This window comes from Aricia agestis, chromosome Z, assembly GCF_905147365.1.
Source record: "Aricia agestis chromosome Z, ilAriAges1.1, whole genome shotgun sequence".
Taxonomy (NCBI): domain Eukaryota; kingdom Metazoa; phylum Arthropoda; class Insecta; order Lepidoptera; family Lycaenidae; genus Aricia; species Aricia agestis.
Window position 1 is genome coordinate 35,181,701 of NC_056428.1, and position 72,089 is coordinate 35,253,789.

General features: G+C 36.1%; 1 protein-coding gene across 3 annotated transcripts; it reads right to left on the minus strand.

Annotated features, from left to right (window-relative positions):
- Positions 1–6,214: 6,214 nt before the first annotated feature.
- LOC121738547 (sterol regulatory element-binding protein cleavage-activating protein) lies at positions 6,215–42,344 on the minus strand. Of its 3 annotated transcripts, none has more exons than XM_042130688.1 (23): positions 42,310–42,344; positions 41,946–42,190; positions 41,723–41,841; positions 40,462–40,569; positions 40,223–40,331; positions 34,395–34,581; positions 30,074–30,219; positions 26,587–27,759; positions 24,440–24,648; positions 23,607–23,763; positions 21,864–21,957; positions 18,625–18,785; positions 16,613–16,695; positions 16,360–16,400; positions 16,018–16,151; positions 15,419–15,740; positions 14,169–14,352; positions 11,595–11,705; positions 10,852–10,961; positions 9,684–9,831; positions 8,643–8,788; positions 8,186–8,306; positions 6,215–7,531 (listed from the first exon to the last, which is right to left on the minus strand). In XM_042130688.1, the coding sequence occupies exons 2-23, from the start codon at positions 42,062–42,064 to the stop codon at positions 7,401–7,403; spliced, it is 4,113 nt and encodes a 1,370-aa protein (XP_041986622.1). In that variant the 5' UTR covers positions 42,065–42,190; positions 42,310–42,344; the 3' UTR covers positions 6,215–7,400. The 3 variants fall into 3 exon arrangements, with proteins under 3 accessions (XP_041986622.1, XP_041986623.1, XP_041986621.1); XM_042130689.1 differs by having other exon boundaries at positions 41,946–42,152; positions 42,279–42,325; XM_042130687.1 differs by having other exon boundaries at positions 41,946–42,328.
- Between the last annotated feature and the right edge of the window lie 29,745 nt (positions 42,345–72,089).

Below are 72,089 nucleotides of genomic sequence, written 5' to 3' on the forward strand. Positions count from 1 at the left end.
GAACAGAGAATATAACCTGTGGTGAATTTAGATTGAGGCCATTTTAGCAACAACAAGAAAAAAATATAGTTACTATTATAAATCATATACTTATACAGAAATAAACATATCGTAAAAACAAAGAATACCTATCCTATTATTATATTATAAAAAGGTGCTTGTGAAATATATTGGTTGAAAGAAGTAGTAGACAAATATCACGAAAATTCAATACAAGTATTGTGGAGGGGTCTTCTATTTTGTATAACAGCATAATATCAAGAATATTTTTTATTCTGAATCTTATCGCTTTGATAGGATACTAACTATAATTTAATAATAATTTCATAATATAATGCTATAACTTTATCAGACTATCTGTTGGATGAATAAATATGGGAATTTTTCATTTCTTTAAGCTTTCAATCACAATATGTTTTCGATAAGTGTATAATATATACAATGTGTCCTGACACCGGTGTCGAGCCTATAAGGTTATGATGTAGGGCATATTTTATCGACAAATTGGCTATCTTTTTTTTCTGTAACTTTTGAAAAAAAAATCTTTAGCCCTCATAGTAATCTGACCAATACTTCATAAGAAAATCGTTATAACTTCTAAACTATCTGACTTAGAACATATAAGTAAAGGAAAACCTCCTCTATCTTTAAAAAAAAAATAACCAGTTTAATGAGCTAGATTTTTCACACAAAGCCATTCATTAAAAATACACTATTTTTTCGTTCAAATTTGGTTTTTCTGTATTTAATTCCACGAAATGATCATGGGCAAAAATGTATGGGCTCTCTCTGGTATAGGGCTCAACAAAAATTGATAAAAATATTTTTAGGAAGGTATATCCATGTACATTAATGACCAATAGGAGGCTTATCAAAATTCGTTGTGCTTTTTGAGTAAAGCTACGTTAAAAGTGACATCAGCGCTTGTATACATTTCATGCGACAATATCACGTTATACATATTATAACATGGTCATTTTTAGGGTTCCGTAGTCAACAAGGAACCCTTATACGAAACTATAAGTCTGTCTGTCCGTATGTCTGTCCGCGGTTTTGCTCAGAGACTATAGGACCTACAAAGATGTAATTCGGCATGAATGAATTAATAATGCCGACAAAATGTTATATAAAACCTTAAAAATCATCCCCGCTTGATGTGTAGGGGATGTCCCTAGTCCCTACACATCAAGCGGGGTGTGTGTAGGGACTAGGATGGGATGACTCGCGTACGAAGGGTTCCGTACCGGCGCGGAGCAAAAATTGGTCAAAAATTGTGTTTTTTGTATAGGAGCCCCCATTAATTTTTTATTTTATCCGAATATTATTATTAATTATTAAAGTACACATATATTTCAGGCCTTTGTGAAAATTTCAAGTTTGCCTACCTGTTGCCATTATTGATATCGAGCAAAAAAGGCCAAAAAAAAATCACGTTTGTTGTATAGGGGCTCCCGTAAAATATTAATATTGTTTTATTTTTAGTATTTGTTGTTATAGCGGCAACAGAAATACACAATCTGTGAAAATTTCAGATGTCTAGCTATAGCTATAGCTACAGACAGACAGACGGACAGACAACGAAGTCTTAGTAATAGGGTCCCGTTTTTACTCTTTGGGTACGGAACCCTAAAAACTACGTCTACGACTGTACATTATTTCGAAATGTACAAAATATGTTAGGGGCTGGGCGCCATATAACATTTTTTACATAGGTACTCACTAAATCTAATGGTGTATAATTTATCTATGTTGAGACTATATCCTAAGATCCGACCGTAAAATTCTGCATGAATCGTTTTTTTCGTTCAAATATATTTTAAAATAATCTTAAGAACGTATAGAATGAATTAATGTTGGGTTGCCTTGTAAAAAGTAGCCGCAAGTACCTATAATTGAGCAAAATGAAAGCCCGTAATACAAACTTGCGTGCATCAATAGAAAAGTAAGAGAATTAAGAAGGAATGACATTGAGGAATGACAGGACAATACATATAAAAATAAAAACGCCTGTTAAATAAAAATAGCAATCTTGCGAGTTCTCGACGTCCTCAAATAATGCCAGGCATAATAAGTGTAGGCCTGAACATTTGTCATATACAAAAGTGATGGCAACCCCAGTTTGCGGCTATCGTGCAACTGGCAACCTTGGTATTCATGTACAAAATGCATAAAACTTTAATTTGGTATCAAAATTATTAAAAAAAATCGATGCTTCAATTTTGATGAAGAACTATGTCTGTTTATGGGCTGGCGACGCTAGGTTGCGGCCGACTTAGAGCTGGCAACCATTTATACCTTATTTTCTCACGTCATTTTCTTTCAAATGATGTAAAATTTACTGAAAAAATATACATGCAAATTATGCATTTATCTCATGAACATTCAACATAATTAGAGGTACTTGCGGCTACTTTTGACAAGGCAACCCAACATTAATTCATTCTATACGTTCTAAAGATTATTTTAAAATATATTTGATCGAAAAAAACGATTCCTGCAGGATTTTGCGCTCGGATCCAATACTACTATATAATACCAAAATATATATATCCTTTATAACATATTACCTGTGTAAGCGTAGTCCACAACTTTAGCTATCAAATGAGTCCTTTTTTATTTTCATATAATATTTATTTACATAAGAAATAGATATTGGTCAGATTAGTGTGAAAGCCTGAGAAAAACTAAAATGGCTGCCATTTTACAACCGCGAGAGAAAGATAACATTTGAGAGCCAATTTGTCGATAAAATATGCTATAGGTACATCATGAGTCATGACACTAAAGGATCGGACACTTGTGTCGGGACACATTGTATATCCAAGAACATTCGTTCTTGAAAATCTTTACAAAATCACAATATATACCCAATTATCCTTGTAGATATTACCATACAGTTTATATACATAATATTATTATGATTGCATTAAAAATATTTTATTAAATCATGGTTTTTAGAACTCTTCAGTTATTCTGTCGCTTTTAGAGAATCTTATTCTCTCAACTTAGACGGAAATAATAATTTATTTCATTAATAATATTAATTATGTTTTTAATATAGCTATAATTTGGTATCAAAATTTTTTAAAAGTTTTAATTTTTCTTTTACTTTATATACTAGACAAATAAAGATAATATTAGAGGAAGATCTATCTACTTTTAAAGGTAATATAATATAGAATAATTTAAATATGATCATTGATCGTGCAAAAAAAAAGAAAACTAATCGAGTGTCAGGGCTCTTATACACGTCTTTCACCCAGAAAAAAAAGTATTACTACATGATAATTTAAAAATTGATGGATCAGTAACTAAAACGTTTGGAACAACCCACACACTTAACTATTTACACTAGTCGCATAAGACCGTAGCATAGTCTATTCACGTAAGAAGACAATGAATTATACATGAGGACGTCTAATTTTACCTATAACGAAACTCTCTATATGAACCTCAAAGTGATTGTGAGTTGTGACACATTTTCTTCTAGACGTAAATAGATTATGATTTTCTCATTCAAACGGATATGTATTCAAAAGTTGACGCGGCTACATATAAGTACTATATCTAGGTTATATATAACAGAAATCTGAAATAGAATAATCACAACTAGGACACTACACTCTAGAGTAGGAAAAAACTATAAATAGACTAGAAGATGTTTGCAGTTGTTCAATGATTGAAGCTTAATCCGACATAAATAAATACATCGATTGAAAACGTATGGAAGGTAGAGGCAAGTAACCATCTCTTAGGGCGCGATCAGACGTGCGCGTGTTCCACTATAGCGTATGGGAAAATACGAGCAGAGCCCGCGTGTTTTCCCATACGCTATGGTAGGGATTGCCAATCTTTTTCATCATTGCGCGTGCGGCGCACTTACAAGTCAATATTTCGTCACGGCGCCCTTCTCTACCTAGCGATTCAAAAATATACATAAATAAACACCTTTTATCATTATAGTTAGGTTAAGCAAGTAAATAATAATAAACAAATGTTTAATCATTTGCCTACTTTGTATAATTCATAATATTATAATTTTATTTTATATTTGTGGATAAAAATGCAGGTTCGACTCACGGCGGCGCGGCACCCCTCTTGCCTTTCCACGGCGCACCAGGGCGCCGCGGCGCACAGTTTGGGAACCCCTGCGCTATAGTACAGCCCGCGCACGTCTGATCGCGCTCTTAGACTTCAGTCTCGAAATCAGTGGGCAGCGGGGCGAAAGCGGCGGCGGCGCGGGAGCGGCGCGTTCCAATGATAGATTAGGTACATTTATATGGTACTGGCCGCGAAAAAAGCGGCGCGGCGTACTAGATGACTTCCCGCGCCGCAGCCACCGCTTCCGCCGTAGCCACCGCGGCGCGCCCCTCGAGACTGAAGCCTTAGGGCGAGACCATACAAAGCGATACCACAGTGCAACTTATCGACATTTCAAAGTTGCTACGGTGGGCGCCATCCCTTATTTGATATTGTAGCGGTCACTCCTTATCCTAGAGATGGCGTTACATTTACTTCTTTACTTCGAGCTTCGTAGACAAAATCATAATCGCGTAAACAACCGAAATTCTCACAAAACATACTGGGATATTGACTTTGGCTTGCACAAAATATAAAACAATTCTATATTTACACATGTATATAGTATAATTAGCCTTCAAACTATCAGAAATGAATATACACATGTATGTATATCCGGTGTAACAGAACAAAGTGATAATAATTTGTAGTGTGTACGAGTCCCATGTAAAGAGTTCACTGTGTAAGTAGAAGCGCAGCGCTGAACTTTTTTACTAACTAGCAAACTTTTTTACATTTTTGTATGGGCGAATATATTATTATGACGTCTGGGCGTCTACATTCGCCCATGAAATCACAAATAAATGCTCAGTGGCGGATTTACCAATAGGCTAAGTAGGCTGGAGCCTAGGGCGGCAGATTTAGAGGAGCGGCAAATTTAGCTCCATTTTTTATCTTACAGAAATAAAAATTCCCACCAAAACATTTCTTGTAAAATATTGCCGAGACGACCACATAAGGTTTACGGTTTACTCTGTGAAAAAGATATGAGATCTCATGTAGAGCCAAGTTTCTGAATCTACACGGCCTAACTCTACTGACCCTAACTTAAACAAACTCTACATACCAGTAAATATGTATGGCATCGCCGTTTCGCTACTGCACGGGGTGAAACCTTGTGTGGTCGTCTCAGTAAAAAATTTCAAAAAATGTTTTTGGTGAAATATGATTGTGAATTAAACTAACGTATTGAATTTCAAAGGTCAGTTATAGGGACGGCAAAATATTGAATAGCCTACAGGCGGCAAATTTGTAAATTCGCCACTGTAAATGCTCTTTTGGCGATGCTACTTTCACAATAAGTATATGAGTGACTCATACCCTACATTATTATCACTTACTTTTGTCACACACCGTATAAGCAATTTTTACTATAGACTCTACTTTCCTATGGTAGGGAATGGTTCGTAAGTCGATGCTTAGCAATTAGTATCAAAAAGAAGTTTTGTTTTATTTTTTAAAGTAGAATCTATATTAAATTTTATTTGGTTTCGTGGCTATATTTATTACTGAAAGTTTGGACACTGTTAAAATATTCTGCAACAATCAATATTTTTCTTTATTAATTAACCTTAGTGGCAATAAACATTTTCATATTAATTCTAAATTATATTATAATTTTTTTTATAAAATAAACGTTAATTTTATTTAATTTCAATTTATAGGTTTATTCCTCAGTTTAGTAGTTAATAATTGTCATCATTGCTTAGTTTAAATTAAAAATTACACAGTACATTTACTAGCACTTACACAGAGATACCACACAGAAAATTATGTTTAAGTCAGTTTAAATTGACTTTGTTAAATAATGGTTAAACTTTTTAAACCCTTTTTTAATTACCCATCAATCCCCAAGCGGCAGCCGGCTGCCGAATAACAATTGAAAATCTATTCTGTCTGCGATACCAACGATGGAGGTGTTAAAGGCATAAGCCGTTTGCTAAGCAACATGTCAGATAAAGATAGCAACATGAGTTATCATAAATTTTAGTTATTATATTAAGGGCCTGTTTCACCACTTGTTGGTAAGGCTATCCACCAATTAACTTGACAGATCAAGTATGGAGAATCTGTCAAAAAAGTTATGAATAGCCTATTAGGCACTTTATCAGAAAGTGGTGAAACAGGCCTTAATTCTTTAAAACACTACTTTTCATTAAGATGATAAAAAAGTTGTGTTAATGATAAAAATAATGTCAATCAAAACTGCTTGTGATTATACTGTACTCATGGTCCTTTATAGAACATTAATTTAATGCTTGCCATTCAAGCCCACACTAGAATTTTAATTATAATTTTGTTTAAGAAGCAGTGCACACCTAAGATATTAAATTAATAATAATAACATAAATAATGTATACTAAACATAATGTTTATTTGTGATGATCTAGAAATACGTTGAGATTGTGAAGCTTCAGAGTCATAGTAAATGACACTATGGTCCAAACCATGAGACGAATCACAAAAAATACAAATAACATTTAACATGAAGTTTTTAATTCGCCTCGCAGTTTGGACTAAATTATAATGAACTTACGTCAACTAGATGTTATAAAGCTAATATAAGATTGAAAGCTCAACCAATCACAGCCTTAGAACCTAACTCCTGGCTCGCCGGCCATCTAATCAGTCAATCTTTATACACATACGTAGCAACAAACACAATATTACGTAGACCAAATAAAAAGGCAGAGACAGATTTTTGACAAAAAAAGAAGGGAGGCAAGTTTTTTCAGCTTCGCACAACACACATATATTATTAAACACACACAAGCAAACCTCGCTTTACAGATTACGTGTGTGCGTATTCTGATCCATCGGCCTGAGTTTGCTCACAAAACTTTATCTTCACCTTTTTATTTCATCTGAGATATGACAATTAAAAAAATATTCTTACCATTAAGATTATACAAAACATTCACAGCTACAGCTTATAATAATTTTCCAGTAAACTTACTTTGATAAATGATAAACGACTTATCAATAAATTACTATTTTAAACTAATTCGCCAACATGTATGAGCATGCTATATGTACAGTATGACATAAGTACTAAATTACATTTTAATATAAATAAGACACTGAAGTAGTCTACCGTTGTAAACCTAAAATAGTCTTTGCATTTTAAAATATCACAGTAAAGATCTGTAGGACATCTTCATACAAACGCGCCGCCAGTTTGAATGTGTGTGTGTACGTCAGACGCCTACACGCACCCAGGTACACACACATAGGAACCGATCGCGGCGCATTTTATGAAGATTTTCAACAATTCTATGCTGTGTTAATACCTAGGTTATCTATCATTGGTTAAGGTATTGCTAATCATTTTTCATTTCTAGTTTCGAGACAAGGGGGAACCGTACGATCCTGAGTTGGTTAGCGTAATCACAGACTATCGCGTCTTTCAACGGCAATATTTGTCTCACAAATATGCACCCATCGCTTTGGCCTGCAAATAAAAAACATAATTAGTATTTAAAGCCAGTTGTTTGAAAAAAAGTTAATTACAAAATTAATTAAATAATCATCGTCGACGCTAGCAAAAAATTGACAAGCCAAAATCGTAAAAAAAAAACTGTAAATAAAAACTGTAGAAAGTACAACTTGAACTTATGTAACAATAAAACTTCACAGATGAGACATACCTAAATGTGACACACTTTGTGAACGTTTTATGTCCGATCTGCATAATATTATTCTGTATAATACGTACAGTGTACACTGTGCCTAGACTGAGTACTAAGGGCTTTATTGTAGGTATGTACTATAGCGGTTGGAGAGCGAAAGCAAAAACTCGGGAGAACTTTCGCTGACAAGACATCTTGAAATTTGTCGAAAAAAAATTATAATCACGCTTTGAATATGACGTTTCTATTTTCGAATACAATCATTTCGAATACATCAATGTCGCGCGATCTTACCCTTTTGTCGACCGACATCAATCTCGCTAAAGAAGACCGAGATCTCGCAATAACGAAATTGCATTCTCAATTTGTAAAGTCAGTTAAAAAAAGACAAAATAATGTTGATCGAGGCCGCGCATAGAAAATGTTTCAGAAAGGGCCTGTTGGGCCTCGTTAAGGCTATATAATAATATACTGACCGAAGAGCACCCGTCTGATGACGTCACCGCTGCTCAGGTCGTACGCGGTGAGGCCGCTGCGGTCACCCATCACGAGCATCGTGTGCGTCAACGGCAGCATGCGGCTCATGTAGCTCAGACCCTGGATGGGATGGGACACGTCATTTATTATTATTTAGCCCCCGTACATTGAAATACAATGGTATAGTACGATAACTCTCATACATTGACAGCTTTAATTACATTAGCAATTAAAACATAATAACAAACATTTTTGGCCAATTGGATGTCTTGATTGTAGGCATGATGTTAAACCGGTGATACTTGGATGAAGTTGTAAAACCGTCTGTAAAATATTTACTATACGAGATAGCGGCATTCGTTCTGATTTTGTCGATCAAGGAACCTGGTAGGACTGTATCTTACTATGAAATATTTTTTTCATTTTAATTTACAGATATACACTTATTATACTGACAATGTGTATGCTATTGAGCATGTGTCCCTGGAACCTGTCCCATATGCACAGCCGCTCGTCAGCACCGGCCGACACGACGTATGACGCGGTGTATGTCAGTGACGTCACCGTGCCGTCGTGCGCCTGCATGCTGTATAGACACGCCCCTGTAATAATGTAATATTGTCATAATAAACGTATATACCATATTATAACATTAGCGTACTATGCCGCTAGCCAATAAAAACTCGTATATTCATACTAGTTAGTATAATGGACCGTTTTGATAGCTTTGCACGCAGATCAACAACTAATTTTTTTTAAAGGAAACAAAAACAGCTGCTTTCGAGATCTGTCCGTATAAATGTATACATTGGAACGCGCCATCTAAACCGCTGCTTTCGAGATCTGTCCATATAAATGTATACATTGGAACGCGCCATCGCCGCTCCCGCCCCGCTACACGCTGATTTCAACACTGAAGCCTAAATAACTTTCATTTCTATTGCTTTTCTAGCAATTGTTTTCATTTTAAACCCTGGAGAATTGAATAAACCATAACCGTGTTGAATAAACCATAACAATTTTTAACGTGTGAGAGCCATGCTTCGGTACGAATGGGCCGGCTCGACCGGATATTACCACGTTCTCACAGAAAACCGGCGTGAAACAGCGCTTGCGCTGTGTTTCGCCGAGTGAGTGAGTTTACCGGAGGCCCAATCCCCTAACCCCTACCCTATTCCTTTCCCTACCCTCCCCTATTACCCTATTCCCTCTTAAAAGGCCGGCAACGCACTTGCAGCTCTTTTGATGCTGCGAGTGTCCATAGGCGACGGAAGTTGCTTTCCATCAGGCGACCCGTTTGCTCGTTTACCCCTTATTTCATTAAAAAAAAAACCTAACAATAAACCATGGGTGGTATAACTTGCAAGTCATATTTTTCTAGAAAAATAATTAAAATTAGTTAAATATTATATTATGTTTGTGACCTTAATTATAAGACTTCATTTAAATATGGCCTGGGCCTCAACTTGGTGATCCTTATTCAATTCTCAACAATACCTGTATGTAAGTCCCAAACGCACAACAGTCCGTCCTGCGAACCACTGCCCGCTATAGTGGGCGTGGCGTGGTCTATGAAACAGCTGGTGATTGGCCCGCAGTGACCGTGCAGTGTGAATAGGGGCGTCAGCTCCGAACTTGAGAACACCTGAAACGAACGTACTCTTTAAAAGTAGTAACGACAGACTTATACACGATATGTTATGCAGGTAATAAAGAAAATTTGAAGACTTTAGACCGGCTGTTACCAAACTTTTTTGGTGGCGGAACCCTTTTTAGAAGTGACATTTTTGAGAGACCCCAAAAATAATAATGTCTTCAAATAAACTGTCTCCATGCTGGCATCTGAAGATATTTCTAAAAACAATTTATGGCCTTCTCTCCTCTTCGAGAATGGCTGCTTTAGACCAAATATAATGTAGTGGAAAAGTTCCTAAATGTGAATTTTGGACTTAATAACAAAATAGAAATGGCATGGCAACAGTTTATTTGACAATTAGATTGAAGGCACGCGATGTTCAATATTAACCCTAGACGGTCTTTAATATAGCGCAATAAGCAATTGCTCGTCTACGGGCCCGCTTAAACATAGCCCTGCGAGATAACTTAGATTTGGCGTCAAATTTTATCAGTCAGACATACAGACGGCAGAACACACACACACTTCGCTATATATCTATATATTATACGCAAGCGAAAAACTTTGTATCCCTTTTGACAAAAAATGCGGAAAGTAGTAAAGTAGGTGAATGAAATTTTGCACAGTTATAGTTTATATGGTGAAGGAGTGCATCGTGCTAATATTATTTTGAAATTATGCTTTTATCATACATTTTTTAACAAATAAAACATTACACACACTACAATACGCACACTCAAGATGATGACAGATTTTTGAGTGACAACCCTATGCATATGAATTATACTCTTTTATATTTTATGGTTGAAGTCTATTGACAACCAGTTGACAAATTGGAAATGGATTATAGTTTTTTTTTATTGAATCTTAGATACTATTAGACAATGCTTACACGGCCATGAGCTGATCTCAGCAGCTGAGTCCCAGAGACGAGAGTTGAAAAAATTATGATAAAGTAAATATTTTTCCTGATGTCGTTGAAAGAATTTCGACCACTGGGCGATCTCTAGTAAATATAAACAAACTTACTTTTAGTATGTGATCCTGTCCACCTGTGAGTATTCTTCCTCCTTCTGAATGTAGTTCTGTGATGGGCTGCTGATGCGGCCGGCAATACGCGATACGTATACACACTACCTCTACGAAAGAAAAGTAAATTGAGGTGTAAACTTCTAAGGGCGCTTTCAGACTGCGCATTTTCTGTGCGGTTGTTGCGCGGGCGGATTCAAATCGCATGTTTTCTCAAACGATACAGCAGAAAGCGCATACATCTGAACACGCCGTAAAGGTGCTATAGGAATTTTATTGATTAAGTAATTAGGGTTTTGTGGCGCTATGTAGCTGAAGGGTCTGTCGTGTCAATTGTCGTGTCAAACAGCTATCATACATGTCACGAAGTAGCTTCCGCCTTCCACATGGCACGATATAGCTGTCATATTCCCCGCATCCCATATGCCTGATACCGGATACGACATTTGACATCAATGACCTTACCGTCCCTCTGGTGGTAAACATGCTATATCGAAAACCCCAAAGACCTATGTCGACCATATAACGATATTGAGGTATAAGTTTACGCGCCACACGCTTCCATATGTTGTAATGTTTAAATTCTACTGGTATGGACAGACCAAAAAAAATTTAACCAGCATTAAAAACATTTAAACATATTCTCTTTCCTTAATTCTACTACTGTTGCTAGAACAATTTTACAGTTCTACAGTCATCAAAACACTAAAATAAACATCATAATATAAAAAAATCTATAATACCTTCACTGTCGCCACTTTCGGTGTCGTAAGAGAACCTCATACGAGTGCGCGACACGTCGTCGTCCAGATATCCGCTGTGCGACAGATCCGCCGAGCCCGTTCTCTTGTGTGCTACAACATTATACAAAATCGTATCACACACACCTGCCGAACGTACGGCGCCGAAAGTTCCGCCGACGGAAGGTAACTGAATGCGGCGTAATTTACGCTGATATGTCGTACATAACTTGAAATATACATTGCGAGCGTATTGAGCCGAACGTTCAGCGCCGAACGTTCTGCAGATGTGTCGCGACACTTATATATTACTAGATAACGCCCACATCACTGTCGCGCCGAAACTCGTTTATTGCAACCGGGAACCATACATTTTTTCGGGATAAAAAGTATCCTATGTCCTTTCCCGGGACTTAAAGTATCCCCATACCAAATTAAATAAAATTGGTTCAGCGGTTTGGGCGTGAAGAGGTAAAAGACAGATAGACACACTTTCGCTTTTATAATATTAGTATAGTATGGAAGTATGGATTTCATTATTACAGTCTCAAACAACATAAATATTATAATATGTGCAGACAAGTTGATTCCTATGCAAATCAGGGATCTAAGTAGTTTGGTTGCGTTACGTCAAACCCAGCTGACAGATCACAATTAACATTGAATTGACATATTCGACCAAATAACGTTGGTCTGTCAATTGCATAGGAATCAACTTCCTCGATGGTACCTAGTACACATAATATGATGTCTTTTTAATATTATAAACTTAAAAATACCCTAGAAGATCTCTTATATTTTAAGGTTACTTGTCTTAAAATATAAATAGTATGCTCGCCCGTAAATCGCCTACTATGGAAATGACATGAACTTACTCTATACCCAAGCAGCAAATGGACGTGCTATAATGGTCGAGAGCACGTTCTTGTTTTCGCTTTAAGTTCTATAAAAGTTCTTAAAACAGTCGAGTAAAAGTGCTGTAAACGTTTACTCGACGCGAAAAAGGCGCAAATTATTCAGACTAAAGTCCTATTAAAGTGGAATAAGCGCTGAGTAAGCAACAAAAAGATGCTGTAAGATTTGAGTAAAAGTGGTAGAAAACACTAAAAGAGTTTTAAGAGTAACCAAAATGCGTATATAGGATATTTAGTTCAATAAACGCAATTGATTTGCTATTATACAGATAAAGTGTGCTATAATAGCAGACGAATTGCTTTTATTCTCCTTTTTAGTTCTATAACAGCGAATAGAATGCTTTTACTCGACAAATTAGTGCTGTAAAGAGTGCGAGCTTGTATGCTACATAAATTTAATGTAAAAAAATTATAGTTATTAAACTACATCTCAATCCTTATTTATATTATCAAGTTTTTGAGAAATCAATATGTGATTATTTTTACTGTTCGTGTAGCTACTCCAAAACATCATGCGCAACAAGCTTTATTGATAAACCCAAAGGCATTTTTACATAAACATTCATGCGCTGCCTATTTTCTTAAATTTGAAGACTAATTAATATAATTAAATTTACTTAAAATATATTTTTTTACTGCCATTGTCCACATTGATAATCTAGTTGCAGTTACAGCTAACTTATTCCATTAAAAGTCGAGTAAGAGTGCTGGTCACCACATTTATAGCACAAGGTGTCGCCATGATAACAGGATTTAGGGTTCGCTTCGTAAATATCGTATAACAGCTCTTAATTACACTACAGCTCCTATACGAACGTTTTTAATTCTACTATAAGAGTTAGTCTGTAAGCGTGCAGTAACAGCAGCAATGTTGCCATAAGCAATTCGATTGCGTTTATAGAGCTTTTATAGAAACATAAAAGATAGCTGAGTAACGGCTGTATAAAAGCACCCAATTCAGCGAATCATCTATTCTACAGCTATTATACGACTGTTAGAGATCAAACGATCGAATAATGAGTATTTTAGCCATATTAATTCAGCATCTGCTAAAAGGTGGAGTAAAAGGGCTAAAACATAGTGCTGTAAACGTTTATTCGACGTCCTTAAAGCACAAATTAGCAAATATTGCCAAATAGTCGAGATAACCGCTATTATACGATAAATAGGTGTTTTATGAACGGTTACCCGGCTCTTATACGATTAAAGGCTGAGTAAAAAAATCCTTATTCGACTGTTTTGCTGCTTGGGTAGTCTCTGTGTCGATTATATACCCCCTTACAAATAAACGCTGTATAAGCTTTGAATAGTTATACAGTGTTTTGTCTTCTTCAATCCAATTAAAAATGTCACTTGGGTGACAGGAACTAAACACTGTATAACTATTCAAAGCTTATACAACGTTTATTAGTAAGGGGGCTAGTGTTTAAGGGATGACGTACCATTGAATTATGTCAAGATTAATGTAAGTCGTCATCTGTCGGCTGGGTTTGACAAAACGCGACCAAAATAAATAAGTCTGCCATCTGCCTATGAATCAACTTCTTTGACTATACTAAGATCTTATTAAGTTTTTACCGGACTAAGAACGAGTTGAAACAGCATATTACGGAATCACTGTTGTAGACGTTTCACATTATAATAACGTATACAGTACACTCACTGCGTCGGTGCGCCGTGCTGAAGTTCCAGTCGACGTGCGCGCCGCTCTGCGTATACACGTCGAGCCGCAACAGGGTCACGTGCCCGGCGAGCGAGGCGGCGCACACGCGCCGCGCGCCTGCCAGCGCCTTCACGTGCGATACGCCCACTCCGTCCACGCGCGTCGCCGGGAACCACCATACGCACTAAAGCGAAAAATAATATCAATTAAGTGCTACCTCACCGCGAGCATTCGCTTGTAATGTAACGTTACAGAGCTGGGTAGGGTAAAGACGGGACCCTGTTACTAAGACTTCGAAGTCTGTCTGTCTGTCTCCGGGCTGTATCTCAAGAACAGCTACAGCTAGATTTCTCAAATGTTCACAGCTTGTGTATTTCTGTTGCCGTTATAACAACAAATACTAAAAGCAAAATAAAATTAATGTTAAAGGGGGATCCAAACGAGCAAGACGATTTTTGTACGGAACCCGTCGTGCGCAATTCCAACTCGTACTTGGCCGATTTTCATATCTTTAATCCTATTAAGGAAGCGACTAACCCAAAATTATCGATTTTATAATTCTTTTCTATACTTGAAAATAAGCCCCGAAATGTTTCATTTTCTAAAACTAGATACTTACTACATTATATTTCCAAACACACACAAGCACAAACACGATATTCAATTAAAAGTTTCTCGATAGAAAAAAATCACAAAGTTGCATCTAATTTTCGCGATTTTTTCATATTATATTGTCATAACTGTGTATTACACGAAGTTCATATTTTAACACATTGTATAAAATTCTATCATTGAGGATATGATCTAGCAGAGTTTTAAAATCTTGTATATTTATCGAGTTATTAAGAAAAAACTAACTCGGCGATCATTCCGCGTCGTCCTTTTTCACCTGGCATATGATAGACGGGCGTGAGTATGAAGAGAGAAGGACGATGATTAATTTTTTGGGTTAGTCGCCCTTTTAATCGCCATGTTAACCACTCATGCAGGGACATCCATCCGTTTTTTTAAATATTCTTCAAGATCTGATAGTCATTCATTCATCTACCTGCTCCGGGGCAGTCTAAATGTCGAAAACGATGTACCTTTTGTGGAGTCTGTGCAGTTGCGACCTTTCATGATAATAAGGCAGTAAGTGGCTTCTTTGCCCGTATTTGAAATAGGTACACAGTTACTTCAGTAAAAGGAACAAAGATAAAGTTCGCAAAAACATACACGTTACTTTAATATACATAATATAATAAACTTACTAATAACTTCCCCGTGCTAGCCTCCCAGAATTCCAAGCGACCGTCGGCACAGCCCAATATGATTAGATCATTACAAAAGTCCATACACCAAATAGGCGATTCTTGTATGGCTCTAGACCGCCAATCTAACATGTCACTATTGACATCACTTTTCGTTCTGTCGACTGGTTTTTCACGTCTATTTCGTAGTCCATTACCCGTATGTGCTCTGGTTCTCATCGGTACAATTTCATCAAAATCTAGGCCGTTACAGTTTGTATCTTTGTGTTTGTCTATATCTCGTGTGTCGTATTTGCTGTTTCGGTCTGAACAATAAAGTTCTCTGAAAAAAATGTTTGGACAATTGCTATTTGTAAGTTCTATATGATATAGAAAAGTATTCTAAATAAAATAATAGTGTGTTTGTCTTGTAGTCTGTCTCTCATATCTTCAGTATTAAACTGCTGTGAATTTAAACTTTACGAGTCCTAGAATAGGTCATATTATAACAGGTTCTATGGTCTATGCTGAAAATGTAATGGTTCTCGCGGAATATAACGAATTTCATTAACATCTAGTACGCACATTTTACAATTTAATAGCGAAATATAAAAACATACCTGTAAACCTTAGCGAAATCATATTTCGTGCTTTCCAACTGTGTTAAATAGTTGATATCCCGATGATTATTGTTGTTACGAAACTGTATATTTTTCAGGTGACTGCTTAGGCCCTTTCTTAAACGCGGCATTTCCTTAAACAAAAAAATTAAGATCACATATTGAATAGGGTATTATTTTTTTTTGTGTTGTCGGCAGCTGTGCGTACTGAACAGTTGCCGACAACACAATCCTTTAAGAAGGATTTCCATATGCCAATTGTCAAGTTAAGAATTAGAAATTGGTATGTTATAGAAAGCCATCATTGAATAGAGAGAATCCACCATAATGTGAAAAACCTACCTGTTGCGTTGGATCAGGTGCTACATCTGATGAGTTTAAAACTGAAAACAAAAGATTTTATAATTTAAGAAGTTGTGTTTATGTTTCTAAATAATACTGAGAAATAACTAACAGAAAAGTTTTATTTTGTGAAAAGGCATACATTATTTTTGTGACTCTCATTAACCTAGCTATTTGACCGAGCTTTGCTCGGTATTCGATAAAACACGGCTCGTTTAAAGATATAATACTTATTATATTTAAAATTTCTTACTTTGGACTGGCTTGATTTTTTCTTCATATGCGTCGATTTTCTGAATATGCGGTTCTAAAAGCTGATGTTGTAGCTTGAAGTATCTATTTAACAAAAAATAAAACAATTAAATAAATAAACCTGAATATAACGACACCATAATAGAATGGCCGAGTCCCCATCATATTATGTGATATGTCATATGACGCGGCGCCGACACCGTGCAACGACACGGCGCTGTCACCGTGCAACGACACGACGCCGTCACCGTGCAACGACACGACGCCGCCACCATTCCACGGCATGGCGCCGCGACTGTGCGTCGCCCCGTTCCCTATTCCTTCAATATTTTGCTGTTGATGCGCTCGAACGTGCTTGTTTGGATATGGACCGCGAAAGAGTTATTCATTTGTTGTTCCTGTGACGGAGAATGAAAAAGAAAGAGAAACAGAGGACATTTTGGGTACTTAAGTAAATTCTTCTTCGTATTTTTTATCAGCCAATCACATTCGATCTTGCTTACTTTAAGGTTATCAAGATTAAGATTTATATGCCTCATTTAAAGGAAAAGGAACGCATTTTTTTGTTTTGGAAGATATAGGGTGCGCGTTGCATCGTGTCGTGTCACGGCGGCGCCGTCGTGTCGTTACACGGAGAAGGCGCCGCACCTTGTTTGATGGGGACGCGGCCTATGTTTTTTTTAATTTATAAAATAGGGGGGCAAACGAGCAAACGGGTCACCTGATGGAAAGCAACAACCGTCGCCCATGGGCGTCAGCAACATCAGAAGAGCTCCAGGAGCGTTGCCGGCCTTATTTATGTATTATGTACTATCAGAGAAGTTGATTCCTATGCAGATCTACCTACGGACCTACGTAGTTTGGTCGCGTCACGACAAACCCAGCCGACAGATCACAATTATAATTTGTGCGTTCTAAGATGATATGGGTGACAGTTTTCATGTTCCTTGCTTTTTTTACAAGAAAACAAAAAAAACAAAATGTAATAAATTATATTCCATCTACAAAAATGAATGTTTCCTATAATTATTGTAAATGAATAAAAATGAAAAGATGCTAAATGCTAACTTATTAATAAAAAATATAAATATTAACTGTGAAATAGGAGTATAAAATTATTGTTATGAAAACATTTGAAAAATGTCATATGCATGAAACGGAACTTATGACAATAGAGATTGACTCTGTTGAATCGAAATCAAATCGATAAAAAAGGGCGGCCATCTTAAATCGCCGGCACCACTGAAATGTCAGTACGAAATCGATAAATTATCGATTGCAATTCCTTTACGAAGTGATTCGATATTTTTAAACTATCGATTAATTTTTGTTAGGTAACTTCCCTACTATTGTCAATTATAATGTGTCACGCATATCATTATAAAACGCACAAACTATAACATTGAAATTACATGATCCTACCAAATGACGTTGGTCTGTCAACTGCCTAGGAATCAATTTCCTCGAGGGTATAAAAATCTTTTGGCGAAAATCTGCTCTAATGCCGCCATCTTGCAAAGTGTCAATTCCTATTCAGTTATTTCACATACTTAGTACATTTCTTCAGTCAATTACATCCTAGTATAATTATTTTATTGTGGTCAAAAACTGAACACCCACTTCCCAAACTTCAGTAAATATCCAAGTATCATTTTGCATATGGCCGAAAACCAACCAACGCTGGTGTCATTTACGCTGCTCCACACTCCCCACCCTGTCTATGTCATTCAAGTGGCAAAAAAATTACACTTTATTTAGGGTTCATCTTATCAGTAAGTGGTGAAACAGTCTCTTAAGCCTGTTTCACCACATTCTGATAAGTGCCGGATAGGCTATCCACATTTTATCTGACAAATGGAGTATGGTGTATCTGTCAGATAAGTTGTGGATAGCCTATCCGGATCAGTAAGTGATGAAACACCCCCCCCTTAACTTGTCACTTTACAGCAACATGACAATACAATCTAGATTCAAACTAAGCCCCGACTAGTTTTATCTACGCTCTGTACTCACCCCTGTCTATCAATATTGGTGATCATCTCCCCGTTGAGGGATTCCCAGACTTTGACGTTGCCCTGGAGGCAGGAGCTGACGACCCTCTCGCCGTCAGTCACCAGACACTCAACCTCCTGGTTGTGGCCAGCCACAACTATGGGCACCGCTTCCATTACTAGCTGTGAATTAAAAAAAAGCTGTTGATTTTATGTGTAGTCAGATATATTAGCCAGATGATAAAGTAGATAAGTTACAATATTTGTTCATATTAAGGTAAAAGCACTAATGGCAGACGCTTTAGGGAAACATAAAACATTTGAATGTTGTTGGCGACACGACAAACTCAGCGGGGCCGTGGTCGCCAGGTGGTAGAGCAGTGGACTGTATCTTGTGGGTGAAGGATGCCGGATGGAAGATTCCTGGAGAAGGAGGTGCAGGTGGAGGAGACGAGAAGGAAACACAGGAGGAAACTTGGTACTGCTTGGAGCGGAGTGTTGGTGGAGCAGGGCTTTCGCATGCATCTGCTTGGCTTGTCGGATGTGAATGTGTATGCACCGAGAAAGTGCGTGTTTATATAGGAAATTTGTACCGTTAGAGCCCGTGGGGGTCTGTCGGTTGTTGTCGAACGAATGCAGTCCGTTTATTGAGATATAAAATTTTACACATAATATGACATCAAATGGGATTCTTATAAGCTAATACAATGGTAAACAAACATTCTTATAAGATAAATTAACAATAAAATGTGTAAATAAAACTTTGTAAAAAAGAGACAGCAATACAATTGTATGAGACGTACTACAACTACGTAAGAAAGAGACAGCAATAACAATTGTATGAAACACACTACGTTTCTGTGCGAAAGGGACAGCAATATTATAAAAATGAGACACAAGATAATACATTTTCCAATAGGAATTACTAATATGAAATCTTAAATCTAAGTGTAAATAAAAGACGGAAATAAAACTAAGCCATTATTTACAAATGTTATAAAATATATATTTATGAAAATAAAGTATTAATAACTTCTTCCATGTCTTCAGTAACTCTTACAAAATAAAACTATTATAATTATTTTCCGACAAATCAATAAAAAAATATACTATGGGTCTTTTTGTAAACTTAGTCATAACAACTAATAGATGACATCACAGAAAACGAACATCACTAATAGTAGACACTAATATGAACTAATAGTTGACATACAACATTACATTACATTTAACATTTTTTCTATTATTAGGTCTTTATTTGCCGTTTTTCAAAAGATTTCATTTACTTCATAGTAACTACATGCATCAGAAATATTATCCACGTTGTCTCCAGATTCTATCCATTCTTCTCCCGTATTGGAAGTATCTTTCCTCTTATTTTTAGTTTTCATAAAATTTATTTATTCATACAGTCTTTAGTTTCCGTGCTTCTCTTGCCTCTTCTTTTTTCTTCGTTCTTTTCTCTGCTCTCTTTTTTTCTTTTTACTGCTAAAAACTAAAGTAATAGATTACTTGATCAGTACAAGGTTTAATATTAGAAATCATGTCCATTTTTAGGTACAGTAGTTCTATATTGTTAGTTTGTTAATAGATTTATATTTTCAGACAATAGTGATGATATTTGCAGTAGAATAAACTGCAAAATAACTTTAGTGTGTATTGCAAAACTAAAAGATGAGTTCCATGTCATCTATTAGGTTTTTTACATTTTCAAGAACTAATAGTAGACACCCCTTATATTGTTAGGGAAAATGGATAAAAAATCATAAATATACATTAATTGGTGCATACAACATGACCATTAATCCAATGAAATCAATAGTAATTACAAAAAATCAAATAAATGTATTCAAAACTTACGTGCAAAATTGCGCCTTCCTAAACCTATTTGCTAAGAAATTGCCGAGCGCGTGTTGACGTGCTCACATTATTTACGAAAACTGATCCCATTTTAAAATTTTGTTTCCGAAGGCGTCCCAAATATATTTTTTACATCAACAGATAGCTTGAGAAGCTTATAAAATTTATAGTGTTGAGAAAAAAATTGAATAATTCTTATTTTTATGGTATTTTTGTCGTAAGTGTTATCTATTAGTTCCGACTTCCGAGTCTACCATTAGTGCTTTTACCTTATAAGGGAAAAAATAAGTAATTGTCCGTATGTAATGAAACGTTAGTTATTGGATTCTTCCACTGACGTCTACAATTATTATCTAGACACGCGGTAGAGTGTCAAGCCAAGTTCAAGTAAAACAGAACTGGCGAGCAGCACCGTCAACCGTGTGTAATTACAGTTTTTAAATGTGACCAACCAGTCATATTTAAAAAGTGTAATCAATCACCGGCGTGAATCCGAGTTAAAAGCTGTGTTAAAACTTAAAATATGCCTTTTCTATGATAAATAAAAGGAACGAGAGACTTAGGTCCAATTTCACCAACGTCTGTTAGTTTTAATGGCTTGTTAAAATGTCATGTCTTCTTTTTCATTAGTATGAAAAACTAAAGAAATAACGTGATACTAATTCGAGCATTAACTTTAACAGACGTTGGTGAAATTTGCCCTTAACATAATATCTAACACAGGATTAAGTTTAACCCAGGCGCAAGTAGGTTAAAATTAGAACATACCTTGTAAATTCAGTATCAATCGAGTAATTTTAGGAATTATATTAAACGGCGTTACGCTGTGACGAAAATTTTGGATGTGCTATCCTTCATTGTCTACTTTTAATAATAATAACAAGAAGCAAATGTTATTAAAGGTTAAGAGGATACACCAGGGGCGAGAGAAATTGAAAATAGGTATTTGAAAATGTATTGCTGTCTCACCAATCTCAAGTCTCCCACCGCAGAGCGCGATAGAGACAACACGACAAAAGTTCTAATAAAAGAACAGAAAATCTTCGATTCGTTGTCCGCTGATTCCTTCTCCAAAACTTAACCGATTTAAGTACTTTTTTCATTAAAAATTAAAGAAAGGCTTGAGCTGTGTTCCTATGTTTTACTTTTTTTGTATATTTTAGCCAGTTTTGTTTTCTAGTTGTTTGAACACAGAGGAAAATATTGCCATTTTTTTGGGTTTTTGGACGTTCTTATCTTTTTTAATAATAAAATTATGAAAAAAAAGAAAACATAGGGACATGCTAATAGTGGCCATAGATATTCAGGGAAAAAATCATAACTCTACCGGCATTATCCAGGGAGGAAACAGGGGACAGCGTTTGTATGGAAAAACGGCGGTGTGGAATCCTCTTAAAATACCTGAACAGCAGGCTGCTTAGCAATTATTTTTCTATACTCCTCATCCTCATTCCAAGACGCGCGCCATTCTGCGTAGTGCCGAGAACAAATACACCTGTAAAAAGTCCCACGTCATATTTCCTCTCAGTTTCTTAAGACTTGGTTAAAAATATTGGTCTAAAATATTTTATAGTCTTTTTGCGTTACTGCAAATAGATGCAAACTGTATTACAAGTTAAAATTGATCAATATGAATATTATACTCGTAGCTTAAGTATATCGGTCAATATTGATATCTTCAGTGTTACCCCATCAAAATTTGATGTGGGCAAGACATGATTCGCGTGGCCCCCTGATTGACGACGCAAGAGGACGGATTTTGTTAAGAGAAATATTTTTTACGCTCAAATTTTTATTTATAAAAAATATGAGTAAGTATCAAATAATATTAATTTTAATTTTTATATTATACTAGCTGTCGCCCGCGACTTCGTCCGCGTTAGCGTAGTAGATCACATTCCAAGTACTTATTATTTATTGTACAAAAATATTCAATGTACAGAATTGACTTTCCTACGACCTCATTATATATACCTAGATGTTCCGCGCGGCTTCGCTTGCGTAATTTAGGGATTTCACGCAACCGTACATTTTGCAGCAGAAAATAGCCTATGTCCCTTCACGTGGGCTATTCTTCATGTTTGCCAAATAACATAAAATTTTCTCCTGTAGTTTATAAGATAATAAGCAATTCCATATAATTTCCCCCGTTTTTTTTTTTCTTCACATTTTCATCTATTTCTTCGCTCTTATTAGTCTTAGCGTGATAAAATATAGCCTATAGCCTTCCTCGATAAATGGGCTATCCAACAGTAAAATAATTTTTCAAATCGGACCAGTAGTTCCTGAGATTAGCGCGTTCAAACAAACAAACAAACAAACTCTTCCCAATTATAATATTAGTATAGATTATTTTAAAGTATGTTACATATTAAGGTTTTGTTTTGTTTTATGAAAGAAGAAAAATATTTTGTTACTTATAGAATTTTTAATAAGTTTGTTTATTATTAACTTAATATTAAGTGTTATTTTGTTCAATATGATATTATATAATATATCATAAAATATGTGTTACAAATATCGCCAACAAACTGATATGAAATCCAAGAGGCACGAGGCCCCTAGGCTCTAGGCCCGCGATGCCGTGGGCGGTCGCCACGTCGCCAACGCCTTACGCCGCGCCGCCTCTGGGCATTTTCACCGCTAATATGAATATGATAATATAGCTAGTCCACTCGGGTTAGGAAGTGATCCATCAATCGGTACGGACCAATTCTATTCCAATTTCCAATAACATTATCGTTATTACTTTTAACGTCACTTCGATCTGTACTACCTTTATTTGATTCTACTATTTTATGGAACATTACTCACAAAATGAGGAACCAACTAGTCAACTACATTGACCTTTAACTTTGCATTTTCATAGAAAACGGACTATATCGAAAATGGAACGAAGCTGCATTTTTGAGCATTAAAGGGCTCTCACACATAACTGCGGATTCGCATCGCAATATCATTTTTATTATGAGTTTTGTCGCAGATATTTGCGATGCGATGCGAATTCTAGTTTTGTGTGATTTCGTGACGTCATTTCATACAACAAGTCCTGGGATGCGGCGTATCCGGCGCGTACAGTGCGGACAAATGTGCGATCACCTTTAGATACCCGGATACTGATTGTATTTTAGCTGTCTATATTACCTGTATAGCACCACCATCATATACGCGATGACAGCTACACTGATGGAACATAGTATAGCGAGCAGTAATATTTCCATCGGCGTCGTAGGGTATATCGGCAGCTCTGTCCCCTTCCCCCATTGATACGGCTGAGTTTTACCATCGCTGTATTCGAAATCTGAAAACAGAGGTTATTATTAGTATCTATTCAGTATCACTCATAGTTTTTAAGTACTAGATTTGTTAGACATTTCAATTTACGCTATAAAGAATATGATAGGGTCAAAGGATCTGCCAGAGGTATCCATTTATCAAGGTGACATAAGTACTACTTCAAAAGACTGTGTCATAGATCATATTATGTCCCTTCCTGGGACTCAAATTATCTTCATACCAACTATCAGCAAAATCGGTTCATCAGTTTGGGCGTGAAGAATTAAAAGACAGACAGACACACTTTCGTATCCATACTATAATAATATAATTGGGAAGAGTTTGTTTGTTTGTTTGAACGCGCTAATCTCAGGAACTACTGGTCCGATTTGAATAATTCTTTCAGTGTTAGCCTATTTATCGAGAAAGGCTATAGGCTATATTGTATCGCGCTAAGACTAATAGGAGCGAAGAAATAGAGGAAAGTATGGAAAAAACGGGGAAAATTTTTTGAAAGGGCATATTTGAACGTACTGGAGCAATTTTTATGTTATTTGGCACACATGAAGAATAGACCACGTGAAAGGACATAGGTTTCTTTTTTTGCGGAAAAATGTACGGTTTCCGTGACATTCCTTAATTACGCAGGCGAAGCCGCGCGGAGCATCTAGTATTTTATATTAGTATGCATATTATCTTACCTGGCAATATATCAATAGGGTCCAAGGCCGCGGCTAAGGCCTGCCAGCGCAGCGGGGGCGGATCCCTCTCATCCAGATGCCGCACTCCGGCAGCCAGCTCCGGGCTGACACGGTGGCTGAGGAGCACCGGAGGCAACACGACCACGTATCTACCAGCTAGCGATTCGTTGTACTGCGATAGTATCGTCGACCAATGGTATGGGGTTAGCCTAAAAAAAATAGGGTCTAAAATCTAGAACGCATTTGCATCTAGACTCTAGATGAAGCCCGCAAATGCGTTGCGCCAAAATTCGGTGATCACGCGGAAACCGTACATTTATCCGGGACAAAAAGTATCCTATATCCTTTCCTGAAACTCAAAGAATTCTTATATACGAAATTTCAGCAAAATCGGTTCGGCTGTTTGGGCGTGAGGAGGTAACAGACAGACACACTTTCCTATTTATAATATTAGTATGGATTCATAGATGTTGCCTGCATCTTTAAATAAGTAGTAAATACGGGAGGTAATTGATATTCCAAACTCCAGAGTTTCATCTGTACTTAATCAATAATCATACCCATAACATAATTTTATAAGTTTTTGGGTAAAAAGAGTAACATTCAAAATCAATTTCTCTTCACAGAGTTACAATGGATTCAGACCTATTTCTGAAACTAAATGCAGGGACATCTTTACTTGCCCCATTGTCACCGAATGCTCTATTCCTAAACCTATAACCAATTTTTACGGTGGATTTATTATTATAAAGAAAACCAATAGAGCACCTATAATAATATAATTATAATATACCCTATATAAAATACTAAACATATAGCATATTTTGTTTCCATTACGAATCCCACTGAATTATAACAAACCCATTACGTGATGGTCAATAATACCATCGTAAATATCAAACTTGATTATATTTTCAATATCAAACATTATAATTTCTTACGCGTGGATTAATGTTTAATTGTTTGTTTTTGTACCGATGTAGGTTAGATGCATTATTTAAAGGAACAATGAAGAATGAATTATTATATTACAAAACTAGCGACAGGCCCCGGCTTCGCACGGGTATAAAAATAAAAAGCATATGTCACTCATTAAAAATATTAAAATTGATTCAGTAGTTTTGATTTATATTCATTACTACCCGTGGCCCGCATTGGCCGGTACCGCCGCAAAAGCTACATTCCGCATTTTTTAAATCTATTTAAATATCTTCGAAAAATATTCATTTAAATCATATTATGATGTAAAGGGCCATATGTATTTGAAGTATTTAATTAAATAAGGATTAATGCTGAATTGGACAAAATCGCTTCGAAAATGGCTGGATGGCTACATCGTTTGTAGTAAAAATAAATGACAAAAAATTTTGTTATGGGATATATACCATCGCGAAGTTTTCTGTAGACCTTTTCATTGTGTACAATACTTAGTACTTACATTATTTTGAAAAATCTCGTAGGGTTCAGCATGCGTTTGCAATGTAAGTGGAAACAATTTAATTATTTACGACATCACATTAGAAACCTCAAAAATAGCAGTATTTCTCCACTATTTAATGAATGTTATTATACTTATAAACCTTCCTTTTCAATCACTCTATCTATTAAAGAAAACACATCAAAATCCGTTGCGTCCGTTTTAAATATTAAAGGGAACAAAGGGACATAGGGACAGAAAAAGCGACTTTGTTTTATACAATTACAGTTATGTAGTGAAGTACATATTTACAAACACTCTTTCAAAAGATATTAAATTTCACCGAAAGAATTATTAAATTTTAATTCTTATACTTAAATGAAAATGAAAATAATATTAAATAAAATTATTTACTTAATAAAAAACATCAACTTATTGGTTAGTTTTTATCTCATTACAAAATTAAAATAATACCTATTCGAGGACCTCGAATTCTCATTAAAATGTTTATTAAATCTAACTACCTAACGAAGATACAATCTTAGCTTCTTGTAACTACGTCACACGAAAAAAAAAAAATTTTAAGACAATTTATGTTTGTTTTCCTACAGATGATAAAATTAACCATGAACCCATGGTCATAGTCATAAAAGAAAATGTGTAAAGGACAGTGTCCTTACATTAAAAAAATTAGACGTAAAAATAAAATTATTAACCATAAAACTCTTACCTTGACCATGGTCGGTAGTGCGGCGAATATTTCAAGAATATAGTTTCATTAGCGTCCACGACCGCCTTGCGAGAGTCAACCTCCAACAATGGCGTGAATATAAACGGATTTCGCGACGTGCTGTTGTAAATGTTGTAATCGAGCTGCACCTCCTCCTTAACCTTATGCCGTTTCTGGTCCCCCTTATTGTCCATCTTATCTATATTCGCGATAAAGTATTCAACGACGCCGGAATTGTAAACTATCATCGATATCCAAACCAACATCCACACCATAAAAGCGCGCTGAAAGAATCGCGTCCTAGCCCACATGTTCACCAGGCGTATTCGCTTGGGTACTCTGGCGTCTTGGCTGCCCGGACTGGGGTTTCTTTGAGCCACCACATCCGTCGGACTATTGTGAGCCAGCCCGTTCAGTCTGGGGTGGGATTTCGACTTGGTCATTCTAGATGGGGAACTGCTATAATCCTCCATATACCCTTTGTTGTAGCGCCAATTCAGGACATTATTTCCATTGAAATATTCCTTCAAATACAGCTTGTTGTTTTGCTCGGGATAGAATTCCATGCGTCTGACGTCTATGCCGAGTATCGTGGCGAAAAACACCATTTGGATAAAGTAGTCCGAGATGAGGCTGACTATCATGAATATAGAGAACTCCTGTATGAATGGGACGAATGTGAAGAAGCTGACTGTGAGGATTGTTATTTCTGTGAGGAGGTTTTTCGTTATTGACCATCCTTCTTTGCTCAATCCCTGGGCTAGTCGGATTTTAACATCGAGCCTGGAGTCTGTAGACGTCACGCTTTTAGTCAAAACCAGTATATTCTCAAGTCCGACTATTATCACCAAGTACGGAAATATCTCCTTCCCTTGCAGACTCAGTGAGAATCCGAAGTAGAAACATATTCCCATCGACATGGAGAGGCTTGCAGCAATAGTAACCACGGAGCAGGCGGCTAGGCCGAATTTGGATTTGATGAACTCTATTTTTCGCACAGAGAAATATACGTAGAGGAATAGGCCTATGAATGTGATCATGAGAGGCACAAGTTCTCGGTAGTTGAACTGGCCTGGGTAGTATATAAGGGACACTTCCCCTGGATTAGACTGAGGCGAGTCCTGATATAGCGGGTACATCTCTCTCAGCTTATCCGACAGCGAGTTGATGAACCTGAAAATATTACATCATTAAGGGCCTGTTTCACCACTTCCTGTTAAAGTGCCGGATAGGCTATCCACAACTTTTTTACAGATTCTCCATACTCTGTCTGTCAAGTTAAGTAGTGGATAGCCTATCCGGCAGTAATCAGAAAGTGGTGAAACAGCCCCTAAGTAAATTAAATAAATTAGATGTAAACAAGGTATGTTTTTTGTTAAGCAATAAAAACGTGTGACTATCATACAAGGTTTTTTATCCATTACAATGTTTGGGTGATTAAATTACTGTTGTAAATTATTAGTGTCCGACCAAAGGCCTATTTTTAGCCGAAGCCGATTAATCTGCAATCGCCACAACCTTCGGCCGAAGCCGAAGGAATCTTAATCTCGACTCTCAATCTAGAATTATAAATAAAGAAGTTGATTTAGAGATGATAATAAAAGCTTGTGATTTTGAGATTTATTTATTAAATATATGTAGTCCGGTTTAAAAGGAATGGCTCACAATAGTCCGACGGATGTGGTGGCTCAAAGAAACCCCAGTCCGGGCATCCAAGACGCCAGAGTACCCAAGCGAATACGCCTGGTGAACATGTGGCCTAGGACGCGATTCTTTCAGCGCGCTTTTATGGTGTGGATGTTGGTTTGGATATCGATGATATATGATTTTTGGCCGAAGCCGAAGACGAAGCTTCGGTCGGACACTATAAATTATATTGTGCATAAGTATTTTCCTATGCATTAGGTAGTGTGTCTAGAAGACAGATAACAGAATAAATAAAACTTTGTATTCCATTTGGGAACATCTCGATAACGAATGTGCAAGTAGCAGATTAGATCGGTGACGTAACTTGCAGGGCAAACAATAAAGTTATTGTTGTTCTAAAAACACAACTAGGCCGCAGCCAAACAAGGTTAAATTTATACGGGAGATACGAATGTCCTCCATTTACAGAATACATTATTTGGGGCCGACATTTGTTTGTGTTTGATTTCGTCTAAGTTACACGGCATTTACTTACTAGCTTTAGCTAGGGAATGCAATCTTGGACCAAGATTGACTACTCAAGATCTTGGCGTCTTTTTTCTGAACCAAGATTGGTCAGTTCGAGATCTTGTTGGGATTCGGGTCGAGATCTTGGTCGCGAATCAAGATTTTCGGGATTTTCGAGATTGAGCAGAATAATTGAAAAAAATGCGTTTTTTTGCTGCAAATTGATAGTAACCAGTATTTTATAAGTAATATATTATGTAATGTTTCAAAGAATTTGTTTTTGAGAAAATTGGGTATTGTTATAATATATAAACAAAACATAACAAACTCAGTTTTTACAAATTTAAGTTTTTTGAAACATAAAAATCGGCGCAGCGCACACGACAGACTATCCGTGACGCATTTTTTAGTCCGTGGAAATAGAACCTATGCAATTGCCAAATTATATGCAGTAACGCACACGACGCGCAGCGCAGACGTGTGCGTTACTGCATATAATTTGGCAATTGCATAGGTTCTATTTCCACGGACTAAAAAGTGCGTCACGGATAGTCCGTCGTCTGCGCTTATCTGTCTACTATATTATATACCCTTAAATCTGTGGTTCGCGCTTTGCAGCGCAGGTATGAACAGTCTGAAAATCTCGAAATCTTGTTACAATCTTGGACTATTTTGTCAAGATCGCAAACAGGATTTCGAAATTCAGGATTGATGGCATTCAAGATTGAATCCTGGAAAATCACTCAAGATCTTGGTGGAATCTTGATCTTGCAAGATCAAGATTGCATTCCCTAGCTTTAGCTAAGTTATACGCCTATATTTTGTAACAATAATATTAGACTCATAAAGTTAATATAAATAAACCTAGCGGAATAGAGAAACAAAGGCCTGAGCAAGAGAGATGTCACTATCAGTAACACTGCGTGGTAAAAAGAGAAGTGTGATACATGACAGCAGCACTCTTTTTTTGACATTCAGTTGGCACGTGCCGTACGTTGACAATCATCTCATAAAAATCATGTTCAATCATGCTTGTGTAAGTGTATACGTACACATATTTTTCACACAGATGAAAACCAATTTCAGTTTCGTTTGACAACTCGAGATTGTTGCTCTATTCCGCTAGGTATATTAACTTTATGATTAGACTTAGATATTATATGACAATTTAACATTCAAGAGCCCATTCAGATTCAAGGTAATAACAACCCTTGGTTCAATGAACGAACACGTTATTTTTAAGTAAGTTTTTTTTACAATAAAGCACTCTTTACAATTTATTTGAATCAATACTTATGTATAAATTGTCGTACTTTGAAAATAAAAATGCTACCTTTCGTCGGCATGCTGGTAGAATATCGTGATGGCATACTGTAGTACTCTGGGCCTCGACCGCAGCGGGTACCTCTTGATCCCGGTATCTTTCAGATGCAAACCAAACGCCATCTCTGCTATCGACACTTTGCCCGTTTGTAAGTTCTGTGACAAACATTTTTAAAGTTTATGTACTATTAGAGAAGTGGATTCATTGGCACATGCGCCTGGCCGATTTTTTTCGTATGTATTCAAATAGGTACTCTGATTCAAATCAAAGTTAGGGGGCGCCGAAGGAATCTCGCCCAGAGCGCTGGTAGCGAAGGCTGGTAGGGTTAACGCCGGCTCTGATGTCTATTCAATATTAGTTGCGATCAGGGCCGTCTCTAGCCCATGTGGCGCCCGTGTGCAAACATTACCCTAGCGCCCCCTAACAAGCGCGCGCGCGGTCAAAATGAAATGGGTACAAAGTAAAAGTACAGTTTGTCCGGCCACTTAAGGATGAGGACTCTAAGCGGTGGCTTCTTTCGTTCCACCAGACAAACTATAACAGCACATCAAGTTACCACATAGGTACTGTCAAATTTCTCCAATATAAAATAGATAACAAACTCTATTGTTATTTGTTTGTAGATTGAAGTTTTTTTCGGTTTTGACCATGATGTGCTCTTGAGTCTTGACTGACCCTAACAAGCCTAACCCCAAAACGTAAATTTTATATCGCTTAAGTACTTCAATTTTACTTTAAATTCATGTTCTATACTTATTAAACATCACATCATCACAACATCGGTATTAATTCGATTTCATTATTCAATTTCATTGAAGAGCTCTAACTTCTCTACATCCGAAAAACCAGCATGGCACAGTTTGTTTTCTAAATTAGAACACTGTGCTTTTTGAAAAACGAGCGATAGGACACTCACTATTACACCAACTAATATAATCTTCATATATGTGTTTTAAGGTTCATTTCACGTTGAAAAATAAAGATTATAATATTTATATTGCAAAAGCCGAGCCGCTCATGGCGCGCCTTGCTTTGCTGTAATTTTACAAATATAAGAAGAGCTTCGGATATTACACAAAAATGTTTGCAAACTGGAGTTCTTTTTACGTTGGTCAATAAAGCGTGGGCCGTGGCCGTGGGAGTGCGAGCGGCGCTCGGCGCCCCTAGGACCGCAGCGCCCGTGTGCACCGCACACATTGCACCTAAGGGAAAGACGCCCCTGGTTGCGATATCTCGGCTGAGTTTGACACATAAAGTTAATATATAGGTATATTAACTTTATGGTTTGACATAACCTGACAAATTTACGTAGTCCTGCCTATTAATCAGCTTCTTTGATCTGATAGTACACAATAATGACTCGCACACCAGTTGGATGACGGTAACCCATTTTATTTAAATGGTTTCAATAAAGGCCTGGTCAGGAATGATTTTATAGTGGTTATGTGTGTGCGCAGTGCACAAAAGCACTCTCTCTTTGTTTAGTCTCATAATATATACATTATACGCAGATAATACTAGCGACTGACAAGAGATCAGGGACAGGAGTCAACGCCGACTTTTTACATACCAATCAGGTAAGTTGAAGTCAAAGAGTTAGGGTGTGTGTGCAGGTTATTTTTCTGCATGAATTCGCCCGCTAGGCTCGGTGTTTAGTACATTAGTACCACAGAAATGGATATAGTTAGAATTGCCACGTGTATGTACTTCGCGTGCCATCGCGTTCTCAAACTTTGTACAATGTCAAAACTTCGAAAGTCTGTTCTTTAGTCTGCGCTCCACCGTTACCGGAATCGGACGTCAATCGGAATTCTAAAAATGTCTAATTGTGCCGTATTGGGCTGTGGAAATTCGACTAGAAACGTTGGTCTAAATAGTGGATACGTTTCTTTTCATCGGTAAGCAATTTTATTATTATATCATGTGTCCTTTATTTTAAAATAAATTATTTAATGTTAATCGTGGGTGGTTGTAGTTTCTACCATGAAATCTACGTAACTGCGTGTGTACCGCATGATTCATAATACATTGCCGCTTTAGTTAGAAAATTGTAGAGCCCGTTCTGTTTGTCCGCTATTGAGCGCGCAATGGAAATAAAACAATCGATACTTTCACTCATCGCTTAGTTTCGAGGTACAGTCAATATTCTCATTTTTCTGTCAAATGAAGCAAATAGTGTTGTACATATTCTCGATTCTAATTAATCGATTTTCGAAACAGAAATGAAACAGAGGGATGATAATGTTCGCTTTGGGATATTTTGTGACTCGATAATTATATTTTATGTAACACTAGCTGTTGCCCGTGACTTCGTCCGCGTCAGCAAAATGCGATAAAACAAGAAAATGAAATATCTACCTTAAAATTGAGTTCCAAAATTCCACCGTAACATACATACTTACATACATACAGAGCAAGTTAAATAAAAGCTTTAAAAAGAAATAAATTTTCCCCTTCCTTACCGAAATAGTAAAAACCGGCCAAGTGCGAGTTGGACTCGCCCATGAAGGGTTTCGCAGCAGCTATAAGGTTTATTTCTATGAAATTAAAAGTTTTTTGATTTATTTTTATATTTCAGTTGATTTAATGAAAGAAAAGTTAAGGTTTACCATTTACCATTTATATTGACGTATAAAAAACTACCTGCTAGATCAAGTTAAAACCAATTTTTCAGGTTAGAAAAAAATGATATTAAAAACATCAATATTATGATTTTTTAAGACCTATCCATAGACACCCCACACGCATAGATTAGATGAAAAAAAAGTTTTTTTTTTTTCAGTTGTACCTACCAATGGAGACCCCTAAAATTTTTAATATTTTTTGCATTTTTGTATCAAAATCTTAATGCGGTTCACACATTACATCTACTTACCAAGTTTCAATAGTATAGCTCTTATAGTTTCGGAGAAAAGTGGCTGTGACATACGGACGGACAGACAGACAGACAGACATGACGAATTTATAAGGGTTCCGTTTTTTGCCATTTGGCTACGGAACCCTAAAAATCAGTCAACAAACGGTGGAACAATAATATTGTGGCGGTGGAACAATAACAATAATAATCAAAGGCAAGATTTTTGATAATAATGTGATGATTCATGGCATAATTATAGTGATGATGATGATTAGTATTATTGACACATTGACATAATAATATGCTTTTAGTTGCTGAAACAACGCCAAAATTGTCGAACATTTATCTATAAGGATTCAAGAGTTCTGTACAGCATCTTCGGAAACAGGGTGTACTTCAGCGCAAATTCTTATTTTTTGGTAGTTTAAGCTTAGAATCCTTCAGAAAAACGTAAAATCACTACATGTTTCCATATAAATTTTAAGGAGTCCTGTCGATTTCCTATGGATTGCATCATCAGATCATCACTTTTGTGATCATGTTACTAAATTCGAGCTACATCTCATACAACAACAAAATAATTTTGGAAATCGGTCTACATCGAAAGTCGGTTAAAAAGTAGCCTAAGTTACTATATATAGCCGATTACTACATCAGCTATGTGCCAAAAAAAGTCCCGTCAAAATCGCTTCAGCCATTTCAGAGATTAGCCGGAACAAACTGACAGACAGACAGACAGACATACAGACAAAAATGGAAAAAAATGTTGTTTTGGTGTATGTACCCTATATACATTCATAATATGCATCTAGTAAAAACGGTTCTTTCAATATTACAAACAGACACTCCAATTTTATTTATATGTATAGATGTATTTATGTTCCTGTTTAGTGATTTAGTTTAGAATATTATAATATATTACTAGCTGTCCTGGCAAGCACGTATCTTTAGATTTATCATTCCTCTGTATATTAACTATATACCTATTAAAGAATAGAAAAAATCGATATACCTATTAAAGTGGCCAAAGAGACGGGGCGCGGCGATGCCTTCGAATCGATTCCGCGCGTACGGGTATTCCCATCACTAAAGCGCTCTTGTGACGTCACAGTAGGTATGAAAAAAGTGACACGCTCGTGTTCATACAAATTGGAGCGACATGGCGGTTCTAACTAGATCCATGTTCTGTGATTAGTACAGACTATAGAATATACTAGCTGTGCCCCGTTGTGCTACCCGCTGTTTAAAAGTAAAAAAAAATTGGTATTATTTCGGATGTTTAACTGCTGTAAAATGTAGTACTTATGTGTTATTCCAGGATGTCAGCTAACTCCATGCCAGATTTTATAAAAATCATTTCGGCCGTTTAGATGTAAAGAAGTAACAAACATACACACAAACATTCGCATTTATAATATTAGTATTAAGTATGATAGATCACACACTACTTAAAACAGCTGTATCATACGTCACCTGATAGTTGTAAACTGTGTTGATAATATTGGCGTCCAGGGAAAACGACTGTAAGTTCTGTTGCCACAGATTAGCAGGCGACAGAAGGAGACAGCTATATTCTGGTAACACGTTTTCGGTGTTTGCTTTGCTGTTTCTTCTCTTAACGTTTTCAATGTGGTAGCAGTACTGCAGGAGCGTCCCTTTTCTGTGATCAAAAGAAAATTAGTTTGATGTATCTTATATTAAGAAAACTAGCTGTTTGACCGAGCTTTGCTCGGTATTCGATAAAACACGAATAAAATGACATTTTCTAGAAATTATTCCTAGCTAGATCGATTTATCGCCCCCGAAACCCCCTAGATACTAAATTTCAGGAAAATCGTTGGAGCCGATTCCGAGATTTCAATTACATAATATATACAGGGTGTAACAAAAATAAGTGATAATACTTTAGGGTGTGTACGTGTTCCTTGTAGAGAGTTCACTGTGAAAGTAGCAGCTATGAAAGACGAAAAAAAATTTTCACTTTTGTATGGGCAAGGGCCCGAGCGTCACGAGTTTCCCCAAAGTGAAAAAAAATTTTGGTCTTTCAGCTCTGCTACTTTCACAGTGAACTCTCTACAAGGAACACGTACACACCCTAAAGTATTATCACTTATTTTTGTTACACCCTGTATACAGGGTGTAACAAAAATAAGTTGTATGGGCAAGGGTCCGAGCGTCACGAGTTTCCCCATACAAAAGTGAAAAAATTTTTTGGTCTTTCAGCGCTGCTACTTTCACAGTGAACTCTCTACAAGGAACACGTACACACCCTAAAGTATTATCACTTATTTTTGTTACACCCTGTATATATATACAAGAATTGCTCGTTTAAAGATATAAGATATATTTCCAAAGTGTGGCGCTTACTATTGTTTAAACTATTGTTTAAATCACAAAAAGATTTCTTCTTTCAGGGCTGCTACTTTTACAATGAACTCATATAAGAGACGTACATACACACCCTCAACTTAAACTATGATTTGTTACACCCTGTATTTATTATGATTAAGCAAGTAGTGCCACAGCAAACTATTTTGAAGTACATAGTCTGCTTGCAATTGGATGTGAACACGACTTAGTCTTAGTAAGTGGTAAATTTTTATACAACTGGGACTATTTTTTGCATTGATTCTCATGATTAATTAAAACTTACAAAATAGTTTTTTACACACACATACGTACGACATTTTACTAATTATTATTATCAATAATTAAAGATGTAATCAAGAATTGTCTAATTAGGTATATTAATAAACTTCTAGTGAATAATTTGCTCTTATGTTTAACACCATAACCTATTTCCCACAATGCATAACTTTTTAATTAAAACATTTTAATAATTATTATTTTCAACAAAACATTGAACCGGAATTCCAAGATAAAAACAATATTCCTAAAATGATCTAAAAAGTATGAAATAATAATTGTTATTCTTTAGTGCCTTTTTCAAAATTCGACTAAACCTCAACTACTTCTGCACCCAGTTTTCATTCTTTTGAAGTCGGTACCAGCTCAGAACTGAGATCCTTAACATAGAACTTAGCCGGTACCTACTTCAAAAGAATGAAAATTGGGTGCAGAAGTAGTCGAGGATTAGAAGAATTTTGAAAAAGGCACTAATGAAGAATAACAATTATTATTTCATACTTTTTAGATAATTTTAAGAACATTGTTTTTATCTTGGAAGTCGGGTTCAATTTTATGTTAAAAAAATAATAATTTTACTCTTTTTAGTTATCTACAGCCTTGTGGTCTGGCTTTATGTGTAGATAACCACTACGAACGATAACTATTCACATTATACTACCGTAAGCGAAATTGTCGTAAATGCTTGCAAGTTGCAGTTATCTAAGCGATGCTGAAATTTCCAAACTTTTATGTTTAAGGGTTCAGGAGTTCTGTTCAGTGCCTTTGAATCCAAACACATTTTCGTATTGAGTTACTAGAAACAAAATCTTAACCACGATGAAGAATTTCCCTCGATTGCTTATAATAGATCCCATCATCAGATCATCACCTTCGTAATCAATAATCATTGTACCAAACTAAAAAAAAAGAATTTTCGAAATCGGTCCACAAACAGCGGAATGATGATCAAAGACATCGATGAAAAAAACTATGAAAAACACTAATTATACTACTTAATAATAGAGTCAAAATGTAATGTTGCAAGGTGTAAGGGTAGTAAAGATGATGATGATTAATGTACCATTAGCATATGCCTTAAATACTTAAAACAACGTCGAAACCTTCAAACATGTATCTATAAGGAGGCCGGAGATCTGTTTTCCACTTTCGAACGATGGCAGGTATATCTTGGCATTGGCATAGGCTGATCACCTGATTGTCTGACAATAAGATGATCCATGCGTCGGATGGGCATGTAAAAAGTAGGTCCTGCGCCAGATCTCTCGCCGGTCGTGTCGGCCTTCCGTCCCACTGGGTTATGAGAGTAAAGGAATAGAGAGTGCTCTTGTGTACTGCGCACACACTTGGGCACTATAAAATTTCTCCTGCGTAGCTGGCCTAGCGTCAATGAAACCGGCCACCATCCAAATAAATTTCAGTATATATAGCGAGGAATTCCCTCGATACTTATGGATCCCATCATCAAGTCATCTTTTTTACTATCATGGTACCAAATTCGGATTATAGTCTGTACAATAGCGAAAAAATCTTGAAAATCAGTCCACAAACGGCGAAGTGATCGTTGAACATACAAAAAAATATATAATATAATCAGACGAACATAATATAACCTCATTTTTTTGGAAGTCGGTTAAAAATAGTAAATATTTGATTGTATAGCACCTACTATAGCACTGAGTTTGTTGGCAATAAGCTGCAAAAGAGAGATAATATGGTTATACACAAATGTTAAAATCTAATATCTCGGTTCCCTGGTGGGAAGGCCATTTTGACCGACTTCAAAAAAGGATGTTTTCTATGTTAGGTTGTCGCTTTTATTGCGGCAAAACATACGGTTTCCCTGAGAATATTTTTCGCCTATACGACATTGAGGGAAACGTATAGAAATATTTCAACTAATCACAATTTCTCAAAAAGGAAACATTTTTATTTCTAATTTAAGAATCCGTTTCACAGCACACATAATTACTTGGTAGTTGGTGAATAGCTCGAAAAGATCTTAAACATATCACATTAATGTTTTTTCGAGAATCTTAATGGCTTTAAGGTAAATATATACATCTGATTTTTAAATTAAATATTATGAAAAGTATTGAGAGGGCAAAATGTGGTCAACAAAATGACGTGATTACAATGAACAATAACCAGTTAATATTGCGAGCGTTTTACATAATTAATATTTAATAATATACTTAATTTGTTTAATTTTATGCAAGTAATAATGATGATGTTATTTAAGTAACATCATAATAATATTACCTACTAGCTATTGGCCGCGACTTCGTCCGCGTGGACTTTACTTTATAGTTGTTCCCGTACATCGATTGAATAGTTTAGGCGCAAATCAAGTATAAATTATAAAAGTATATTGTGCACTAACCGAACATTATTCCGGGACAAAATGTTTCCTATTTTTTTTTACGGGACTCAAAGTATCTATTTCTATACCAAACAGCAAAATCGGTCCAGCCGTTTACGCGTGATGTCGTGATCAAGGGAAATATTATGTATTAATTTATATATATATATATATATATATATATATATATATATATATATATATATATATATATATATATATATATATATATATATATATATATATATATATATATATATATAAATTAATACATAATATTTCCCTTGGTCTCAATCAGATCTAGGTGTTAAACCTGGGTATAATTTCATCATATTATTTCCTTCACAAATACGAGTAATGAGACCTACTTACACGAATCGTGGTTAAACTTTTGATGTTATCCCTCTTGTTCTTTGTATTTATGAAAGAGACAATAAAATTTACTCTTTGTTATACAGGTTCTCGTAAGCCATACAACTTGGTAAATTAAAAAAATAATATGTGGCAGTACCATAATATATATTGTGGCAGTACCTACTTACATTTTTAATTACAGCTAAGCACGATTTCAATAATATAATACTTTGCATAATTGAGTAAGTATAAATTTTCCATTCAGTGATGGATAACGCAGGCTTGTTTTTTTATAAAGTCAATACAATATAATAATAAATAAAGTACTTTTTACTATTTTTACACTAGATGAACTTGCAATAATATTATATAATTTATATCCAAATAATGTATAATCGCTCTAGGTGCATAACTATTACCTGATAAAGAATGTGCTCAACATTTTTAATGGAAAATTAAATATATTTCAGTAAGTACTTAATTTAAGGCAATTTAAAGCATATTATACACTAACGCCTCTTATAGTACAACGACGCTGCGAACTGCGAAACAGCGGCGAACCGATTTACTGTCTCATCCGCCACATGACAGTGCGTTATATTGCATCTCGCTCTATTGCTGTTTCGCAGAGTTTTCTCAGTTCGCAGCGTCGCGTCGGTGGACTAGAGGCGTAAATATTTGAATAAATTCGCAGACTGTTTCATGTTTCCAGCAAAGATGATAATTATAATAAAATCAAAGATTTTCGATCGCTTTGCAAGTCATTTTCACGAGTGTTTTAAATATTAATGAATAAGATCAGACATTGAGTGTTATAACGATTAAGTATTTAAACTATGTTTCATTTTAAACATAGTAATTACTAATTAGTAATCAGTAATCACTTTAAAAGCGACATTACTCACTGTTGTTAATAATTACTGTATTCCACAACAATATTTATTTGAGAATACACAATGAAAGGCTAAAAATGGATAAGACAAGAACTTTGAAAAGACATTCGCGAAGCAATAATGAGAAAAGGCAAATATTAACATTTAACTACATGAAATATAATATAATAATAATATCTATGGACGCTTCACACCACGTCAGTCTGGCCCCGTGCTAAGTTCCTAAAGGACTTGTGTTACAGGTACCAGACAACGGAAATATATTTAATACTTTTATACTATACATATATTTAAGATTTTTATTATATCATACACATATTTAATACACATCCAGACCCGGGAACATTGAAAACTTTTTGTTCCGTCGGTCATTCGAACCCGCGACCCCCGGCTTGAGCTACCGACGCGCTCACCACTGAGCCACAGAGGTAGTCTATAATATATTTCATTAAATTATACAGATAATACACACCACAGTTAAATTGCCTTGCATATAATATTAAATAATATAGGTAGTAAAATGATTATAGAATTAACGCATAGCAGACATTCACACTGAGCTTTAGTAGATAACACTAAGACATGAGACATCATATTCTTAATTTCTAATGGTGCACTTATACGGGCAACTAAAATTGCTCAACTCCAGTCAATTCTCGTCAACTTTGACGTCACGACTACATCAAGCAATTTGCGGCAACAAGCAGCAATATTGCGCAATACAATATTGAGTGATGTGGCCATCGAATATTTGAGCGAATTGCTCCATTAATTGCTCCAGATCGCTCCATTCGTGTCGCTGAGCAATTATTGCCCGTGTAAGCGCTTCTTAACACATTATAGCTATGGACTCATTAGGTATATTGTTTATTAAATTTGAACACCTGTGGGTTGGTAAAATAGCAGTTCTACATCCTTAATATCTGAAGAATTAACAATAAAATTGATATTTACACCTACTATAACAGGACAACAAAAAATTAACAACATATTGTATTATGGTTGTAAATATTGTTGTTTAAATTGCTTATTACTTGTATACTTACAAATTAGGGTCTTCATGGTTTCTCACAGTTTCCAACAATCGGAACACTTCTTGTAATGGTGCTCGGAAAGCATCCCACATTTTCAAATTGCTATTCCATGGAGATACCCCTAAAAATAGAAGCATAAATGATATATGGCTATTTTGAATGTAAGAGTAAGGTCTATCAAAGTTAATATAGAGGTGTAACGTTTGAAGGATCATAGCCTAACAAAATATTTAAAATAATAACAAATTTACCTATCCTCATAATAATTTGATGTATGTAAAGAAATGGCTTATCTTTCACCCATACATGTGGAAGCTTTTGTGTTTCGTTATACAATACGTCCATTTGGAATGGGTAACCTAGAACAAAAAATACACCATTTTAGGTACACTCTGATTTAAACAGTTCTGGTCTTAAGAGGGCGACTTACCCAAAAACCTCGTCTTTCTCCTCACACTCACGCCCGTCTTTCATATGCCTGGTGTAAAAGTATGACGCGGAATCATCGCCAAATTAGTTTCTTCTCAATAACTCGATAAATATACAACATTTTAAAAATCCGCTAGGTCAGTTTCTCAATGATAGAATTTTTGTGGGTTAGTATAATAATGGCTAACGGACTCCAAATAATGTGTGATAATAATGTTATGTAAATAAATGTATTTAGTTGTAGAAACTGCTACATCGGAAAATCTAGTTGTGTTGCACGTAATGACACAATTATCTTTTGTTATAGCTTCCCATGGCCTTTTCTTTAAGCCAACAAATAATCATTCATACTACTTTAGACTGTACAGAGTTTGATAAGATAAGTTTTATTGAATCAATAAATCACTTATTGTTATATACATAATATAATTATGATTAGCATTATCTTATATAATTACATATTGTTTATTTGTATCTTATACCTAATGTACTGAAGTGTAAATAAAATACAATTTGAGAATCAAATATTGTTTTATTTAAAAAATAAATCAGAAAATTATTTAAGTGCCAAGCTACATTTTCTTAAAAGTACTGTCCCACATTTATTTTTATATTTAGGCAGACATAAAGTTAGAAGAAAAAATAATATTTAATATACTATGTGATATTTATTATGAATTCATAAAATTCCACTTAGAATCTGGGAAAAATGATAATGTAGCTAAAAAACTGAGCTGTCAAACTCTGGCAGTCCAGAATCCGGGTCGATCCAACTTAACTACCATGGTTGCAATGCATTGTTTGAATGGTTTTAAATTCAATCTATATTCATTTGTGACAATCCTGCATCAATATGCAGCATAATTGATTTGCATTAGCAAGGGGGTTTCCGTAAACAAGAACATAATATGCACTCAACTGCTATTTGTTTTTTCCCTAATGTAAAGATACTACTTGGAAAAAAATGATTTATTTTAAAATTCTTTTGGAGAATTGTTATTTAAACGAAGTTTTGTTTGTACTTTAACCTGTCATGCAATTAGTTCGTTGAGAGAATTGCAAACATACAATAAGATTTCTTACCTAATGAGTGACAATTGTTTACACTGCAGTCATTTATATTTTGTTCACTATTCATGTGTAAAGGCAGGTTTACGACCGTTGGTATATTTCCAGGTAGCGGGACATTGAGAAGAGGATAGCTGCAAACAATAATTGATTAAAGTCTGTTTGTTCAAGTAACATGTTGCATTCAACCTACTTGAGAAACTTGGTTTTTCCATAAGCTGCGCAAACTGTCACTCACCAACATAATAATACAACAGAAAGCGATAGAAATACGGCGGTGGCTGGATACGACGAACAGAATAAACCGTATGTGTAGTAAATCTGGGACACTTTTTCAGGTAATGTATTTCCAGCCATTATTGCGACTAGTGATTACAATAATTAGTCAAAAGTCCGAGTATTGCGTGCTTCGAGTCATGAACCCATTTTACTTTTCTTCACAACACTGAGAAAATTTAAACGGTATGCAATGTTTACTGGCAACTAGGTTACTATAAAAGTTGATATTACGGTGATAGCATGTCCAGCAGTAATATAAGAAAAAAATATGGATATTGGGCATCATGCATACCGAAACATCAACTATTAATTTTACTTATTACATCAGTCAAACAAAACTCGTAAATCGTAATCTGAAGAATTAGGTACCGACGATCGACCACGCAATTTTGACAACATTGACATTTGACACATGACATCTCCATGACATTAACTTTTAGTTTTTTTATATTTTTAAATATAAAGCAAAATAAATAATACATTCAGCTTTGATGTAAAAAAATGATATGTCCGGTTTCGATAATTCACTGGTAGATGGCATTAGTAATTGACTAACGAAGGGTTCCGTACCGTACCGTTATAGAGCAAAATTAGGCCAAAATTTAAATAATTAGAATAAGCCTAGAAATATTTGTAAAGTATATTTTCTTGAATATTTCATATAAAACCTCAGTTTTATATTATATTATCTCCATTTATTGTAGTTGGGAAATGAAGGTGTCACCGCGTTAAAGTAAAAAACCGTGTTGGATACGTTTTAGATTTCTTGTTTTCTATGAGAGGCCGGCCCGGTTTCTTATAGATGGAACAGCAAAAAATTCAAAGGGCGTAAGCGACAAAATGGTTTTTGTCGCCTAATTTAAAAACCATAAATGCATTTCATATAAGCTATGGGCAAATTAAAGTGTTTGCTTGAATGAGTTGAACTCTCCTCTGTTGGCAAAATAGGAATCCCATTTTTACAGAGGTCTTTTTGATTGACTATTCTGTGTTATAAAAGTTGACCAATCGTGTTATGCTATGGGTGATTCAAAGACAAAGACATGATGAATACTGACAATGAACTTCAATTTCTTAGCTTTAAGTCATTGCTGAAAATAATCGATATCGCTACAGCCAAATTATCACCTGAAGTGGCCAAAACTTTTCTTCAAAACTTTCCAACATTACATATGATTTTTCATTTCTTATTTAAGTATCTAATTATTTTATATTTTTTTGGCACTTTTCGACTCATGGGCGTACCCAGGTTCTGGGCTAGGGGGGGGCAAATTACCCAGGTTCTGGTGCCAGGGGGGGCAAATCACCCAGGTTCTGGGCCAGGGGGGGCAAATCAGATTTTTCATAAGCTAGGTGTTTATAAAGAATAAAAAAATAATAATTTTTAGTTGTTAAAAATATTGTATTGCAAACAAATGGCAAAAATTCGTTCTTAATTTTTTATTTTTTTAGATAAAAGTACTAGATAATATACTTAGTAGGGACGTCACCATGATCCAGGGGGGGGGGGCAGTTTCGACTCGTACGTTTTGCACATAATTTTTTTTTTCAATAAAGAAAGTATAAAATACACAAAATATGACGTCACACTATGGCGGACAGCTGTGTTTTCGGCGTCATTAAAAAGGCATATTTTCCAATCAACATTTTTATGGGTTTCTACTGTTTAAATCTATATATTAATTACGTGAGCCAAAAACTTTGTATCCCTATTGACGAAAAATGGAGAAACGTAGGTGAATGAAATTTTGCACAGTTATAGTTTATGTAGTGAAGGAGTGCATCGAGCAAATATTATTTTGAAATAATCCTTTTATACATTTTTAAATATTAATTTTATTTTGTTTTTAGTATTTGTTGTTATAGGTAATCTGTGAAAAAGGGCGGTGTGGACTTCGCGAGTCCACACCGCCCTTTTTTCCATACGAACGTTGTCCCCTGTTTCCTTCCTGGATAATGCTAGTAGAGTTATAATTTTTTACCTGAATATCTACGGCCACTAATACAATGTCCCTATGTTTTCTTTTTTTTAATAATTTAATTATTAAATAAGATATGAACGTTCAAAAACCCCAAAAATGGTCAGATTTTCCGCTGTGTTCAAACATCCAAAAAAACAGATTTGGCTAGATTATACAAAAAAAAAAACATAGGAACACAGCTCAGAAATCAGGGGACAACGAATCGTTGATTTTCTGAAGTTGTCTCTATCGCGTTCTGCGGTATAGGCTTGAGGTAAGGGAGACCGCTATGATATTACACGTATTTTTTGTCATTTCTTTAGCCCCTGGTGTATCCTCTTAAAGAGTGTGGCTGTGGCGTTGGAAGCATGTTATTTCCAAGTTTGGTTAGGAGTTTAGGACAATGCAGGCTGATCACCTGATTGTCTGACAAGTAAGATGATCCATGCATCGGATAGGCATATTAAAAGTCGGTCCTGCGCCTGATCTCTCGCCAGTCGTGTCGGTCGTCCATCCCACTGGGTTATGAGAGTGCTCTTGTGTACTGCGCACACACTTGGGCACTACAAAATTATTCCTGCGTAGCTGGTCTGGTTTCAATGAAACCGGCCACCGTCACAGAAACCGGTGTGGGAGTATGATCATTATATAGTTCGCATACGCCTAGTCGCACCGCCTCGGCTGGTACCGCCGCACCGATCGGCACAGCTTCTCAATGGTTTCTTCAATGGTTTTTCCGCTACGCAATTTCTTGATTCGGTCGCCGCGCTCTTTGCCCACGTTAAAAGCTATGCAATAACCTAAAACGTCAGGTTCTCTTTGTGTTGCGTGGTGACTGGTGCCTATGAGTGTTTTGTATAGAAAATATAAAAAAAAAAAAACATTATTTATAAATGTCCAGAAATAAATCAATGACCATGACTATATGTGATGAGTGATGAACAGACTCTTACTTCATATAAAAGTTATCTTAAATTTCAGCAAGTAATTAGTTATAAGTAAGTACTGAAAAGTCTAGTAAAACGCAAACAATTTATTAAAACATCAAAAGCCTTACTACGGAGCGTATCGTTTAAAACGGTTCGTAAGTTTGGACAAATTAGCACTTAGCGAGGGACGTCTTTAGTAACAACACTTAAGTGTGATATTAAAATCGCAACAGTCGGTGGGATTGTGGGGGTGGGATAGAGCGGCGTCTTATCGCGAGTGTTTCCTGCGGAAAGACCGCGGCCACTCATCTGCGCTGGCACCGTGAATGAAACGCCGTGGAGTCGCTATGCCCACGTGGTACGTGAGTTTTTTTTTTCACGTACAAAATGTTGATATGTCTTTTTGGGACGCGAGGTATATCCATACTAAACAGCAAAATCGGTTTAGCGGCTTAAGCGTGAAGAGGTAACAGTCAGACAGATAATATTGAGGATTTATAAATGGTTTATTATAATACCTATACTGAACTAATTTTAGGCTTTTTTAGACTAGATGAGGAACAATAAACATGTTATCCTTAGCCAAGTAGTAAGTGTAGTTTTCAGGTACTACTGGCTTTTTGTTTGTTTGTTTGAACGTGCTAATCTCAGGATTAGCGTGTTCAAACAAACAAACAAACTCTTCAGAGTTATAATATTATAATATAGTATATAATATGACATTGCGATGAGATGTGATGCAAATTCGCAGTTTTGTGTGGGAGCCCTTACTTCTCTCTTAAAAATTACAGTGGTAAGTATAAATAATTACTTTGTGGACCGCAAAACTCACAGCTCGAAGGCTCGCCAATAGAAGTCTTTGAGGCTCGCATCGAGCCGGCTTGACGGAATTAAATGTTATATCGATTTAGACGCTTTGCAGACGACGGGGTGGGGTGGGCCGATCGTTTTCGCCGCAAACGATAGCACAAAGGGAATCCTATATTACCAACGCATACGGCGGGCAAAAAGACCGCGCCGCTGGTGCCCGGCGGGCACTGGTTGCGCATGTCTGCGGCTGTCCGCCGTGGATCACACAAACCAGTTTACATGCAGTAACGCAGAAGGCGTGTGCTTTGTATACGCGGCGCGGGCAACCGCAGACATCGACGGGCGTACGCGGCGAAATTGACAGGTCCGCCCCGCCCCGTCGCGTCGTCTGCAAAGCGCCTTAGAGTAAAACTATCGAGCAATGCTGAATGTGTGGACTAAAGCCCGAGCCGCGGGTTTTGCTCGACGTTATTGGCGCGATCGAGCAAAACCGTATGTGAGTACTGAGCATTATAGGTAGGTACTTACCTACCTACCTACTTCTTCAAATTAATTTTTTTGATACATTTTCAACACGTTAGTGTAGCCATTATCGTTATCTTTTTCGGAACCTACCGAAGATACCTACCTGCATAATAACATACCTAATATTATAGTGTCCTTAATAAATACTTTGAAATTTAAAAAAAAAAAAGTAAAGTCCTCTCCACACCTATCTGTGCTGGATGTTCAGTTTTTAACAGCGTTAATAACGGTGGAATTAAAACGCGAGAGGCCGCGGAGGACGATTTAATTAAACCTTAACGAAGCCTCCCCCTCCCCCGCCCCCTCGCCGCCCTGACTCACCTGCCCAATGTTTTATTTAACTTTTATAAATGACACAAGTAGCTCTGTTGCTGTTTGTTTTCATTAGAAATTAAGAACAATTATATATTAACAAGTAATGAAAATAAAAGCAAATAAAAGTTTTTGACTACTTAGGCTCTGCAGTGGAAAAAACGAATTGGTAGTAAAGGTTACAATTTTAGCAGTCTTTGTATAGTGTATTACATATGACTACAAACAACATTTATTAATAGCCTATTTCTTTTAACTTCACCGTAATGGAGTAAAAAGTTTTTTTCAGTTCCAAATTTATGCAATCGCGACTATATCAGATGTTATAGTCTTTACTACTAGTCAGAGTTTAGTGTAACCTGGCAGGCGAAGGTTCTTCGAATCTCTTTTTCCATCGAAAAATCACTACTTTACTACACACTATTCATTACTATAGATGACGCCCGCGACTCCGTTGCGCCAAAATTAGTTTATCGCGCGGGAACCGTACAATTTCCGGGATTTAAATTTAGTTGGTTATTACTTTTAGCAATATTCCGCGAAAACAACTTCCACCTTTAAGTAAATTAGTGAGTGTACGCATAGGCATGCGTACAGCCTCCCTCCTCCCACACTGCCTATGCGTACACTCGCATGCAAGAACTTGCAAACACCACCACCACACAAGCAATAATGTTGGCAAATCCGTGCAAGGCCCCTCACCACCATGCAGGTTGAAAACCTCGACGCGCGTTTCGCCCCAACACCGGAGCATCCTCAGGATGTGGACTCTACGAACAACGTCCGTCCTTAACGGACGGACGGACTTAAATTTAAACTATGGATTTCCGCAAAGTAACGCCTGATTCCATTAACTATTCAATTTCCGGGATAAAAAGTATCCTATGTCCTTTTCCGGGACTCAATGTATCTCCATACTAAACGGCAAAATTGGTTTAGACGTGAAGAGGTGATAGCAGACAGACAGACAGATAGATCATAGATAGTCTGACAGACTGACACACTTTCCCATTTATGATGTTTGTATGGATATTGGACCTTAACCCAGTCTGGTGCGTCTAAGTTTACCTAAGTTTACCTTAGTTCTAAGTTACCTAATAAGTAGTAAACTAAGTACTTCTCCATACTCAAATTTGCCCAACAACGTTGCTATTCTAGATAAGCCATCTACTTTCGGTGATTCATTAGTGGCGACGCGTCATTTCGTGTTGACGCGGGTCGGCTGATAGCCGGTGATCCTGCGTGATTTACGGCGTTGCAGCCTGCCTCTACGTACAGACGGACATGAATATACTGCTTTATAATAGCTGCAGTGCTGTATAAAACGTTGCTAATGGCAGTAGACTTGGTTTTTGGACATGTATGAGCTTCGTGAGAGTCGTTGAGATTCGCGAAGTAGCAGCATAACTCAGTTTTATGAAGGAACAATATTTCATTGCTTTGATGTACCCAGTGTCACTCTCACGAATGTACCTCTTATGTTCAAATGTGAGAAACTCTTGAGATTCCATCTAGATTCTAGAACTTATATTTTTTCTGCACTCTGCAGAAGAAATTATAGGTTATCGTACAAAAATATGTACTTACCACTTATTTGACTCCACAGCTTGCAAAATCAATAACAATATTGCTTAATATTAGAGTCGTCGTAGAATCGGATCTCGCAAAAAATAGAGCAATTTGTTTGAGTTGGATGTAATAAGACGTTTCTCTAATTTACTACTTAATTAAGATATTGATAGCTTATTACTTGTTTTATAGAATCTTAACCTAATATTAAATTTATTTTATCCATAACATTACTGATATTCAAATGAGCGCTACCTGGAGCGTTTTAAAAATTCTAATTTAGAAATATTTTAAACGTTTCATTAAGGTGAGACTGTTCATTTGCAAAATGATAAATATGGCATAAATTATTTCATTTAATATTCAATTTTGTTCTTTCGCAGCGGCTTCGGGCATCGCGAGTAACGAGACACTTTGTCGCCACCCTTTTTTTCCCTGCAACGATACTGTTTGCTTCCTGACTCTTAATTTTAAGTTCAAACACAGGGGATGACTGTGCTCAAAAGAATACTTGACAAATACTCAAGCGACATACACCTGCTACTCTTTTTATGCATATGTATTAGCATCATTTGATGTACATTTTTATTCCCTTTTTGTCACTTTTAGCTTGGTACAAGTCAGGCTGGTTATGACTTTGATCTGAGTTGATACCAAAATTGATAAATGTTTCAATTCGTATTTAGTAAATTTTTTAAGCTGTGAGATTTCACAGTCGTCTAATTAGTGCTCATCTGGAAGTTTTTGCTGTTCACTTTATACTAAGCGATACAGACCAGAAAAAACCTTAAGAAAAAAACATTTTTTCATATTATTAAGCGGCTGTAAAACATCTCTAAAATAGAGCACACCTTTATTGTTATAACTAACGATAATATTTACGGAATGTACCAATATTATGTATGAAACTGTGAATTTATAGTGAATACCGTCGGCGAAGGACCCGGGATCTCCTCAATACAGTTTGTACGATGCTTTATTAACCTCATACATGGTGTATATATCGTGGATGTCAACAGAGGATAGTTCCAGAAATTTATGACGTATTAAATTGTAATTTAGTATCGCGACGGAACGAGAGTCGAGCTTAAAAGATCAAGTAGGTGGAAGGCTCAACGATATTGTGCACGTTTTAGTCCATTTTATCACGACACAATAATCACGTTTTGTGTTATATTTAACGTTTAAATATTGACACAGTTTCTTCAGATTAGCCGGTGTTAATAAGAATCAATGTAGTGTATGGGAGAAACAAGTGCAGGAGGGCAACAAAATCATCGCGATAACAAAAATAAATTGTAGAGATTTGTAGAGATTGTTTGGGCAGTGATGCATCATTCTGTATGATACAAACATGCTACAATCTATAAAATTTCTACTCTATCAGAGATTACTAAATAGTTACTACACTCTGTCCTAAAATTAATAGTATTATCACTTGAAAAAACGTTAAGTAAGATGGCCTTAATTACAAAGTTACTATCCGCGATCTGTCCTCCTTCTGCGGCTCGGAATTTATGAAATTTAAAAAGTTCCCGCGGGCAGCGCCGACGAAAAAATGTGATTAAATATGTTTTGTTCAAGAGCAAGACATTAAAGCGATGTTAAGGGTGTGATAATAAGGGCGTTGATAAGCGTTTATTAGCCGTCGGACGGGGGCCGACCGGCTCAATGAGACCCGCTAACGCTATCTAGGGGGACTTAAATCATTTTAACGTAGTTTGCGATGCAACTCTCCTAAGAAAAAACGCGATGATACGACTTTTATTTGCCATTTAATTTGCTCGCCTTTGATACGACCGTTATTTTCGGGAAAGTTGCCGCTTTGTCTTCTATGAATGATAGCGTCTTTAAGATTTTGGTTTCGGCGTTAACATAAAGTTTTATAGTATTTTTACGAATTTCGAAGGGGGATTTGAAAGAGTTGGCTACATTTTTATTGTGTTTGAGGAACACAATATGTAGAATATTTTATAAAACATTACTTTATTTTTAACAAACTCGCCAGAATTTATTTAACAAAGTTTTACCAAATGTCACAAAAAAAATCAAACGTTCATGTCTTACAAAAATAGCAGCTCTCTAAAATTAGTAATTAGTTGTCAATTTTTTTATAATTCCATAGTAAAAGTAATATTTCGTAGAAAATAACTAAAAAAACAATAAAACAAAGCGATGATGTTTCTCATCCCGGTAATGAATAGTCTCAGTTGTTTTTTTGCATTGTAGGGTGTTTGCGGAGGGGTCGCAGGTGCGTTCCGCGGCCCGGCTTACCACTATTGATGCTCTGATTTACAATACCAACCTGATGCAAGCATGAGCTTAGTGAAACTAATAATGTGGTGACATGGCGTCTTAAATGCATTAAACGTTGTGCTACATCTGTAAAACATAATGCGAAATCACAGACGTAAAAAAAGTATGCGAAATGTTGTTTTTGGAAATATCTTTGTTGAATTGTTTGACATATAAAGTGACATATATTTTATTTTTCGGCAGGTATTATTAAAAACAGTACTTACATACTTAATATTTTCTTACGTTAAAATATTTGATTGTTAAAATATAGATACGCTTCGAAATACAAAGTACTTTAATTTAAGTCCATACAAAAGTTTTTGACGCGGCGGAATTTGTTTAAATTTCTAAGAAGACTTAGGGCCTGTTTTACCACTGCCGGATATGCTATCTACAACTTATCTGACAGATACTCCATACTCTATTTGTCAAGTTAAGTTGTAGATAGCCTATGCGGCACTTATCAGCAAGTGGTGAAACAGCCCCTTAGTATGCTGTGGAGTGTGGATACGGGCCACTTAGCGAATAGCCTCCCTCACAAATAATGACCTGTCTAATCTTTCGGTCCAAAGATAGCTTCAAATATTCAATGGCGAAAGCAAAAAGAGGAAGTATTTAAAAAAAGCAAATAACTTTTAATACCGTACTGTTTTTCAACGTTGGTCTATTTGTCTATCATGATTCTCCATGGTGAAAAGCTTTATAATCATGGTAATCTAGCCCGACTTGGAAAAACCTTAAAATATAACCTAAATTAAAAATCCAATAGATCTTTAGACAAGACATTACAACTGTAAAATAATTACAAACTAAAACAATTTTGAGCGCTGTCGCCATAACTCGTAACCTTTAATATAAGGGTTAGTCCATCATGGGATTACAGATATAAAACGTGTTGTACGCAATTAGTACGGTAAATTTCAATTTGATTGGTGTAATTGCACCTCTCCGCCGGGTTCCGTGGCGCAGTTGTTATTAAGCGTTTCTAATTTAACGTCATTTGCATAGATGCTGCTTGATTGCGGCTGATTTTTGCATTCAAATTGCCGTACGTTTTGGTGTCGTTTTGAATGTGTAATCGTTATTTTTTGAGTATTAAACGTGGAAATACAGTAATCGTACTTAAAATAAACTAAAACAATACGTCATTTGTGCAATCTCCATATTATGCTACTTCGTTTTACAGTCTCTACTTTTAAGAGTCTAGAGGTTAGCCGTTCAGATGAAGTATAATAATATATTTATTATTTAATACTTGTTTGTCTTAATATACCAAGTATCGGCTCATGTATTCAGGGCTTACAGTTAGCTACGCGATCAACATACAAAATATTGTTTCTATAAGTAACGCGCGGTAATCCGCGTTTTCTGTTATTAACGGGATTATTTCGTAGCGCGTCGGAAGGTTAGGGTTGATACTCATTATAGTTGCGGTAGAAATATTATCTGTCAAATTAATTGTTAGAGGCGGGCGGGGCGCGGGCGGGGTCGCAGGGGGCCGTCGGGTGGCCCGCACACCCCTGTCACAGATACAAATCGCGCGGATTTACGCGCACTCGAGCCCCGCTGGAATTTATCCTCTCCTATTTACGTATCCTTTTATTTGTTTCGCTCCTATTAGTCCCGATAGAGAATTTTTATGTTTGCATGCCCCCGGCGCCTACCCTCGTAAAGCGGAGTCGCGGGCGCTTTACAGCGACGATAACACAATTTTCAGCCGAGTGATCTCCGTTTATCCGATTATGAAGCAATAAGTTAGCGCGCTGACTGCAGTAAATATTTTCGTTTGCGTCTCGATGGCTTAGCGTGACTAATTGGGTCGTTTATCGTAGATCCAGGTGCGCTGACAGGCGTAATCCGCTGGCGAGCCCACTTCCAGCCCGACACACTCTACACTAAACACCTCTCATTTACACACCGACCGACTGCTAATTTATTAGCATCAGATGAAATGAGCATGAAGCTGCCTAAACATGTCATGACTATCGGGGTCATGAAAAAACTATATTCAAATAATATATGTTAGAAATAAAAAAAATAACTTAAAGCTTGGGTGAATTACAGCTTCTAGTTTTTATATAGAAACTGGTAACATTTTCTTGAACTGATTTTTGATAATAATTTACATGCCTACTATAATCTAAGTAGGTATCTATGCAAATTACTAGCATATTTTACAAAGGTATGAGTTTGAATAATAAAATCTGATTTGTTCTTTACAAGAAGCATATATAACAAGTACACAAATCGACAGTAGCATTCACCGCAGTGGCGTGCATACCGGGATATCACAGGGAGAGGATCAGCGGAATCCGCCGGGCAAACATTTAAATTAATGTAATAAAGAGGCGTGAAATGCACGGCTTTCCGGCTCGGTGCGGGGATTAGCGAAAACCCGCGCCGCCCTGCGTAGCGCGTAGCGCGCTACGCCGCTGCGTGTTCGACGTAGGTGACGTAAAACTTTAAGATTGCTGGATTTGGAAATGAAACTGGATAGGGTAGTCGGGAACTTTGGCTGCCCTGACGCTGAATATGACGCTGCTTCATGTTTGGTATAGGTCGCGCAAAACTTTAAGAGTGCTCGATGAAATTGGAGGTCGAAATTTGTACATGTGTGATGGTAAGCAGAGTACGTGTTTGGTATAGGTCGCGCATAGTTGTTAGATCGCTAGACTTGCGAAACAGAAGGGGCCATCGAGGTATATTATGTGTTTGTTTGGACTTTGGTGTAGGTCTTGCATAAGATTGCTTGACGAAACTGTTTTGGCGCAAGTATAAACTACTTAAAGATTATAATAGCTACTAATGAGTCATTGACTGATCACAATCTAGTACTAAATTCGACCCATCTGTTTGTTAATCTATAACGTGTCCTCGTGATTAAAAAAAGTACATAGTTACAATATTTTATTAACTTTTTTTCTATGACAATAAGTGCGTTGCTAATCAACCCACTTAAATAAAATAGAAAATCGGACAACCAATATCGGCTTGGTAGTCAGACATAAATTGGGGCCGTTTTTAAGGGCTTAGCGTGTTAATCCGGCCCTGATAATGGGGTTAACACGTCAGCTCCTACAACACAACCCTTGTTACCGATACCTAAGGCTTTGGATAGTTTAATTGTGTGAATGATGTTACTCTTCTTTTAGTAAAAAAATAATACGCTCAAAGAGGCTAATAATTTTAAATATTATTCCTTATCTATGGCTGCACTCAGGGAGATTTCATGATTAGATAAACACATTTTAATTCAATAGATTTTGACATAATTCCACACATTACTGTCAAACACTTCATTAAATTAAACTTTAAGGTGTTATTTAAATTAAAATAAACTTAAACTTCCAGAAAGAAAGCGGTCTACATTATTATGTTTTTAAATTGCAATAGAGATCAACATTTTATGCAGCTGTGCTATAATTTAGTAGTTATATATTATGTAGTTATATTTAGTAGTTAACGTATAATAAATGGCAGTAGGCTGTACATATAGGTTTGTTTTGATGATCGCATCAGCGGCCAGATGTGGCGTAATACAAACTCCACCATTATTGTACAAGTTTGAACAAAACGTGACATGCCTTGTATGCGTGAAACTTTCTTACCTTATAGTGATTCTCTTACAAATCTTTTAACAATTGGTTTCGTAAAAATTCGCAGCAAAGTTATTTTATGAAAACATAATTGCAAAGTATGTCCAACAAAATTATTTTCATACTTAGTTTCAGAAGTTTCGTAATAACTAGGACTTTATTCATTAACGCTTTTGATTGGCTTCGCCAGCTTTAAGCAATCAAAAACAATGTTGAAATGCTAAACGTTTTAAAAACCCCAGAAACTATAAGCTGTAGATCTATAGGTAATATCGATGACTCACTTTTATCACATCACCTCAGCATCGAAAAGGTAACACACATTTTAATTAAATCATCATCGGACGATCGCATCAATTTTCACGTCAAAGGAAAAACATACATCATATCGGTCTCATATGTTCGTGGGTCAAATAAAACATTCCAATCACGTTGGCACGCTTGTTTTACAAACCTATACGTCGTGGGTTCCGTTAACTCGTGTTTTCCCCATGGTAAAAAGAACCGTATGTTATCGTTACAAGGTTTAATTCGTATCAGAGGGACATCGCCCGGTACACATGACAATGCAATCAGCGGTGACCGGGCGGGATTTGGTTCATACATGAGAGGATTTGCGGGATGAATAAGTTTCGGCCCTACAAAATAACAAAGAGATCTTATATGTTATTGCCCGTTACGTGTTTTATAAGGCAGTTTGCAAAACTCCTCTATTTGATCACTATAAACAGGCATGACATGGCCAGATCAAAGCGATCGCAATATCGAACTTATTTGTGTTTTTGAATACATTATAAAATTAATGTCTTGTAAAATGCTGTAAGGAATAAGGATTGTAATGAATCGTTACTATGGACATAGGATTACATGCATGTGCATATTTTCATAGGCATTAGGCAATTTTTTAAATATTTGCTGTTATTTTAGCGATACCGTACTGCAAAATTGAAAATGAATATTTCAGTTGTTTATTAAAAAATTAAGGTTTTTTTTACATTTGAACTTTTAACTATATTTTTAATAAACCGCCATAAACAAAATGTTACCATAACAAATAAAGTATTTTTATGAAGTAAAATTGACTTACAATTAATATTCAACCTAAAACCAATTGGTACATGATAGCTCTTATTACGATCACTAACACAATAGTGACCATGATTAAATAGCAATCGAGGATATAAACAGTGAAATAGCTTGGTCCAACGCGCGCCCGGATGTTGTCTCCGGCCGGAGATCGCACGAAAACGATGGTCAACCACGACTTTGCTCCAGAATAGGCTTTTTGATGATTTCGCGAATGGCGGCTGAACGAGCGGTGAATAGGGTTGTCGCTTGTTAGATTCTTAAAGGGTTACGTAGATTAAGTGTCTCTCGGCACGACATCGTGGCGTTGGATGCACCGGAAATATAATATTAATTACTTGTCTATAGCCAAAAAGACGTTTGTTGGTAATTGGTCTATACCAATTACCAACAAACGTCTTTTTTTTTTTGAGAAAAAGAGAGAAAAAAAGAGGAAAATTTTCAAAGCACAATGTTTACGCGCCACTTCTATTCTACAATAGAAGTGGTGCGTAAACATGGTTCTTTCAAAATTTTCCTCTTTGTTAAATGCTGTCAATACGTTGTTTTTCAGTCAACACCCAAACTTTAACACAATAAGTTTTACCATAGATCTTCCTACTAGGAACCGCATCCGCATCTGCATCCGCGAATGTGAGCCTCTTAAAATCTGCATCCGCATTCGCATCCGTGGATGAGACAAAATCTGGATCCTCAACATCCCTGTTTCCTAGTACTAGGTCGGGCATTATTTGATAATAAGTAATTGCCAAACTCGCTGCCAAAAATTAAAAATTGTAGCTGCGTCACTGGCAACCCTGCACCGAGCGGTTCGTCGAGCGGAGTGGCTCGGCACACAGTTCGTCGAGCGGCGGCGGTGCGGTAACAGATTAATGTCGCCGATCTAATATTCCAACAGATGCGGTCGCGATCACACATTTTGCTCCACAAGCTGGTACAAATGTCACAAATTAATTTCATTAAACTCAACCCGGTTTGTTGCTCGTATTTTACATGTTAGTGGACGTTTTAGTTACATTTTAAACGTTTGTGTTAGCGACAAATTTAATTTTTTGTCGACTCAAAATATTTTTGCAAGAGTATTTTCTTACCACACAAAGTAATTGTTACGTTTTTAACACACTCTTTGTAGGTTAACATACAACTTTCATATAAATAACGCTTTACAAAATATCTCTTTTTACTATTTACCAGGTCTTCGACACTTGATGATATAGGGTTGATTTCGTTGACACTAAAGTAAACGTTTCATAAAATTCCTTTTTGTGCATTATGCCGATATCCTTAACCGCTTAATGCATATTCGATCATACTCAATTTATAATGCTTAACTGTATGTAGAAAAAAACCTACCTGTATTTAAAAATTATTCAGCCCACTATGTTGCATAACACAGTTCAATAAAAACAAAAGCGCCAACGCACAACTGTGCGTTGAATGACACTTGTGATTGGATTAGTCTCACCAGCGCCACCAACGCAATTGGTACGTTCAGCGTATTTAGACAGGTTTTGGTTATTTATTGCATTATTTAATATATAAAATACGTTAAACAATGTATTTTAAGTTAGAAAAAACAAAAAATTCAAGTGGCACCACCGGTGATGTTACGGGTGGGTTGGTGGCATTGAATGGGTTAAAAACTAACCCGTGACCAAAAACACAAGACTTTTCAGTCAGAAAGTGACGTCAATGAGTAATGTATTCGTGAGTTTTGACAGATGCGGGTAATCGGTCGTCTCCCCACGGGCCGCGACTTCGCAAACACCATTAACTCAACATGCCTTTACATCTGGGAGCTGATATTAACGGCCTTATTGGCTGCGGTGATTAGAAAAGTTGGACACCTCCGTGAGAGACGAAATGACAATGTTCCTTCAGAGATCTGATAGTGAAACTGCATAGCATTTTTGTAAGTTGACTAGGACTAAGATTTGAAACTAGTGATACCGTACTTTTTGTTTGTTATAAAACAAAGGATACCCAATGTAAAACTTTAAAATGCTCGATAATTAGTTTTGAATTATTTGACGTAAGGATAAACTTAGGTTTTAATGTCTGCTAAATCACTACCTTATCAAATTTAATTTAACGATAGAATTGTAAGTGAAAGAGTAACAAACAATAATACTTTTCATATCCATATCCATACCCATACATTCATACACTTTTATACTTATTTAAAAATTATTTTAGAGAAAAAAAACATGTATAAACGTAAGGTTCGCGTTATTGAAAACTAATCGCCCATGACTATTAACAATGTCGGATGTGCAAAATCGTCATTTTTGTTTTATTTCATAAAATATGTCCTTATAACCAAGGCTATCATAAGCTGAAAAGAAAAAATCTATATTATGCGTAGTTTCTGAAATAGCCACATTAAAAATGTCGTATATTACTAAGATAGCCCGCTAACAATGTCGGATAGTCACTACCTACGTTATTAACGGAACGCGGAAGCGAGTAAGAGCGCACGATGTGCCACATCCGACTATGTTAACGGAGGGACTTGTTTTTTTGCTACCGTAGTTATATTTTTTTTACTTTTCGACGCCATTTTCAATGTCTTCAAGATCAGCACGGCCAATTAAAACTTGGTACTCAACGAAATGAAGAAAAATATAGTAAAAGGCAAAAAATACTGATGGTAATATTATGTCCAAAGCTAACGCTAGTGCGGAAAATGGTATTTACTATTCTTTATAATATTTTTTAAATATTTTTAACAGTATAGCTTATGTTTTATTGCTTTAGATTTGATTATGAGATGAATTTTTAACTTCATCAACGTTTATTTATCGTAGCTAACTTAAAATTGTAGGATGTACCACATCCAACGTTCTTAAGAGGATTCCACACCGCCATTTTTTCCATACAAACGTTGTCCCCTGTTTCCTCCCTGGATAATGCTAGTAGAGTTATAATTTTTTTCCTGAATATCTACGGCCACTAATACAATGTCCCTATGTTTTCTTTTTTTTCATAATTTAATTATTAAATAAGATATGAACGTTCAAGAACCCAAAAAAATGGCCAGATTTTCCACTGTGTTCAAACGTCCAGAAAACAGATTTGGATAGATTATACAAAAAAAGCAAAACATAGGAACACAGCTCAAGCCTTTTTTTAATCTTTAATGAAAAAAGTACTTAAATCGGTTAAGTTTTGGAGAAGGAATCAGGGGACAACGAATCGTTGATTTTCTGGATTTTCTGCAGTTGTCTCTATCGCGTTCTGCGGTATAGGCTTGAGGTAAGGGAGACAGCTATATATATTACACGTACTTTTTTTTCATTTCTCTAGCCGCTGTGGTATCCTCTTAACCAGTTTTTCAAATGTGTAAAATGTCGGTAGTACCACATACGACATTTTAAATCGGTTTTATAAATGGTTAAATTGTCGGTAGTGCCACTTCTGACATTGTTATGTGGATTTATAAATTGGTAAAATGTCAGTAGTACTAAATCATAATCATTTCATTTACTTTTCTTATTGATTAAATGGCACTTGTAGTTTGTACCATATCTGTCGTTGCTTACCGACTTTCAAGAAATTTCAGAAGGCTTTAAAATGGGTAATTTTTGTGCGAAAATTAGGTTTTAGTTGGCACATGTCATACATGATGAATTAATATATTTTTTTATTTATTAATCGTATTTTTCATGGTTTGGCGATTTGGTGACTAGTAGTCGCAATAAAGCCAGACTTTCTTGGCATTTTGCTATTAAGCAGGTAGGCAACAAACATAAAGATTTACTCAAATTATGTAAAAGTGACATAATTCCCAAAAATAATATCTAAAAAGCTATTTAAAATACCACAATGGATCAGAGAAAATCTCGAATGAAGAAGACTGCTTTTGAATAATTAATCTAAAAAATACTTAAGTATCCTAATTTTTCATGTAAACAAAGGCTGTGGTGGTACGTAAGTGTCCTAAAATGTAGAAATTTTTAAGAACTACTTGACTTTGCGAGCTTCGTTTCATGGGCCTGCAAAACAGTCAGTACTTTCTGTATTCTCCATACATATAGGCACTATCATCTCTCCAGCATATTTGGAAGATCTAGATGAGATCGATAGTCGGTCGTTCGACTAGCAAATTTAATATTTTCCATTACACATTCGTGGTAGCCGCCGCCGTTGCCGCGTCGGCGCGGGCGCCTTATTTTGAGCTTTAATCAAACTGTCCTTACTTCTAAAATATTTGGCCCATGGTAATAATTTAAAGGACAATTCTATTTTTCACATAATTCCAATTAATATTTTGATATTTATGTACTAAACTGTAAAACTATTTTTGTGTCTTTAAATTGTTGTCGTTTTTGTTAGTAATTTCTACATGCGACATATTTTTAAATTAACAGTTATCACTTAACAATGACGTAATTGCTACTTCCGACAAGCAATCATCGATTTTCTACAAGCAACAATGTCGGTTCTGGCACTTCCCAGAAATCAGCATTACTCGTACCCCGTTAAAAAGGTCAGAAGTGACTTTTCTCATATTTAGGCATAAAATACGAGATACTCATAATAACATATCAAACGTAAATATTTTTTATAGTACTACCCTGTAATTTCATGATCCTACTTGAAATAAGTAAAAAGTTATGCACAATTTGGACTTTGAATCGCTCTCCTGTAAAGTTGTCGTTTTTCACATCCGACATTGTTAATAGTCATGGGCGTAATGTATTCTACGATTACGATTCAGCGCGCGCTCGGCTCGTCAACATCTCACTTATTTACGAGATCGGCGCCTTAACGACCTGTGGCGTGTGGCTCTGGCCTCGATTTTTTACTTTTAGAAACAAGATTATACTAAGCTATTATGATATTCGGAAGATTAAGGGGCTGTTTCACCACTTCCTGATAAGTGCCGGATAGGCTATCCACCACTTAACTATAGTGTATGGAAAATCTGCCAAATAAGTTGTGGATAGCCTATCCGGCACTTTATCAGAAAGTGGTGAAACAGGCCCATAGTATTTAATATTTATGTTTACACAAATAAAACCTTATCTTCTAAGATTTTTTACTTATTTATTAGTAACTTGAATTTCGTATCACTAGATTATTTCCACGAATATTTCAAGACTAAAATTACGTAAATCGGTTCTCTCGTCGAGTTTTAACGAAACTAACAAAATTGAAATTCTTTGTAGGGTTCCATAGTCAACAAAAGACCCTTATAGTTTCGGTCTGTCCGTCCGTCTGTCCGTCTGTCTGTCCGCGGTTTTGCTCAGAGACTATAGGACCTACAAATCTGTAATTCGGCACGAATGCAGAAGTGTATGATGCCGTCAAAATGAGTTACTTATATAAAATCTAATTCTATTTTTTTTATGGTACCTCCCCCACACGTCAAGCGAGGATTTTTTTCGCGTCCACCCCATCGTGTGAGGTGTCGTTGGATAGGTTTTTTAAAAAATATTACGAGTTTTGATAGATCAATCACCAGTCCAGTGTCCCCTCTTCTACCAGCTAAACAGTTGCTTCTGGAAATGTGAAAAAAGGGAAGGAGGTCAGGGGAGTAGGAAATATGCCAAATTTAAAAAGAAAACTATCACAGCTAAGAATACTTCATAAGTTTTGAGTAATAACGGAACCCTATATTGCGCGTGGCCCGACACGTACTTGGCCGGTTATTAGGGTTCCGTATCCAAAGGGTAAAAAAGGGGACCCTATTCTGTCTGTCTGTCCGTATTTATGTCTCCAGGCTGTAACTCAAGAACGGTACTAGCTAGAGAGTTGAAATTTTCACACATTGTGTATTCGTTGCTGCTATAACAGCAAATACTAAAATCAAAATAAAACATTTAGAGGGGGCTCCTATACAATAAACGTGATTATTTAATTTATTGGCCTTTTCTGCCCTACTTATATCAATAATAGCAACAGGTAGGTACTTAAATTTTACGCACAATCCTTAGTATTATGTGTACTTTAATTATTTGATAATAATATTAATATAAAATAAAAAATTAAGAGGGCTCCCATACGAAAAAACACTGGCCTATTTTTTCTCTATAATGGTACGGAACCCTTCGTGCGCGAGTTCAACCCGCACTTGGCCGATTATTATAACTAGTTACAATAACTTTTATTCAAAGAAATATATAGATTTAGTTACAGTAACTTTTGTTCAGTTACATCAAAACGTGTAAAGTGATTAGTAAAGTTCGTAGCGGTCCGCTACGCATCGTAGCTCGTAGCCGCGTAGCTCGTAGCTCGTAGACGCACCAGCTGCGCGCAGATTGCTTACTCGATAATAGCCTTTTCAATTTGCAAGGATTTGTAAGTTTGTTACCATTTGTTTATATCCCTATTTTAATGCTATTCCAATGATTTGGAGTAGAAATGGGCAATTTATAGTTACGCTAGGAACTAGTTTTCTGCAGAAAAAGAAAAGCAATTTAGAAATATGACATAATATTACATTTTGAAAGATATTTTAAAAGTCAAATTAAAGTTTAATGTGTACTACATGCAAACAACAAACATACAAACAAATCATCTTTCCGAAACATCTAACAACAACCCGGGGACATGTAAAAAAACGGTCATATTAGCGCATATCCGTAAAACGCGGATAATCCTGGCGCGACATAACCGAGATTGTATTACGCTCGGGGGCCGGGGCGCGCGCCTTAATCCGACACTTTCACACGCACAGCCCCCGCACATCCCCTCGCATCCCCCCCTCACACCCCCACACCCCCCCGCACATCTCCGCACACCGCCGGAAAACTAATAAAGAAACCATCTCGCCGTCATCTGAAGCTTGAAATGTATTTTTTATATAATTTGCCCCCCGGTTTGATCGCGCATCTGAGCTTCAAAGGTAAGAAAAGTGTTTCGCACTTGCAGAAAAAGTTTCTAATGTCTTTTATTTTCCGCTCAGCTGCAGCGATGAGCGAGTACTTTGAATCGGAGCTTCTATCGTCTCAGACGTAAAACCCATGATTTTAAAACTTACGAGTTAAGTATCTTTGACATTTTCATGGAAAAAAGTTGGGTCATTTTTATATTTAAATTGGCTCCAAACAGCACGAAAGTGGCCCAATTTTTTTCATCAATGCACACTCGTCTAGCAAACAAGCTCTGCATCTATCGTCATAGATTTATGCTGCCAAATAAAAATTATATGAAATAATAATAATGAGAGAAGTAATATGTTCAGTTGAAATTATGTGGTGGTTGTTGTAAACACGTCGCGACGTGTCGCCGGCCGGCGGTGGTCACGCACTAATTACACCGTCACGTGTCACGGGCGCAAAACACGCCGTCACCAGACTTTAGGGATGTGCCGTGACAACATATTTTAATGTTAAATGTTTATGAATAAAAATTAATTTTGTTAGTCTTAAAGAGAGACTAAGGGCCTGTTTCACCACTTTCTGATAAATTGGCTAATAGGCTATTCACAACTTTTTTGACAGATTCTTCATACTTGATCTGTCAAGTTAAATAATGTGCCAGATAGGCTATCCATTAATAATTATTCATTATATTATTATTATCTTCATGTATTTTAGATTGTCTTTTAATATTGTGTTGTGTGATTTTCAAAATAAACATATTCTTATCTTAATTATCTAACAGATAGAGCAGACTAAATCTGTCTGATAAGTTGTAATGTAGTGAAACAGCACTTACCTAGTATGGAGCGACAGATGCTAAGTTGTGTTGTGGATAGCCTATCCGGCACTTATCCGGAAGTGTTGAAATATAGGCTCTAACAAAATTATTACAATTTAACTGGAGAACGGCGGAACCGGTTCAGGTCATCAGATATCACGTAAATTAAAACTGATATCATCACTGACAAGTGATAAGGTAACCTTGCTTCAAGCAGTCGCGTCTTAGATTAGAGGACACATATATTTTATTTTCTCGAGGAAAATTAAATGTAATTTTCCATAACAAAGATATATTTTTTTGACAGATGTTATTCACTATCGCTTTTGATTGGCTAACGTCAATCAACTAACAACGCTAGTGAAAAGATAAACTCCTGTAAAAACCCTCACAAACCTTGCATTAATAATTACTAGCTATTTGACCGAGCTTTGCTCGGTATTCGATTAAAATGACATTTTCTAAAAATGATTCCTAGCTAGATCGATTTATCGCCCCCGAAAGTCCCTATATATTAAATTTCATGAAAATCGTTGGAGCCGATTCCGATCCCTATATTCAAGCTCATACACCATGATGAATATTTGCCTAAACGAGAAATTCTTGTATATATAATATATATACAAGAATTGCTCGTTTAAAGATATAAGATTATGAATATAATATCAAATATCAATGGACGTTTCACACCACGTCAGTCTGGCCCCATGGTACCTGACGTACAGACGTACAGGCAAATATTCATGGTGTATGCTATAGCTTGAATATTAATTTTAAAGTGAATCCCGTCCATCTCTAGCGTGCGGATAACGAATGGAGCGGTCAGCGACGGCTGGCCACAGTCCTATGGCTCGCCAGTCGCCCGCGCCACTGCAAAAACCCCCGCAAAACGTTACTACCGACCGCACTGCATACGACGCATATGCAAAATACTATCACGTTTTGTATACTTCGTACTTAGTTATTACTTATTAGTTAATGATCTAAATACATATCTAAATTTTTTAACTGTAATTTAATAAATATTTTGACATATTAAGCCTGTCAAACTCTTAATTAAATTGAAATTTAATCATCTTTATTATTCCTCTGAGTGCAGCAGTTATGGTCAGTCACCAAGTTCTTCAATATATAAACGAGCTGAGATATGGCAAGACGTGACGATATAAAATTGAAATTAAAACGGTAACACCACCTTAAATTGTTACCTGTTTAATCCTTACTTTGTATCAGTATGAAACTGTTTTTGAATGTAAATAAAAAATACTCCACGTACAATCACAGCACTCATTAGGTGTAAGTGTAAGGTTAAACGTAAGTAGCAAATGTGCAATTGAACTCTATTGCAGTAAAATAAAATGAAAGGTATCAATTTTTTCGACTTTCACAGCTAATTTAAAAACTAAACATAACTCAAGTCGTTAATGAAAACCTAGCATTCAAGTAACGACTTGAGTTATGTTTAGTTACTTTTGAATTTAACTTTTAAATATTTGTAATAATAATTGCTTTGTTCAAACCTACGCGACGCGCGATTCAAAATTAAATATATTTTTATTGAACACATAAAATAATGTTTGTCCAAAAGCAGCCCTTCGGAAATAATTTATTTACTATTAAGGAATAGTAATAGCATTTTCTAGTCGTGTTTCCTTTATCTAATGAACGTTTGACACAATTACGTGTATGATTTAATGCGTCCTTACGCATGTCGGGATTAATTTGAAACAATCCGGCAATCCGACCCGGTAGATTCAATTACGACGTTTGGTGTACAGGCGAGGCGAAAAGATGAGGAAAAAAGGGAAAAACGATACGAGATCGTGCTGACGATAAGTGGATGACTTCTCGCATGGTTTGCCCTCAAAGGGCGCCCAGCGAAGCGCGAGCCCCCGCCGCCCGTCGACCGCTGGCTCTAAGCGGCCATTACATCCGATACTTTGCCAATTCACAATGTGTAGGTGATACAAATAAACAATTATATTAAATAGATACCTCGTTTTAAAAAGTAAAAGCTAAAAAAATAATGGGGAAAACTATTAAGCGAATTTGAAATCCCATTACGGTGACTAAGTACACGTTTAAACTTTTTCGGTCGTACATTGTAAGACTTAGCCCCGGCCGTAAAGAAAATCCTTTCTAAATTGCTCGCTACACGTGTGGTTCGTATGTCGATATTTTAAAAGAACGCGAGTAACACGATATAAAAGAGATAGGAAAGTTAGGACTTAGTATCCATTTGCCGAAATTGGCCTGTTCAAGATAACAACAACTTTCGCACCCTCGCAAGTAAATGTGCAATTCATACGTGCGTAAATGTGAACGCGTGCAATGGGTTCTCAACCGTACCCTATGTACTTAAAGTTGAGTTTTCTTTTGAGGAAATTTAGCATATATCATTCCCAATATCAAGTGTTATCAGATGACGACGGACACGACGCGTTAAGTGGTATCGTTAGTAATATATTGGTTTTTAAAGCGTTTTAAAATTGGAGGATTTTGGTTTAATCATGTGTTATTAGGATTTTATGATAGCTCACTTAAACTTATCCTAGCAAAGAGCTACGATGGATTTGGCTGGATGGATGTAGTATGTAGGTGAGAATAAACTCACCTTCTTTAAGCCGTATTTCAGCTTTTAGTTTTTATTCATTTTTTTCAGTGATATTTGAATTCCAGAAATCGACCAACAACGTGATTTTACTTCAGTAAAAGAAACTAATAATGCTACCTTTTGTAGCGGGAAAAAGCACGGTTTTCTCAATATTTTTTAACTATGAAACCACGAGACATTTTAAGTTAATTTAACATTTTCTACTCTATACAAATAATAAAGGAATATCTAGAAAGTTTAGAGCACAGGGTCTCGTGGATACATCTGTGGCATCTCATAAAACCGTGCATACGATTACACGGTCGACTGGGCAAAGAAAACTATGCAACCTCTTTGTACGCGACCTACGTTATTGGATATTCTATTATGTGCACATAATAGAATCGTTATACTGTAATCGCAATTATTTATTTCTTATAAATAGCAAAAGTACAAGATTAGAAAATAAAGGAATGCTTGGTTAAAAAATTAATAAAATTTAAAACGTTATTACTACTTTTTCTAGAAAATAGACACGAGCGCACATATAGACTAATGGAAAGAAAATTACCCGGCTCATAGAAAATCTGTGAACTTGTGATCCGGATATCATTGAGAGAAAAGAATCTAATTATTTAGTTACATTATTATAATAAAATATACGTGTTGCAAATTGCAATCCGTAAAATATGAAAGCAAAGTTACAAAATGAAAGGCCAATAAAGTGTTTACTGTCCACATTAAAATATGGTCATAAATGTCCGTCGCTTATGTTATAGAAAAGTGGAAATCGTAAAAGGGAGGCAGTAAACAAGTTCACAGGACATCAGCTCACCCCGTAACCCTCGCCATAACTGTCATCTTGTCAGACTACACTGAGGCGCAAATCCCCGCATTTCCATACGGCCATATTTTATGCCTCACCAGAGAAAATAAATAACGACGATAATATAAATATGAGCATTTTCCGAACCTTTAAGTCGGGAATTTACATATCAGTTGTTGACAAAAAAATCCCCGACGACTATTGGGGTGAGAATATCAATTTCGTTGCTTAGTTTAATATTATAGTTTTGTTTATTACTTGTCTAGTACGTTTCTGGATATCATATGAAATAATTTAAAATTGTATTGCTATGGTAAATATGCGCTACACAACCGCACAGGGTACAGGTTTTTTTAGTTCAGCAGATTATTAATATGCTTAGGAGCTTACGGTGGATTTATAATATGCGATTGCCAGCTACACCGCGAGATCACAAGTAAATAATATATGTAACAATTTATTTAAATTCGGCGCAGTCGATCGCCATACTCGTAATTTCGTACTACATACCTATACCTATATATTATACTTTTATTACAATTCTCATGCGGGCGAGGGTGCAAATCGTGATTCCAAGCAATGTTCTACACGGAAAATTAGTAAGCTTGACGTCGTAGAACCGCGTAGCCTCCGTAGAGCTACGTAGATGCACGGATGAATCTTGTCCGTCATTGTTCATATTATTACGTTATAATTAATTTATATATTAATTTTGTGGCCAAATTTTATGTGTGTGGTCATCTTAAGACCATAGTTAATTAATTTAGAATCTACTGAATAACGTAAAAAAACTAATTTGCCAAATTGTACGTTTTTCGAAACCTCGTAATTATCGATTCATTAAAATGCATAATGAGGAAACGATTGCGACTGTTTTATCTAAATCAGCGGCTGCAGCAGATGTGTCTGGAAATTGAGCTGTCTGCCCGCAAAGCCGGCAAAGCCGTCGGTTCGATTGCGTAATGGATGTCCGTGCTAATTTGCAACGGCAACGCAACGGTCACACAACGGAACAATGCGTTGTTTTATGATTCACGGCGCCAATATTTGTGTACTAGTTGTACTATGAGTGTGATGATTGTGCTATTGATTTTTGTATGAGCTTTTAGGAGACGATGCGTTTTTTCGGTTTACTGTTTTTTATATATTTTACATATTATTATTTTTATTGCTAATACAGTTTTCTTATAGAATACCTACGAATTTTCGAATAATTAAAAATGATGCAGATGCGTGTATGATTATTAAAGTTAATTTAATACAGATACTATTTTTATTGGTAGCATTTAATAAGATTAGATAATATCGATTCCTAATAATTTCAGTAAAAGGGATTATTATTATTTAATTACAGCTGCTAAATTCACACTACTGTGTTTTCTCTACGAAAAATGTGTATTATTTTAAAAATAATTTTATAACTTTCCTAAATCAAAAAATAATTGTCACTTCGGAAAAATCAATAATAATAGCGAATGTTTAATTAAAAATTAGCAAGCATTTTGCCATTACAATTGTAAATGTATTCAAGATATAAGTTCAGTCTGGTCCGCCGTCCGGGGATTAGATAACATGGTTTTATTTCGTGGCGAAATGGCGTTAAGGCGGGATATTTTCACTGGGCGGAGTCAGGGAGAAAAATCTACGCCTTCTGCAAGCCACGCCCACCGCACTCATCTTCAGTTTTACGCCACTCGTACGTATGTGCACGTTTTAATATAATTACCATTTAACAAGACACGTTCCACTCCACTCACATTTGCGTTTTGATTATTATTCATTTCGAAATGTGATATTTGTGGTTTTATTAAAAAAATCTACCAAAAATATTTTAGCATAGCAAATATGCTAGATAAATTCTTATCTATACTATTCCAATCTATAATTGAAAATCACCTTTGCTTCGTATTTTAGCTTCGTTCAAAAATATTTTTACTGTCTCAAAATTACACAAGAAACTGAAATTTTCTTCATACTCGTAAATCGTACTAAATTTGCAATATGTAATTGAGTGGATTTCAACAACTTGCATTTTTTATATATAATTTTGGTGGAAATTTCTTTTTCCACCAAAATTAAAGATTAGGTGTTTACGGGAAAATGGTAAGACAACCACCACTTAGACGAGTTAGCTTGTGACGGAATGAAGTGAATGGCGTATTTTTTATGCTTTAAGAATCAATGGTATTTTGTAAAAATAATGTTTTACACACCCTCTTACTCACCAAAATTTGCCCACAAAAATTGGAATTTGCGAGAAAAATAATCTGAATTTAAACGTGAACTAAAGTTATAACACATTAACTTAATTATAAACAAACCAAAACTCTACCGATATTTAAAATACTAACGACACGATACTAACGAGATCGGTCATCTTGGCGTTCATTGAGAGAGGCCTATGTCCAGCAGTGGACGACTATAGGCTGATATGATGATGATGATGATGAACAACATGGTATTTATTTCCACAATTAGGATAATTTAAGTAAGTACACCAAAATTGCATAAAATTGGGGGTTTTGTGATAAAACGGTTTTCTTTCATTTCTGTCTGCAAACTGGTACGACCCTTCCCACAGCCACCTCCTAAATAGGTTAGCATGTGGCTGAATGATTTAAATGGCATATTTTTATGCTTATGGGATCAATGGTATTTTGTAGAAATGACACCAAAATTGGTAAAATCTCTGCGACAGACCAAAACTGTGTCATAAAAACTCAACTACAGAACTTAGTGCAATAAAATTCATATATCAAGAGTCAACTATACTAAACGACTATATAAAGCTAAAAAATCCAATCCAGTATCAATTTTTTTGTAAATCAGTCTAGATATTGAGTAAAATAGGTCGACGACAAGCCACCAACATTGGAAATCACCTATATTTATGTTTATTGTCTTGGAAAATAATAATAATTTAAAAAATAACGACGGGGCCAAATTATAAGCATTTTACTTATAAAATCAAAAATGAAAACCTTATCGTAAAAAAATAGGACAGTTTTCAGCCTTGCCGCGCCAGTCAATTATATCATTTATGGCATATTTTATGACTTGGTTAGATGTTTAGTGAAGTGCCTAGTAAATTAAAAAACACACAATAAAATAGTTAATTTATAGATGGTAAAGAATCGAATGAAAACTATAATAATAATTGAATTAATATCTGGACTTCTAAGCAAATTTAAATATGTCGCGCCAGAGCTAGAGTAGTCAAAGAGATACGACAGATATTAATTAATCTATTCTGTCTACACCATAATTTAAACAAGATATAATCTATCAAATATTAATATTACAAAGATCACTGAACTAACAAAATGGGTTGTTGAATATGAGATATTAAAACAAGTGAAATCAATTATGACTGCGGGGGCGACGTGCATACTTCACGCTTCGCCGGTCAAAGCGAAGCCAATAACGGATATTGAAGCAGACATTATCAACCCTATGCTGGGGCCCAATTCTCAGCTCGAATATCACTTCGATTGCAGGCCGTCTTACTCGCGTGCGCACACGCTGTCTCAGAGTGGATTATATATATGCAGCGGCGCGAACGAGCGGTTTGGCCGCTACACCACGAGATCACATGCAATCAATATTACAGTGAAGTGTAGATGCATATAAATCGAGCCTTATCCTTATTTGTTGATATATTCGCAATTTAGTAATATTACTTATATTGGATTTGGTATCCAGCATTCAGCATTGGTACTTACCTATTTCATTCAAAATTCAAACGTCGGTAGCCTAGAGCAAGTAAAGCTTGCTCACGTTAAGAATTCAAGAAAAATATTAATAATGCCCTATAGTGCATGTTACGTATTAAGTAGTATGCATTATAATGCATATTAGTAAAGATAATAAATATCATACAAATAATGCCGTGAAAAACCAAATACTTGGTCTTTACAATAAAAATTTAATATTTACCAAAGTTAGAACTTCAAAGTTATATTAGATACTTTTTTGCATAGGAACTACTTATATTGGTAACTACCAGTACAACATTGATACAAAATATCATGCAATTAATAATAATAATTTACAATACAATACCCTTGCCTCTTGAGATACTAACCTGAATTATACATTTTTTAATTATGACGATTTTATTTTATATTTGTTAGGTACGTAGGGCAAATGACCAATCATCAATGGCATTGGCACCTTTAAACATATTTATGTGAAAATACTGGGAATTTTTATTTCTTTATACTTACATCTACACCTTTTATTTATTACTATTAATTATACAATTAATTACAATTATAACATCTAATCTTCTTCAGCGAATGAACTGCATATGAATCCGCCGAAGGTGACGATGTAGAGGACCGAGGCGCTACGTAGCAACGCCAATACAATGACGAGAGGTCAGGGAGCACACCAATGACGCAGGCTGCCATGACGTAAAGCATGTCACTAAGGGCCGGGACACATAAACACGATACGACGTCGCGTCCTGGGAATCTATGACGAGCATCGTAAAAAACTACGTCGCGACATCGTAACGTGCCACGATACACGGCACGACGTAGCGTCGTAGAAACTCACGATGCGTTCCTGTGTCAGTACCACAGTGCCGTGTATCGTGGCACGTTACGATGTCGCAACGTAATTTTTTACGATGCTCGTCATAGATTCTCAGGACGCGACGTCGCGTCGTGTTATGTGTCTCGACCCTAAGGGTCAATTCAGACCTTAACGCGATGCGTAGATGCGTTCCTAATTTGTATGGATTTGACAGACTTCAATTGCGTGAAAACTGAGATGTCTTGCAAATCTGTCAAATCTATATATTAATACGTGAACGAAAAACTTTGTAATCCCTTGTGACGAAAAATGCGGAAACGTAGGTGAATGAAATTTTATACAGTTATAGTTAATATATGGTGAAGGAGTGCATCGAGCTAATATTATTGTGAAATTATGCTTTTATAATACATTTTTTTTAATAAATAAAACATTACCCACACTACAATACGCACACTCAAGAAGATGACAGATTTTTGAGTGACAAACCTATACATACGAATTATACTCTTTTATTTATGGTTGAAGTCTGTTGACAACAAGTTGACAAATTGATAATGGATTATTGGTTTTTTTATTGAATCTTAGATACTATTAGACAATGCTTACACGGCCAGTCTGAGATCAGTTGAGTCCTAAAGACAGGAGTTGAAAAAATATGATAAAGTATTTTTCTACAAAATATAGGTAGTAGTCCTAATGTCGTTGAAACTAAGGTCGAATTTCGACCATTGGGCGATCTCTAGTCCATACAAATTTCAGAAATGCATCTACGCGTCGCCTTGCGGTCTGTATAAACCCTAAGGGTTGACCCACACGTACTACAACCACACCACGACCAAATGTGTTCATCTGATCACACACGCAATTGATAACGACTCTATCTTATTAGTCTTATTCATTTTCGATACAAAGTATACGCCCAACCACGTGGTGTGGTTGTGGTCGTGGTGTTGTTCTGGTACATGTGGAACAGCTCCTAAGAAGAGGTTTATGCAAAGTGACGGAGACGGGTGACGTCTCCGAAACTACTCCATCGTTGGTAGTCATACTTAAGCGTCGTTTATATTCAGCTCTTTTGGCCTTGGAATTGGGCAAGGAAGTAGATAGCGCGAGAATGTAATTTATAAGTACTAAATAGCCACTCGTCATGCCGCTGCCCTCTGCTCTTCGCGACAAGTGAATAGAAGACTGAGTGTAAAGACTCGCGTCGTTACTGCTGCAGAAGTATTCCCCTGAATACTCACGCAGCTGGAAATATTGCAGGACGAGGAGCAGCGGCAGTGGCTGAGTGGAAACGGCCCATTATATTATTGTTAGAAAATACTATAATTGCCAAAAAAAACCATAAAAAATAAAATATATAATAATAGATAAAAATAATAATTGATTTACCGTAACAATTTCACGAT

Coding starts and splice junctions, on each gene's coding strand:
- LOC121738547 (XM_042130688.1), bottom strand. CDS start 42,064: ATGGCTGGAAATACATTACCTGAAAAAGTGTCCCAGATTTACTACACA. Junction 23,764..24,439: donor CCCTATTGATATATTGCCAG/GTAAGATAATAT, acceptor CTCTGTTTTCAG/ATTTCGAATACAGCGATGGT. Junction 18,786..21,863: donor CTAAGCAGCCTGCTGTTCAG/GTATTTTAAGAG, acceptor TTTAATTCACAG/CTAGTAATGGAAGCGGTGCC.